At 42.4% G+C, this 72,089-nt stretch overlaps 1 long non-coding RNA gene across 1 annotated transcript; it reads left to right on the plus strand.

Annotated features, from left to right (window-relative positions):
- Positions 1-9,001: 9,001 nt before the first annotated feature.
- On the plus strand, positions 9,002-31,699 carry LOC122741220. Its single transcript, XR_006354834.1, has 3 exons — positions 9,002-9,200; positions 31,017-31,241; positions 31,449-31,699. It is a non-coding gene; the product is annotated as an uncharacterized LOC122741220 (long non-coding RNA).
- The last annotated feature ends 40,390 nt before the right edge of the window (positions 31,700-72,089 follow it).

Consider the following 72,089-nt stretch of genomic DNA (forward strand, 5'->3'; position numbering starts at 1 on the left):
TCAGTTCTCTCAACACATTTTTTTATAACATGGCTTCTAATGCCCTCCCTGCTATCCTAGCTTTCCCTCTTTGGGGCACACTGCAGCTTGTTAATAAATACCTATTAGAACATGGCATGTTCTCACTCAGCCCCTTCACTTGTAGCCTCCCAAGTCCTTACAGAAAGTGATAGGAAAGTCCAGGTCCATAGAGTCTTATAAGGCCAGGTCTGTGTCTGACTCTGATTTTCTTTGTGTTCTTTGTCCAGTAGGGACTGAATACATTGAGTCTTTAGGTTTTAGGAACAGGTGGTAGGGAGCAGGTTCTAGAGTTATTAGGGTTTTAATAGGATAACCTCTAAAGAAAAAACATACAGATACGATGGTTTAAGTTGAAATCTTATGCACTCAAGAAGGAATGGGACAGTGGAAGATCTCTGGCACCGGAATCAGAAAACCTGGGATCAAATCCCACCTCTAATATTTAGCACCTTCGTGACTTTTTGTCAATGACTTAAATTTCCTAGGTTTCACTTTCCTCAGCTATAAAATGAAAGGAGAAGGACTAGACGGTATCTAAGGTCTTTTCTAGCTCTAGCTCTGTTATACTAATAGGGCTCCCATGAGGGAGGGTCTACTTCCTCTTATAATGCAGGAGTTGTTTGTGTAGTATTTATACCCGTACCCAAATCATGAAATTGAACTTAAAGGAGTGGAAGAGTCTAATAGTCTAGGAACTCCAAGTAGATTCATTCATTAAATGAATATTTATGGGACATTAGCTGTAGGCTTTGTGCTAGACTATATGGAAGGTGATGAATGAGATGCAGTCCTTGGTCTCGAGAAAGGGATCATCTAGCAAGGGGATGACATGAAATGCTTCAATATGCAGATGTTTTTTCCCTAACTTTTCTCTTTTTTTGGTCACAAGGGAGGGTTCATTTTGGGGTGGTGTGGTGGTGGGAAATGACTGCAATGTTAAGACAAAAAACATGTATAAAACATAAGTATCCTTAAATTTAAAAAAATTTTTATTTGGGGGCAATTGAGGTTAAGTGACATGCCCAGGGTCACACAGCTAGTAAGTGTGAAGTGCCTGAGGTCGGATTTGAACTCAGATCCTCCTGAATCCAGAGTTGGTGCTTTATCCAATGTGCCACCTAGCTGCCCCCCATAAGTATTTTTAAAAAATATTTTAATAGAGGGGCAGCTAGGTGGCACATTGGATAAAGCACCAACTCTGGAGTCAGGAGTACCTGAGTTCAAATCCAGCCTCAGACACTTAACACTTACTAGCTGTGTGACCCCGGGCAAGTCCCTTAACCCCAATTGGCTCATACACAAAAAATATTTTAATAGATCTGTTATCTAATCATTGTGGATTCGGGATGGATATTATACACAGGTTCTTATCTTATATGGTTCTTGTCCATGTCTTTCCATGAATCCTTCACATCAATATCTTCCCAGCATCCTAAAGGTCTTCCTCAAGGTCTTTTCATGTTTGATAGGGTATCAATGGAACTTGTTTCCATTTGTTATCCTTTGCGTCTATTACATCATTGGCCCAAGAAGTTGTAGTTAAATGTGATGACTCAGAACTTCTCCTTAGAGAAACAAATAAAGAATTTATTGAAATTGGTTTTATCTTGCTTCTAAAGAAATATAACCTGACTCTACCATGTACTACCTTGATGACTTGGGCCAAGTTCTATAGCTTTTCTGGTCCTTAGTTTCCTCACTTGTTGGATTAAATGATCTCTATGTTTCTTTTTTCACTCTGGATCTATGATCTCATGATCCCAGGAGGTTTGGTCACCTCATATGATAATGCTCATTATAAATATTTGCTAAAAATTGCCATGAAGAAAATTCCAGCTTATGAATAAATATCTGTTGTAGAAAATGAGGAAGGAGAAAAACTCTAGGATTAATAATAGGGATAAGGGCTGGAACTGTGATTTCACTGGTGCAAGAGTTCCTAGTAAGGGAACCCTTTACCAATGCAGATTAACAACATTCCTGAAATTTACAAACTCAGTTGTCTAGAATATTGAGAATTTGAATATCTAACACAGGGTCATACAGCCATTATGTATTGGAGTCAGGGCTTGAACCCAGGTCTTCCTTACTCTATGGCCTGCTCTCTACCCACTATACCATACTGACTCTCTAACAATATCATCACTGACATTTTCATAGCCCTTTGCAGAATATTTTTCACACACTATGATAATAGCTATGAAGCATCTGTAGAGCACTTATAGGTGAGTAAAACATTTCATAAACATTCTCCCAACAACCTTGTGGAGGAGGTGCTGCAGGTATCATTATCCTGCTATTACAAACAAAGAAACTAAAGTTAATAAGTTAAGAACTCAGTGAGGGGGCAGCTAGGTAGTGTAGTAGATAGAGCACCGGCTCTGGATTCAGGAAGACCTGAGTTGAAATCTTGCCTCAGACACTTGACACTTACTAGCTGTGTGACCCTGGGCAAGTCACTTAGCCCTCATTGCCCTGCAAAATAATAAAAAAAATTTTTAATTTTAAAAAAGAACTCAGTGAGGTTTTTCAAATTTATCTCAACATATAATTTAAAACTTCGGGATTTCAATGCAAAAGTAAGCATAGGGCATAAAGGCCAAAGCAGTGTAGGATTTAATGACCTACCAGTCTCCAGATTTCCCCAGCAGCAGCGACTATAGGCATATGCTTCCATGCCCAAAGCAGTTCAGGATTTAGAAATGAAATCAGGATTTAGAAATTTAGGAAGGTTTGCAGACTACACAGAAGACTCACATTCCCATCTTATGAATCCTTAACTTTCCTTTCCTTTTCCCTTTCTTTTTGCCTCATCTTGCCTTTCTCCCTTCCTCCCTTCCTTCTGAGATTGAATTTTCCCATCTCACCCAGACTGGAAGTGCAACAGCCATTCATAGGTCCAATCCCAATACCAATTAGCACAGAAGCTGTACCTTGCTCTATTTATGTCCAGTTTACCTCTTCTTTGACAGCCTGGTGGTTATTGGCTTGGGGGAAAGTGCAGAAAGAGCACCATATTGGTGTTAAACTTAGTACAGACATAAAATTGGTTAGTTTTACTGAAGCATAGAATTCTAAAACTCAAGTGATCCAATAGCCTCAGTCTCCCCAGAAGCATATATATGCTTCCATTCTTTGGTTAAGAATAATTTCTTTAAGAAGATAATCAGAAGGGGGCAGCTAGGTGGCACAGTGGATAAAGCACCGGCCCTGGATTCATGAAGGACCCGAGTTCAAATTCAGCCTCAGACACTTGACATGTACTAGCTGTGTGACCCTGGGCAAGTCACTTAACCCGCATTGCCCCATGAAGAAGAAGAAGAAGAAGAAGAAGAAGAAGAAGAAGAAGAAGAAGATAGTCAAGAAATGCTATACATAGTATCAAATCTCATCACAAAAAATGAAATTTTTTTTTTAAAAAGGGAGTGACTGGTTATCAATGTGGCAGCCATTTTTGAACCAACTGTGTATTTACAATCAGACCATTGAAATGTTAAAGCAAAGATCAAAATTGCCAACAAATTAGAAGAGTAGAAATAAGAAGATATAACTCCAACCTGAACTATTTGAATAAGTTATTGATGCCATAAAAAAGAAATAGATAAAAGAATGGACACATAAATGGACTATTTCTGTTTCCTAAGGAAGTTTAAATAATGTAAAGTAATCATCATGAGTCCAAAAGACTACAGACATCACTTCAGAAAGCAAACACTTTATGTCTTTGTCATGAAGAAAGGTATGACTGACAAGGACAACATTGACCACAGTGCTAAGAGGAATAGCTAACATATATATTTTTTAATGTGAGGCAATTGGGGTTAAGTGACTTGCCCAGGGTCACACAACTAGTAAGTGTTAAGTGTCTGAGGCCAGATTTGAACTCAGGTACTCCTGACTCCAGGGCCAGTGCTCTATCCACTGCGCCACCTAGCTGCCCCAATAGCTAACATATTATATGACAAAATCAGGATCACAAAAGAACTGAAAAGGTTAGAACAGTGACTGGTTCTAAACAGATGAAATCAGACATAAATGTAAAGTTGTACAAATAGACTAAAAAATTTAACTTTATAAGTACCAGATGAGTCATGATTTTAAAAAATGGTTTGTCTGAAAAAAAAGATGAGTTTTTAGCTGAATGGAAATTCAATGGTACATAGAATAGTTAATAGAATATTGAGGTTATAGAAGTCAAACAACAACAACAACACTTAATTAGAGTGAGCTATATTAAGACACATAGATTCCAGGAATAAAGAGAAATAGTCCCCTTGAACTCTGCTTTGGTCAGACCACATCTGAAATATTGGGTTCACTCATAGGCATCCCACTTATGAAGGATATTGATAAATTAGAAAAGTTCCAGGAGAATATAATCAGTATAACTATGGGTCTTCTGTTCATACACTATGAGCATCCATTTAATAAAGTGGGGATATTTATCACAGGGAGACTATGACACATATCTTTCATCATCACCATCATCGTTGTTGCTGTTGCCTTCACTTCACAATCTTTCCATTTTCTTGTGCTAGTGGAAATGTGACTCTCTCTGGAAGACACTATGCCATGGGCATATTCTTCATATTGGGTGATCCTTCTCTCTAGACCCTGGGTGTGGAGGAGGAATAGGCATACTTTGCTCTCTGCTGCTATTTCCAGACCACCCCCTTGTCAACATAATAATGGATACTTGCTATAATAATTCACATTTATATAGCCTTTTGTATCAGGTGCTCTGTGCATTTAATGTCTTTCCTCTGCCATCTTGGCCTACATAGCCTTTTAAGATTTTTAAACATTGCCATTGAATCTTCACAACTCTGTGAGGTTTATTATTATTATTATTTTTTATTGTCTTCATCTTATGGATGAGGGAATTGAGATAGGTTAAGTATCTTGCCTAGTATCACACAATTAGTATTTGAAAGACTCATTTGCAGGGGGTAAAAAAATGTTATATTTACTCTTAGAAGACAAAATTCAGAGAAATGAGTAGAAATTTTAGAGGAAAATTAGGACTTGATTAAAAAAAAATTCCTACCCATTAGAGTTAAAGAAAAGCAGACTGGGTTTTCTCAGGAGGTCATGGAATCTCTCCCATTGCAAGGTCATTAAGCAAAGTCAGGATGGCCGTTTGTTCAGTATATTGTCGTGAGGATTCTGTTGGAGAAGGTAGCCATGGAGGTCCATTTCAACTCTACTGTTCTGTGACTCAGTCTTAATATATGCATTCATTTCCCAAATATTATAAAGGAGAAAGGGGGAAGATTATGAGTTGCATCACCTCATAAAATCAGAAGGCAGTGGTAAGAAAACTTGTTTACAGAAAGTTTGAGAAACTCAATCTAGAGCCTTCTAAGAACATTTAAAGAAACTGGAAAGAAGACAACAAACGGATGAAAAATGTAAAAAGATGTCTGAAGTGAATAGATTCATTCATTAAATAGACATTTATGGAGCATTAGCAATGTACAATCAGCGTCTGTCAAGATTTCTACAGCAAATTATTTTCTCCATCAATGATAGTGGAGCTATTTAATTTGAGCTTTAGCATCAAAGTACCCAATGTGCTCTCTGAGGAAGTAGAAATAGCCTGAAAGAAAGAGACAGGAAGAACAGCTAGCTCTGTAAGACCAAGTAAACCCAGCAGAGCTTTGTGCTGGAAGTAACAATTTTGAGGATGTTGAGGGATTGATTCTCAAGATATCTGAAAGAAAAGTGTTATTGAAATATGAACAAATTACCCAAAACAGAGCAGAAGGAAAATCAGAAGAGGAAAGGGACAATTAGGGTAATGTTTATACTACCATACTAAGTATCATACATTCTTTTAGAAAACAATCTATGCAAAATGGAAAGTCCCATTATTTGAAGTGCATTAAAATTAAATAGGATTGTAGATTTAGGGCTAGAAGGGGCTGTAGCAGTCATCCAGTCCAATGAGGAAATCGAAGAGCAGAACAACTGAAGTGACTTGTGTGCTCAAGGTCACAAGGCAGTAAATATATAGCAGAGCTGGGGATTTGAATCCAAGGAATCTGACTCCAAGGCCAGAATTCTCCCTCCTGTACCACATAGTCTGTGTTTATATGGTATTGTGTATTCTTCAATGCTTTGTCCCCTGCAATATCTTCCTTTATTCCTACTAGCTGTTCCCCTCTTATTTATAGCTTCTATGCCTTTGCATAGGTTGTCCCCTAAGACTTGAATGCTCTCCCTCTCTACCAACATCTCTTGGAAACTGGAGCATACTTCAAGGTTCATAGTAAGTCCTTTCTTCCTTTAAGAAGCCTTTCTGGGGCAGCTAGATGGTGCAGTGGATAGAGCACCAGCCCTGCAGTGAGGAGGACCTGAGTTCAAATCCGGCCTCAGACACTTAACACTTACTAGCTGTGTGACCCTGGGCAGGTCACTTAACCCCAATTGCCTCCCTAAAAAAAAAAAAAAAAGAAGAAGCCTTTCCTGATTCCCACAGCTATGTGTCCCACTCCACCTCCAACCCAGTCACTATTTTGTATACGTTTTCTATTCATCATTGTCTGCATCTGCTAGTAGAATGTAAGCCCTCTGAAGACTCATTTTTGTGTTTGAATGGGCGATGTCTAGCATATTACCTGGCAAATAGTAGGGGTTTAACAAATGATTGTCAATTGGCTGATCAATTCATCCTCACATAAACTCTATGAAAATGGGAGTAACAGGTCCACCTACACACATTTGTACCCAGTTTCTTCCCATCCCCCACCAGCCCTTAAACATCTAGACCCTCAGTTTTCTCACATATAAAGTGAGAGATTTAGGGTTGGGACTTTCCAAAATGCCTGCTTTTTTTTTTTTTGGTGAGGCAATTGGGGTTAAGTGACTTGCCCAGGGTCACACAGCTAGTAAGTGTTAAGTGTCTAAGGCCGCATGACTCAATGAACAAAGTCTTTCCCAGGGAAACACAAATACAGACTCACAGGGAGAGCTACCCAAGCAAGATTCCTTAGGGTCTCACTATTCTTCCATGAAAAGGCCTCACCTATCTTTTGCTTTGTCTTCCAAAACACACAAATCAGTTGCTACAGTCTAACATGCCAACCCAAACATCAGCCTAGAGTCTTGGGGTCCCTATGATTTTGCCTGCTGACTACAAGGACTGTCAGACTGGGAGAGTGTCTGGTGCCTTCATTCAGGCAGTAGCTGCACACCTTATCCACAGATCAACTTACCTGCTTTCCTAACTTTGGTAATAGACTCTATTCACATCCAGACACCATTCTGCTGGTGAACCACGGGCTCGTGGGATCCCTGTCCTTAGTGGGCTTCAGGCAAAGGTTAAGAAACCTATTGCTGAGGATACTAGAGTGGACTTATGCTTCAGGTAAGTGTTGGCTTGAATGACCTCTGAGACCCTTTTCAATCTAGGGTCATCGAGGCTGGTTATAAGGAATAATGGAAAGAAAATCAGGTATAAACCCTGACTCTCCCACGAAGTATGGGATAAGTTATTTTTTATCACTTAGTCATTCCTCCCTAACAGATAAATGATAACTTGATAAAACATTTATTAAGTGCTTACCATGTGCCAGGAACTATGCCCAACTGAAGGCAAGCAAGATAACTCCTACCCTCAAGGAGATTACATTTGGGGGGGGGGGCAGAGCAATGAAGGTTAAGTGACTTGACCAGGGTCACACAGCTAGTACGTGTCAAGTGTCTGGTCAGATTTGAACTCCCAGTGCTTTATCCACTGTGCCACCTAGCTGCCCCCCTAGGAGATTACATTTTAAGGGGAAGTTGGAAAAAGGAGTTGGAGGATAGGGGCAGAGGTGGGCACCAGAGCTGGGGCATGGGGAGGAGAAGACCACGAAGTGTTGTGGAGGCATGGACCTTGGTAAGGTCACCAATCAAAGTGGAAGGACCCAGAGCACCAGTGGGGAGGGAGTTGAGGCGCCAATTCATTCAAGTAGAAAAGGCATGGCCAGGCACATCTTCTTTAATGCATATCTTCAGTATTTGCCTGTGTGCATGTTGTTTCTCCATAGAAGAGCATAAGCTCCTTGAGGGCAGGGTTTACTTAGTTTTTGTCTTTCAATCTATAACACCTATTACAGGGCGGGGCATACAGTAGGGATGGAATGAATGACTATTGGTTGAATGAACAAATGATCATTTCTGGGTCTTAACTTCCTCATCTGTAAAATGAGGGTATTGGGGGGCGGCTAGGTGGCGCAGTGGATAAAGCACCGGCCCTGGATTCAGGAGTACCTGAGTTCAAATCCGGCCTCAGACACTTGACACTTACCAGCTGTGTGACCCTGGGCAAGTCACTTAACCCCCATTGCCCCGCAAAACAAACAAACAAACAAACAAACAAAAAATGAGGGTATTGGAACTCAAAGTTCCTTTTCAGCTCTAAGCTCTAATGAAACCTCTTTAAGTTTTGAAATAGGAGCAGAACGACACATCAGGGTTTGCTGAGAGAGAGGGAGACAGAGACAGAGACAGAGACAGAGACAGAGACAGAGACAGAGAGAGAGGAAGAGACAGAGACAGAGACAGGGAGAGAGGGAGAGACAGAGAGAGAGACAGAGCCCTTTACTGTGGTGATTGGCAGTCACTCAGTGTATCTCTCCCCCCCACCCCTCCAATTCGGTGATGTCACTGGTCAGGAATAGCTTTGAGCTCATCTCCTGGATTGATTTCACCACGTGGTGTGGAAGTAGGTTAAGTGAGTTGAGACACTCCATTCAAATAGCAGCAATGAGGCATTCAGAGCTCCCAGAACATCCAGTCCTTTGTCAACAAAAGCTCTAACAGAGGGGAAAGCCAGGAACTCCCCCAAAGAGGAAATGACACCCTAGTCCCTGCCTCAGAAAAGTCTGACTACCACAGGGCATGCTAAACTTAGTGGGGATCGGAGAGCCAAGGGACTGGTAGGGCTCCCTCACTGGAGCTGTCTGGCTTCTATAGTGTAGCAGCGTGGGAAGGTTTTGAGAAGTGTCTATATGGGACAGAGAGGTCTGTTTCAAAGAGGTGGCTGAACTTCCCGTTCTGACCTATAAGAACTAGAGCTCTGTCTCTCTAAGGTCAGGCAGGGAGTTTGGCTCCTTAACCAGCCTGCCTCTGTCCCTGACTGATTGCAGGGCACACTTTACCTCCTCTGAGAGCACTGTCTGGGTGGTCACCAGGTATGATTTTTTGGAGCTTTGCTGTGTAGTCCTGGAAACAATTGTAAGAAAAAGAGATGGTAATTATCGAGACTTGTCAATGGCAGGAAAAGGCTGGTGGGCGACCGATTTGACCAAAAGATCATAGGGAGCCTTGGAGTGGGATGGGTGATTGGGAGAGGTCCTAGTTGCAGAAAGTAGATGCACAGTTGGTATGAGGGACGTCCAGGAACAAGCAGTGATGAATTAAAGTTAAAGGATAGGATTCTAATCCTGGACAATCCTTAGTGAACCAGGGTTGGAGAGTCTAGAGCGGAGTAGGACAGCTGAACAGGGAACCCATTTAGGGACTCAGACATGGAGACATAAAACAATTAATGAAAGGTATGTAAAGTGGAGGCAAGTCATTAGTCATGGGAACATGAAATTAAGGTTAGAGTTAGACCCACAGCAAGCTTATGGGACATTGAATAGATAAATTACTGGTCTGGGTCTCCTTTTCTTCCTACATGGGAGGTATTGTGTTCCTGCTTCTGAGAGTCAGGATAAAATTAGGAGCAATGGGTAGAATCTGCAGAAGGGGGAATTTAAGCTGGGTGTAAAGAAAAACTTCCTAACAAGTAGGGTTATCCAAGAGTGAGATGGCTTGCCTTGGGAGGGAGAAGGGAACAAACATTTATTAAGCACCTACTATGCACCAGGCACTATACTAAGCTTTTGGGAGGGAGATCTTCTCTTTTTTATGACATTTCCATAAGACTCTGGGATCAAAGGAAGCCTGGTTCTAAGGGAGCAAACAAGGATGTGGTGGAGAGGGATAAACCTGAAGTAATCATTTTAAAAGGGAAGATTTATGGGGGCAGCTAGGTGGTGCAGTGGATAGAGCACTGGCCCTGGATTCAGGAGGACCTCAGTTCAAATCCGATCTCAGACACTTGACACTTACTAGCTGTGTGACCCTGGGCAAGTCACTTAATCCTCATTGCCCCCCCCCCAAAAAAAAGGGAAGATTTATATGAAGTGGTATAGGGTGAAGTAAGAAGAACCAAGAAAATGATATACACAACAACTAATAACTTTGCTCACAGGATGACTGGTCATTTAAATTAAAAATAAAAAGTGAAGCTCAATGTTTTGTAATTATGATTGATCTGGGCCCTGGAGCAGAAATGAAGCAATGTACTACCCTTCTTTTGTCAAAGAGATTGAGGACTAAGGGGTGGAATACTAAGATATTGTCAAATGTGTGTCATTGGGTATTGCATAATTTTTTGCTTAATCACAAGGGACGGTTCACTAGAAGAGAGAAGTACATATATATGTATATATATATATATATATACATACATATATATATATGACTGATGCAAAAACAAAAGGCATCAACAAAACAACAAGAAACCCAAAATGGCTTTAAAAATACAGTCAATAACTATTTATTAAGCACCTACTAAGTGCCAAGCCCTGTGCTAAGAGCTGTTGTTACTATTTTTCATTCCTGATGAGGACCATGGCATCAGGGGGATGCCATGACTTGGATTTAAGTGAGGGAGGGCTGTGCAAGGTCACCAAACTCACTCTCTCCTCCAGAGCCATCTGGGTCCAATGGCAAGATAAAGATCAGGATGACTATAGATGGCCCCAGATGTTTTAAGGCAATTGGGGTTAAGTGACTTGCTCAGGGTCATACAGTTAGTAAGTGTCTGAGGTGAGATTTGAACTCAGGTCCTCCCAACTTCAGGGTCAGTGCTCCATCCACTGCTCTACCTAGCTGCTCTGCTAAGAGCTGAGAATACAGAGAAATGCCACCAAATGGTCCCTGTTCTCAAGGAGCTCACAGTGTAATGGGGGAAATGACATGCAAACAAATAAATACAAACAAGATAGGTGTATTGTACAGGATAAAGCTGGAGTCAGGAGCACAGATGATGTCCCCCTGCCTCCCCCCCCCCATAGGAGGAGAGTTAGGGGAAGGAAGAAAAGTGGAATGGCATTCCCTGTCTTGCTGAGGGATTTATGGGCATTGAGATTTCATCTCCCGCCCTTGCCAAGATTGAATTTTGGGGACTGATGCAGCTCTTGGGGGTTTCCTCATACTTGTGGCCGTCTGGCTTGAGACTATATGGAAATACTTTTTCAGTCTTCAGAGACTGTTGCTCATCCACATGGGGAAGAGAAGTCACAGATGTCTCATCTCTCAGCATTCCTGTGGTGAGAAGCCATGATGACCCAAAGGCCAAGAAGCGGCACCTTTTGTGATCATCCATGTCTCTGGCTCACTTGGAGTGATGCTGTGGGGGTGGGACCAGGCTGATGTTGCAGGGGTTTTGTGGGGGGGGGGGTTGGTCCCTGCATGTGAGTAGGTAGTTTGGTCTGGATTTTGGGTAGTGAAAAGCATGCTATGAATGTGTTTTCCTGAATATATATATAACATTTATATTTTTAGCGAATTGGTGTGTTTACTATTACACATATTAACATTAGTTAAAATTAAAATTGCTTGCTATGTCTTTGCAGGGGGGATTCCATTCAAAATGGGAATAAGAATGTTCAGAGGTTATGAGAAGCAGGTAATGGGTATAAAAGGTAGATGAGGTTTTCTGGGGGGTGGGACAGGAGAAGCAATCAGGGTTAAGTGACTTGCCCAGGGTCACAAAGCTAGTAAGTGTCTGAAGTCACATTTGAATTCAGGTTGTCCTGACTCAAAGTGCTCTATCCATTATGCCCTGGCTTCTTAAACTGTGGGTTGTGAAAAATTTTGTCAACAGTAAAAGGTTATGTATACCTATTTTATATACCTCTATAGCTAGGGTCACATAAAAATTCCTGGGGGGGGAGGAGGGAACCTGAGTGGACAAAAGTTTAAGAAGCCCCGAACTATACCACCTAGCTGCCCCCAGGTAGATGATCCTGAAAGTCCCTTCCAGCTTTGACTTTCAACATTCTAGGTTTCCTGTCAGCTCTGACAGGAGATGTTCTAAGTGATTTCCAGTTCTGCCGTTCTGTTCTAAGACCTCTTCTAGACCTAATACTCTGTGTAAAGTCTCTTCTAGCTCTAGCATTTTATGTTGTAAATGTATGAACCCACCCAGGAGTCAGGAGGGGGGCATGATGGATGATCAACTCTTAGGTTCTTCTCAGGGAAGGTGATGATTGGTGATTGCCAGGTGTTGGCAAACTATAGCTCAATGACCACATCCACCTGTTTTAATATGGGCCATGAGCTAGAAATGGTTGATATTAAATAACAAAAAAAACCCAAATATAAACACACATATATGAATGTATAATGTATACATACATATGTGTGCGCATATATATGTGTATGTATGTATATGGACACATACACTGGGCCATTCATGAAGCTGTGGATTTGGCTGTCTGACATAGCTTGCCACCCCATGGATATTGCATGAAGATGTACCTAGTAGGTCTCTACCAACTTGCTTTTCCTCAAGTGATACTCTGACACTCTCCTTACTCCTTCTCCTTACCTCTGACCTTCTTCAAGACAGCTCAAATCTCACCTTCTGCAGACTTTCCCTGGTCATCTCAGATGCTAATTCCTTTTCAAATTACCCTCAATCTACCTAGATAAACCTTGTTACCTAGATGTTTAGATGAAATCTTTTAGAATATGAGTAACTTGGCGGTAGAGACCAGATTTTTGCCTTTCCTTGTATCCCCTAGATGCTTAGCATATTGTCTACTACATAGTAAGCACTTACTAAATGCTTTTTGGCCGGCTGACTGAATAGGGATTTACAACAGGGAAGGATATAGGTGACATTCAGGTGTGGATAGGGAAGGTCAACATTCAAAGAGGTGGATTGAGGAGACAGGTTGAACCAAAGGAATGGTCACCTTAAATCCTAATTTAATACGGACAACCCAAATCTTGATGGAGTGATGTATTCTTCCACTCCTCTTAGCCCCTTGTATCTCAGCCCTACCCAAACCCTCTGGTACCCCTCCCTTTCCCATCTCCCCCGCCCCTGCCCCCCAGTCCAGGCTTTTACATTTCTTATTGTTCATGTTAAGATCTGACCTACTCCTTAACACTCCTCCCAAGTCACCCTTCCCTGCCTAGGGATTAGTCTAATCTTTTACCTCCATTATTTTCACACCTCTGCTGAGGAAAAGCTTTGGCTATATCCTGTTGTCATTCAATCCTATTTTGGCAAAGTCCCTTGCCACAGGATGAGGAAAGGGGGAGGTTAGGAATAGTGGAGGAATGAGAATGGCAAACCCCCACACCCCAGACCTATTCTCACTCAGATTGGGGGGGATCAGGCACTTTGAGCTCAGGAGGGCTCGTTCTCATCTTATTAGCTCCCATCACAGCTGGAGTGTAGGCAGGGCTCTCTGCTCCCTTCAGTGAGCAAGATCCCAAAGAGCTTTCAGCCTTTTGAAAGGGGATTATAGGGCAGCAAAGCCCTTCAGTCCTGCTGTCATTTTTATCCTATTTCAGGCCTCCTTAGCTCTTTGCAACTCCACCTCCTGCCCAGCTCTGCCTCCTCACCCAAGTCATCAGACCACTGGGTTCCATTCTTCTCTATTGTAGTTCAGAGATATCTCCTCTTGACAAGATCCACTTTCAGGGATGCACCATGAACATCTGTGTGCTAAATATAAGCACCCTTTTCCCTGAAAAGTCCTCATTGTCTTCCATTGGTGCTAAGTCTCACAGTACCCAGGAAAGGCAGGAAAGGATTTTCTCCTGGAAGGTTGGGTTTGTCTCTAATTATGCAGATGTGCTTTCCAAGTCTTCCCATCCTGGTGCTAAGTAGTCTGAGAATTACATGGTTCCCAGGCTGCATCCCTTTAAGTGTTTGAAACGTTTAAGAATCTCCACACTTTAGCACAGAAACAGATAGAGTAGTCAAGTGGAATGGTTACACCAGGTCACAGGACCATGGGGACTCTTCAAGTGGGGGCTGGATAAGAACTTACAGGGATGCTATAGAAGGCAATTCTGGGCAGGGACAGTTTCAGCAAGAAGAGGAAACATTGCTGATTCAGAATCAGAAGGGTCAAGTTTGAATTCTGGCTCTTCCAAATGGGTGGCCTTGGGCAAGTCCACACTTTGGTGTCTTAGATTGTAAAGTTAGGGGGTTAGATGACTTCTAAGTTCTGTTTTAGCACTATCTCCTGTGATCTCATCATCCTATGAACCACTGAGGTCCTTTCCAACACTGACATTCTGTGACTTTGGGAATTCCTAGATGTTGGTTTGAGGCTCTACTTAGCCAACAGTCACTTTGGAAGGCAGGTGATGGTGGTGGAAGGAGCAGAGAGGTAAGAAATTGCATGTCACACCTGCAGATCCAATCAACTCAATTTCCTGCACCATATTAAGACAATCTTGTGTAATCACATACTTCTGTGGATACACCATCATTCTGACTGATAGTGATTTTATATATATGTGTGTGTGTGTGTGTGTGTGTGTGTGTGTGTGTGTGTGTGTGTATTTTGTGCGTGGCGGAGGGGGGGGCAATGAGGGTTAAGTGAATTGTCCAGGGTCACACAGCTAGTAAGTATCAAGTGTCCAAGGCTGGATTTGAACTTGGGTCCTCCTGAATCCAGGGCTGGTGCTTTATCCACTGTGCCACCTAGCTGTCCCAATAATAATTATCTTAATAGTACTTTAAAGTTTGCAAAATGTCTTATGTATAGTATCTCATTTGATCATCACAAGAACCCTGTAAGGTAGTTGCTGTTATTGCTACCATTTTACTAAGGAGGAAACTGAAGTCAGCAGAAGTTAAATAAATGATTTTTTCAGGGTCCCATGGCTAGTATCTGAGGCAGGATTGGGACTAATCTTTCTGACTCTAAGTCCAGTACTCTTTCTTTTACACTACCAGGCCTCTGATGCTCTTTGTGGTAACTCTTTTCTCAGAGATCCACCAGAGCATCCAGGAGCTTGGGGAAGAGTAAAGATTCAATTTAATTCAACTCAACAAGAACTTAGTGGGCATCTATTATGTGTCAGGCACAGGGTATACAAAGAAAAAAAATTATGAAACAGTCTCTGCTCTCACAGAGTTTAAATCTATCAAAGACAAATGTTATATAGGAAAATATGGAGCATCAAATAATCATTCTCCATCAATAGGGAGAGTCTTATGCAAAAGGACTTGAGCCCTGGGCGACCTAAATACAAAACATAAATAAAATAATTAGGGAGCAAGGGAACATTAACAACTGTGGAGAATCAGGAAAACCTTATTGTGGGAGATGACACTTGAGCTGAGCCTAGAAGGGTTTCAAGGGGTGGAACTATGGTATAAGAGTATACCAGGGGGGCAGCTAGATGGCGCAGTGGTTAAAGCACTGGCCCTGGATTCAGGAGTACCTGAGTTCAAATCCGGCCTCAGACACTTGACACTTACTAGCTGTGTGACCCTGGGCAAGTCACTTAACCACCATTGCCTAAAAAAAAAAAAAAGAGTATACCAGGCCAAAAAAAAAAAAAAAAAAGAGCATTCCAGGCATGGGACATAGCTTGTACAAAGGCAGAAGGGTGAAAGGTAGAATTTTGTGTGTGGAGAAAAGGCAGGTAGACCAGTTTGACTGGAGTGTAGAGTGAATGTGTGTGGGGGGGGCAGGGAGAGATGGACATAAAATTAGCTGAGTGACTGTGGGTGAATGAGTGTAATCCTTCAGAGCTTTAGTTTCCTACTTGGGACAGTCTGGAGTCAGATTGTGAGGGGCTTTAAATGCCAAAAAGAGAAGTTAGATTCTTAGACGCTTCGAGGAAAACAATGGAAGCTTCATGAGCAGGGGACTAATGTGATCAGAGATGTGCTTTAGGGAGATCAAGCTTGTAGCTACGTGGAGGATAGATTGAAGAAGGGAGACATTGGATGGAGCCTCTCCTAATTAATTGGAGACCAATTAGGAGGATTTTGCAATAGTTCAGGCAAGAGGTGATGAAGATTTGAATTAAGAAGACAGGATAGCTTTGTGAGTGGAGAGAAGGCAACAGATTTAAGAAATACTCTGTGGTTAGAATTGATAAGACTTGGCAAGTGATTAGTTAGGAGGGGAGGGGAGGAGAATGAGAGGGAAGAGTAGAGAATGCTCTTCAGTTCTGAACCTGATGAGCTAGAAGAGTAGTGAGACACTGGTCAGAAATAGGAAAGTTAGAAAGGAGTGGTTTAGCATAAGATATTTCTGCTTTGGATATGGATGAAGACTTAAGGATAGGAAGAAAATAAGTTATTACCAATTCTTATGAAGTTCATTGACGCAAGTTCCCCCAGCTCTCTTCCATTCCACTTCAGAATTTGTTTTCCCTTCCCCACATTTATTCCTTTCCCTCTTCTTCACCTCTTTGCAGCACTAACCCCTTTACCTATATCCTTGACCTCATCCTCAGATTGGAAGAAGGGGTAGCTCTGGGCTACAATTCATGGGTTCATAAGTGACATGATTTAGAGCTTGAAGTAATTTCAGAGATAATCTAATCCTAACCCTTCATTTTACAGAAAACCAATAGAGGTTAGGTGACTTCCCCAAGGTCACATAGCTAGAATCATCCCTCCTTGACCATCAGGTTATTCTACTAGGGGATAAAGAGAAAGATTTAACTCTATCCTCTTTCCCCTGGGTTACCCCATGGGCCAACCTTCCCCTGCTTTCCTCTCTTCTTTCCTCTCCTCTCAACACCCAGGGTTCTCTCATAAGAGAGAATGAACACACCCTTGTGTTTCTAGGAATGAAACTCCCCAAGGCACATCGGATCACATGGTTCATAGTGTATTAGCTTAGTGTCTTAGGGATCCCCAAATTCCTCTAAACCTGAGACCAACCAGTGCCCTAAGGGTGTATATATGACAGAAGGTGGAGGCAGGGAATGCAGCAAATTCTCATTAATTTTAATTACTGTCATTCTCTAGGAGAGCTACCATCTCGAGTCCCCATCCTCCAGTCTGAACTGGGAGTCGTGCCAATTGTCTTCTCCATCATTGGGTCCCTCCAGCACTGTTTAATTATGGAAAGTTTTAAGGCATTTTAGATTTTAAGAAAGAGTGGGAGAAGGTAGCTGTGGGTTTAAAACATACAGATGGAAACAGACACACCTACAACATGAACACACATATGCTCACAGAGACACCCACCCGAAGCAACATAAACACACACTTACACATGATACTCCTGTGGAAAGAGCAGAAGACTTGAATTTCAGGCCCAAATTTGACCTTAACTGGGTGGGTGAGTAAATCATTAAACACTTGGAGTTTTCAAGTGTCTTACCTTCCTTACAGGGGTGTTTTTAGGAAATGGGATAACCCAGATATATGCATGCATATGCAGACTCTAACCTACTCACAATACACAGGGCCACATGTACATACAAATACAGATGAACTCTCACACACATATACTCATACATACAAATACACACATCCATCGATATACATTAGAAAGTTCGAGTGACTTAGTTCAGAGACAAATTAACCAAGCCAATTAAAAAAAATCAAAGTGGTCAATTCAGCTCAACTACATTTTGAAGGTACATAGTAGGTATTTGACAAATGTTTGTTAAATGAATGAATGGATAGATGGACAGATGGATGGATGTAACAGATTGAGGAAAGTCAGCCTAAAATTCATAATAATAAAACCAGATCAGGTGGAAGAGTCTCTCTCTCTCTCTCTCTCTCTCTCTCTCTCTCTCTCTCTCTCTCTCTCTCACTTTCCCTCTCTCTCTTTCCCTCCCTCCTTCCTCCATGCTGCCAGAACACTTCATCTATGCTTCTCTTGTACAACTTACCACTTTCCATTTTATACTTTTTTGTTCATATTTCTTTTGTACTTGAACTTGTTCCATTCCCCACTACTCTGTGAGCTCCTGGAAGTTGGGAATTATATCTCATTAAAACTCATCTCTATAGACTGTAAAGCAGCTAATACAGGGTGTCATATACAACAAAAAGGAAGCAAACAAAGAAGGAAGAAAGGGAAGGAGGAGGAAGGAAGGAAGGAAGGAAGGAAGGAAGGAAGGAAGGAAGGAAGGAAGGAAGGAGGGAGGGAGGGAGGGAAGGGAGGAAGGGAGGAAGGAAGGATTTATATAGTGCCTATTATGTGCCAGGCACTGTGCTAGTATTTTACAAATATTACCTCATTTGATCCTCAAAACAATTCTTAGAGGTAGGTGCTATTATAATTCTCATTTTACAGTTAAGAAAACTAAGGCAAATGGAGGTTATTTTGCCCAGAGTCAAAGAGAAAGTATGTGTCTGAGGCCAGATTTTAATGCAGATCTTCCTGACTCTAGTCTCAGAGCACTACCACTGTAGCCCATATGGAGATCAAATCTGTGATCTTGATGTTATTAATACCATGATCCAACCAGCTGAACTAACTGTCTCCTCCATAGGTACTCACTGAATAATTATTCAATGAGTGTGTGGATTAACGAATGATAGGCATGATAGATTCAAGGTCAATGTAATGATAGCCATTGTAACTTTAATTTGCCATTTATAGATATTCACAATGGGCTTTTAAGGAAGCTATTGAAAGCTTATAATATGTAACATTTCTGACTGTTCCAGATGTGTAAGCTATGGCTAAAGTGTAGGTTTTGGCTAATACCAACCTAAGCTAGAAAAGAGATCCGGCGAATGTTCTGCTTTCTGGAGCCAAGCAGAAACAGTTATCAGATTTCCCCTGTTTCCTCCTTTCTAGGCTAGCTATCCTCAGTTCCTTCACCTGGTCAAACTTATAATGCACAAATGAATTTAAAATCCTGTTATCCTAACTTATCACCTTTAACGTATGCATACGTGTGTGCCCAAAGGAAGGAAACCTACTATGTAGCAGCAATAAGCAGTAATAAGACAGAAATAAGGACCTACTATGTGTTAAATGCTTTACAATGATCTCATTTAATCTTCACAACAACTCTGGGAGTTGATGCTATTATTCCCCCAACCCCCATTTTACATATGAAGAAACTGAGGCAAATAAAGGTCAAGTGACCTACCTAAGTCTATACAATTAGGAATTGTCTGAGTCCAAATCTGAACTCAGGTCTTCCTGATTCCAGGGCCAACCTTTTATCCATTGTGTCACCTTCTGTCCACTGCATCACCTAGCTGCCTCTGCAGAAAGATAATTGTGTTCAAGCTCAAAGTTCAACTAATGAGGTAGTGTGTTATAATAGAAAAGGTACCAGACTTGGTATCAGAAGACCTGGGTTCAAATCTTACTTCATACACATAAGAGCTGTGTGGCCATGGGAAAATCATTTTCCCCACTCTGAATCTCAGTTTTGTGTAATTTGGGGGGAAACTGGCTAAAATCACTGATAAATGAGTTTAGGCTTTTTTAGGGTTTATTAAAAGATATAAGATAGTAAAGAGAGAGAAAGATTGAGAATAGATTTCTTACAGCATGGAAATCCTAGCCTTCCTAAACCTCCCACTTGTAGTCCTGCCACCAAACCAAAGTCTCAAACCAAAAGAGGAAGAAATCCTCCTTTAGCATCAACTTCCTCCTTCATGTTCTCCTCCCAGAAATGGGAGGTTCTTCAAGCTTATTGGCTAGCATCATTCAAATTAATTGGTTCATTGGACCCAAAGGTGGTCTTGATGTAAAGTTCAAGTTTTTAGCTTCTGAGAACGATACCCTCTTAAGGGCCAGTCCAATGTGCTTACAATCTATTTAACTGGAAGTAGGCTCATCAGCAATCAATCACTCTCACTTAATTCAATCAGTTTAGATTAATCTCCAGGTGGGCCTTTGAGTATCTGCTAAATCCCCTTCTCTACCACATTCCATTATCTTGACACAGTTCCCCCATATGCAACATGGAGATAATAACAATTGTACTACCTACCTCATAGGTAGGGATTTCAAAGAAAGAATTGTGCCAATCATAAAAGTTTTTATAAATGTGAATTATTATTCATGGAAGTTCAGAGTTCATAGGACCATGGATTTAGAACTAAAAGGAACTTTATGGGCCAAATTATCCAAGCCTCTCATTCTACATATGAGGAAACTGAGGCTCAGGGGACCCAAGCGACTTGCCCATAGTCACAGGGGTGGTGGCTTATGAAATTAACCCTAGATCCTAACTCCAAATCCATTGCTCTTTCAATTCCCTTGACTGGGCCCTTATATGACATTTGCTCCAGCTTACCCTGCCTCCAAATGCCTTCTATCCACACTAGTTTCTCCTAAATTACACTCCTCTGTTTGGATTTTACCAGAATATTATCATCATCACAATAATTCCTCATATTTTTCTAGCATGTTACAATTAATAAAGCCCTTTCATAAGCATCATCTCATGTGGCCTCAGTAGCTCTGAAATGTGGGCAGCAGAGTAGGGATTATTATCTTTATTTTTCAGATGGAAAAACTGAGGATAAAGACATTCAATATTTTCCTTGAAGTCACAGTCCTAGTAAGCAGAGGATTTATAAAAAGCAACCAGACCATTTGCCCAATGCTACTTCTGTCCTCCTGAATTGTCACTAAACTATGTAACCCTAAGTACTTCCATGGCTCAAAAGATGAGCTTGAGTTACAAAGCAAAGAAGTGCCAAGTTAGAAGTCCATATAGTCCAACCCATACCTGAGAAGGAATCCCCTCTATCATATCTCCAACAAGTGGCCACCTGGCTTTTGCTTGGATCAATCAACAATCATTTATGAGGCACCTATCATATGCCATGAAACCCACTGCTTCCAAAGGCAGTTCATTCCATTGGGAGATCACTTTCATTATGAGCACATTTTTTTCTGCCTCAAGTTTGATTTTGCCTCTTTGCCAATTTCTACTCATTGCTCCTAGTTCTGCTTTCTGGAGCCAAGCAGAAACAGTTATCAGATTTCCCCTGTTTCCTCCTTTCTAGGCTAGCTATCCTCAGTTCCTTCACCTGGTCATCAAATAGCCCTTCAATATCCTAGTTACCCTTCTCTGGCTAGTCCTCAGGGTATCAATGTACTTCCTAAAATGTGGCATCCAGAACTGAAGATAATATTCCATATATGATCTGACCATACATGGGTACTATCACATCTTTACCTCTTTCAATGCAGCTAAGGATTTCATTTCAGGGGCAGCTAGGTGATACAGTGCTGGGCCTGGAGTTAGGAAAATTCATCTTCCTGAGTTCAAATCTGACCTCAGATACTTACTAGTTGTATGACCCTGGGCAAATCACTTAAACCTGTTTGCCTCAGTTTCCTCTTCTGTAAAATGAACTGGAGAAGGAAATGGCAAACCACTCCAGGATCTCTGCCAAGAAAACCCCAAATGGGGTCCCGAAGAGTTGAATACAACTGAAATGACTAAATAACAACAAAGATTTCATTAGTTTCCATAATACACTGTTAATTCATATTGGACTTGAAGTCCACTGAAACCACCAAATCTTTTTTCAGATGAATTGCTGTCTCTGACCAGTTCTTCCACATTTTATACTTGTGGAGTTGGTTTTTTGAAATGTTAAGACTACATTTATCATTATTAAATTTAATTCCATTTTATTCGATTTGGCTCGTACTATTGTTCTATTGTGTTAAGAATTTGTTGGGGGCAACTAGGTGGCACAGTGGATAAAGCACCGGCCCTGGATTCAGGAGGATCTGAGTTCAAATTTGGCCTCAGACATTTGACACACTTACTAGCTGTGTAACCCTGGGCAAGTCACTTAACCCTTATCGCCCTAAAAAAACCTAAATAAACAAATAAATAAATAAATAAGAATTTGTTACTCTTTTGCATTTAACTCTCCCTACTACCTTTGATATTCCTAGAAACTGCTCTTGAATCATTTGTATGGCCTGGGTTTTTTTTTTTTTTTTTAAGTGAGGCAATTGGGGCTAAGTGACTTGCCCAGGGTCACACAGCTAGTAAGTGTTAAGTGTCTGAGACTGGATTTGAACTCAGGTCCTCCTGACTCCAGGGCAGGTGCTCTATCCACTGCGCCACCTAGCTGCCCCTGTATGGCTATGATAGGAAGAAAAGTCAGTGGTTGTGTTCTCCTACGCTGAGGGCAACCAACTTTATTTGATGCGAACTCTTTAGGGAAAGAGCTCATGCCAACAATATGGCAGATTGGGGAACGTTGAAGCCATGGGAACCACTGCTTTTTGACTCCGAATAATAAAAATACCAGCTCATTCAATGCTGCAGAGAGGTCAGAGAGGTTGATGATTGACAAGAGGCCATTAGCTTCAGGGACAATGACATCATTAGTGGCCCTGTAAGGGGCTGTTTCAGTGAAGGGAGGGAAGCAGGTCCCAGTTAGGCAGCCAGCGCTTGAGGAATGAGGCAATGTATGGTCAGAAAGAGCACTGGATTTGGGTCCTACTTCCAGAGGTTGGTTCCTGCCTTGGGATTGTGAGCCATGACTAACCCTCTCTAAGCTTCACTTTTCTGCTTCTTAAAATGAGAGGAGACTAGAAGATCCCTATAGTCATTTCAAACGTGAAATCTGTGATCTGAGAAGGGCATTCCCCATTCTTCCCTCTAAATGAGCAGTGAGGACACTAGGGGCTCTGGGGGAGGGCCATTTATTTAGCACTACCATAAAAAGTAGGAATAGACCCAATTGAGAAATGGTCAAAGGATATGAACAGGCAGTTTTCTGATGAAGAAACCAAAGCTATCTATTCCCATGTGAAAAAATGCTCTAAATCTCTAATGATTAGAGAGATGCAAATTAAAACAACTCTGAGGTACCACCTGACACCTATCAGATTGGCTAAAATGACAAAAAAGGAAGATAATAAATGTTGGAGAGGCTGTGGGAAAATTGGAACACTAATGCATTGTTGGTGGAGCTGTGAGCTGATCCAACCATTCTGGAGAGCAATTTGGAATTATGCCCAAAGGGCGATAAAGCTGTGCATACCCTTTGACCCAGCAATCCCACTTTTAGGTCTTTTGCCCAAAGAAATCATGGAAGGGGGAAATGGACCCACATGTACAAAAATATTTATAGCTGCTCTTTACGTGGTAGCAAGGAATTGGAAGTTGAGGGGGTGCCCATCAATTGGGGAATGGCTGGACAAGTTGTGGTATATGAATACAATGGAATACTATTGTGCTGTAAGAAATGATGAGCAGGAAGAGTTCAGAGAAACCTGGAGGGTCTTACGTGAGCTGATGATGAGTGAGATGAGCAGAACCAGAAGAACATTGTACACAGTATCATCAACATTGAGTGTTGACCTACTGTGATGGACTATATTCTTCTCACCAATGCAATGGTACAGAAGAGTTCCAGGGAACTCATGATAGAAGAGGATCTCCAAATCCAAGAAAAAAAAAAGAAAGAAAGAACTGTGGAGTATAGATGCTGATTGAACCATATTATCTCTTTTGTTTTGGGTGCTGTTGTTTTTTTTTTTTTCTATTTTGAGGTTTTGCATCACTGCTCTGATTCTTTCTCTTGTAACAGGATTAATGCAGAAATAGGATTAATGTTATTATGTGTATATATATATGTGTGTGTGTATATATACATATCTATATGTATATGTATAGAGATATATAGATATAACCTATATCAGATTACCTGCTGTCTAGGAGAGGGGGGAGGGAGGGGAGGGAGGGAGAAAAATCTGAAATTGTAAAGCATGTATAAACAAAAGTTGAGAACTATCTTTACATGTAATGGAAAAAATAAAATATCTCATTAAAAAAAAAAAGTAGGAATAGAGATAGATCAGGAGACAGTGGGTCCCTCAAGGTCAAGGGATGGTACTTTTAGGATGGGGAGATCTGAGCAGGTTTGTGGGCAGAGAGTAGAAGCATCCAGCTGAGACACTGAGACTGATAATCAGAGATCAGAGTCTTACAGGTGGAATTAGAGACCATCGAGGCCAACCTGATCATTTTATAGATGAGGAAATTAAGGTTAGAGTGTCATGCCCAAGGTCACACAGGGAGTAAAAGACAGAATGATGAATCCACTGACCCCAAATTCATTGCTGTTTTCATTATACAAGTACTTTGCCTTCACTAATAGTTCATCATTCATATTTTCATTTCTATGGTGCTATAAGATCTATCTTTATGATACAAGTTTTGTTTTTTGTTTTTGCGTGGGGAAATGGGGATTAAGTGACTTGCCCAGGGTCACACAGCTAGTAAGTGTCAAGTGTCTGAGGCCATATTCGAACTCAGGTCCTCCTGAATCCAGGGCCAGTGCTCTATCCACTGCACCACCTAGCTGCCCTGATAAAAGGTTTTTTAATCATCTTCAGATGGTTTCATGATTCTTAGATTATTTCTCTTTGACTTATTTTCCAGAACTTGCATTTTTAAAAAATAGTATAATCTTTTGAATTTGTCCTAGTATTTCTTATCATCTTATAGTCATTGACTTTGGTCAATTCTAATTCTCAGTGAGTTTATTATTTGAGCAAGGTTTTGTACCTCCGAACTAAGCAGCTTATTCTCCTTCCAATCTTTTCTTTTAGAGCTTTCATTGTCTTTCCAGTTCTTACCCCTAGAGCTTCTATTTTCATTTGTAATATTGTTTTAAAAGTCTTCATTTTTTTTTTGGTGGGGCGATGAGGGTTAAATGACTTGCCCAGGGTCACACAGCTAGTAAGTGTCAAGCATCTGAGGCCAGATTTGAACTCAGATACTCCTGAATCCAGGGCCGGTGCTTTATCTACTGTGCCATCTACCTGCCCCCAAAAGTCTTCATTTCTTCTAGGAATTTTAGTTGACCTTGTGACCAAGTATTTTTTGGGGGGGCTTTGCTTATAGATCTTATGGAGTTATTTTCTTTTTGGGGGGTTTCAAGTGTCCCTGTTATCCATGATATTTTTTTCATTAGTGTCTTCTTGAGTTTATTCATTTTTTTTGTAGTCTTACTGAATTGAAATGATCTGTCAGGGTCAGGCTCTGTTTTCTTCTGGAAAGAATGATGGGGTCCTCTTATCTATTATCTGAAAGTCCTTCCATGACTTCCTCTCACAACTGAACAACAGAACTGAGTTCTGTGTTCTTCAAGGATCTCATTGAGCTACAAACTTCAGAGTCCTAAAGTTTAGACTGATTGCTGGCTTCCCAATCTGAGCTTTGCATTTTCTTGACCCTACTCATGGTCAATGCAACACAGCTATGTGTTCCAGGTATACCTGATTTACCTGTAGTCTATGTTCCCATCTTCCAGATGTTCAGCACAGCTTTCCTTAAATCATCACTGTTGGGTTCCTTGCATTGTAGTTTCTGACTGGTTTGCTTTTTTTTTTTTTAACTGGATAAAGATTTAGCCTGTCCCTTTGTGTAGTGCTGAGCTAGAAAAATGCACCTAATTAATACATCTGGAGAACTAGCTTTTTTGGGGGGAGGGGTCAATGAGGGTTAAATGACTTGACCAGGGTCACACAGCTAGTAAGTATCAAGTGTCTGAGTCCAGATTTGATCTCAGGTCCTCTTGAATCCAGAGCCAGTGCTTTATCCACTGTGCCACCTAGCTGTCTCACATGTACTATTATCTAGACATTTTTATATAATCCTGGGCATACAGGTATATGAAATAGATATACATAACCTTTTACTCTTGCAAAACTTCTTTACAACCCCCACATTCAGTTCCACAACCCCCTATGGGGTTGTGAGCCACAGTTTAAGAAGCTGGGATCTATACCACATCTCTCCATCTTCTCTACAATGGCATCATGAGAGTCTTTGTCAAATGTCCTTATGAAATTCAGTCACTATGTCTATGATGTTCCCTTCAGCTGCCACCATCCAAATCCCTCTTTCCTAAACTCCTGCTTCTAACACATTTAGACTGAAACATATCACTTAGCACTTAATTCCAACTCTGACATTCTATGGTCCAAGATCCCTTTTACCTCTAATGTTCTATGTCCTAAAGTTGCTTCTAGGTTTTATAAGTCCCCCAGCTTTAACATTCTATGTCCTAGGATCTTTCGTAGATCTAACATTCTATGTTCTAAGACTCTTCCCAGAGTTTACATTATATATTTCAGGGTCCCTTCAAGCTCTGACATTCTCATATGAAGGACTCTTCATATTCTGATATTCATTTTGTTTTGTTTTTTGTTTTTTTTTGCAAGGCAATGAGGGTTAAGTGACTTGCCCAGGGTCACACAGCTTGTAAGTGTCAAGTGTCTGAGGCTGGATTTGAACTCAGGTCCTCCTGAATCCAGAGCTGGTGCTTTATCCATTGGTCCACCTAGCTGCCCCATTCTGATATTCTTGTGCTCTAAAATTCTACGTTTTCAAATCCTTTCCAACCCAACAGTTCCATGATTCTGAGGTCTTTTCCCAACCCCTTATAAAATTTGAATGCACCCTCAAGGGCACAGATTGGTCTTGGCTCTTCAAGATGCCTTAAGCTAAGAGACCCTGAGAATTGCTGGGGCAGGAAGTCAGCCATGTCAAGAGCTGGTGGAAGGGAGGCACTGGAATGTGTGAGCTGGAATTCTCCGCCGTAGGCTAATTCATTGCCTCAGGCCCAACCTGGCTGGTTGGCTGTCTGTGGCTGTCTGTCGGGGCAGCAAAATAAATTACAGTCTCAGAAGCCCAGGTCTACTCCATGCTAGGAAATTATTCACCCACCACAATCACCTTCTGGAAATCATTCACCATGGGAAGAATTACAAACAATGCATCAGCTATTTGTTTCGCATGGATACGTTCCAATTAGACCAGAGTCCATGGTGGGAGAGGCAGAAATTAGATGGAATCCTATATCATTCCAATGAAATACATGAATAAAGTTATTCTGGGTCTTTGAACATTAGGGCTTGAAGCAACTTTGGAGGCCATCTAGTATAACCCCATTGTTTTTAAAGATGAATAAAAATGTGACCCCCAAGAGAAGAAGTGACTTCTCTAAGGTCACACAGCAAGTTAGTGACAGAGCCAAAATTAGAGAATGTGACTTGAGTCTCCTAAGAAACTTTAGAGATCATCTAATTCTGCATATCCACCCTCCCCTCTTGCAATTGTATAGATGACAAAATTGAGTCCCACAGAGGGAAAGTGATTTGTCAAGATCAAACAGCTAGTTAGTGGACAACCTGGAATTTCTATATTTTCTTTATATTATAATAAAAGACCCCACCCATACTCTTTTCCCCAGGATGCAGCACTCAGTATGCCCACTCTGTCTCCTCCGCCCCTACTAAATCATGCTCCCAACCACAGAGACAAATGACTTTCTCTTCAAAGTTTATCCCTTTCTGCTAATAAAATCTTTCCTAATATGCTCTGTCCCATTGTGTGAGATGTGTATGTTGTGTTGTATTTCACAGAGAGAATTTCTTGGGTCATAGCTCTAGGTGGGCTCAAAGGATCTTAAGAGATTAGGGAGGTGGCAAGGACCTGGGTGTCAAGTCACCCTAGTTAGTGTGTTAAGGGCTAAAATTCTAGCTAGTCTGTCTAAAATATCTAATGAGTGGTCGCCAATAAATTATAAGATTTAGCAAGAGTTAGGTTTTTAAGCATCTATTAAGGAGAATAAGAATTTGGTAAAGAGAGAGAGAAAGGCCTACATTCATCTATCTATTAAAGGGAGAGCACATTTCTAGCTCTGCTCTCCACCAGAGTCCAAAGGAAAGAGAGAGAGACAGAGCGCCTGGCTCCCCCTTCTTCCTCCCACCAGCAAACGTCACTTTCTGACGCCAAAGAAAAGACGCATGGTCTTGCCCTCAAAGACCTTCCTTTCATGGCGGAGCTTTTCTACAGTAAGTCTCCAGCAGGTGGCGTCATTCCAATCGTTACAAGTGGGTCTTAAGACTGAATAGCATTGGTGTTACAGGGGAAGACAGAAATATCACAAACGGAGGGAGGAGTTGGGCATGGGCTCACTGACCTGCATGGTTGATGCCTATCTACCGCCCATTCCATGGGATGTAGAACCTTAGAGAACATCTAGTCCGACCATCTTCATTTTACAGATAAGGAAATTGAGACTCAGGCTAAGTGCCTTTTCCAGGGTCACATGTAGAAGGTGTCAGCGGTAGGATTAAACCCATGTCTTCTTGGTAATAAGTTCAGCCACTTTCTTCTCTACTGAGATTTTTGTCCCTTCTAGAAGCCTGAGATCAAATATCAGAGAAAATAAAACCATATAGGGAAAAGAATTCCACATTAAAACACTCACTACTGAACAGAATGACCTTTCCCTTATGGCTGAAGTTATGCCCATGCCTTTGTTAGAAAATTCTAGAAATCAGAACACAGGACATTAGAAATGGAAGGGGCCATATTGATTATCTAGTCTAAACTCCTTTTCTTCCCAAGGAAGACCCTGAGAGGCTCATAGAGGGAGCAACTTGGCCAAGGTTATTGAGAGAATAGGACAGCTGTGTGGTGCAGTGGATAGAGCACCAGGCCTGGAGTCAAGAAGATTTGAGTTCAATTCCAGCCTCAGACACTTACTAGCTGTGTGACCCTGGGCAAGTCACTTAACTCCTATTTGCCTCAGTTCCTCACCTCTAAAATGGTGATGCACTGGAGAAGGAAATGGCAAACCACACCTGTATCTTTGTCAAGAAATTTCCATGGAAAAGCCCATGGGGTCACATAGAGTCAGACATGGCCGAATAACTGAACAATAGCAACAATAACAGAGCTAGATTCAAATCTTATAGGATCATGGGAACTGGAAGGGACCTCAGGTCATGTGGTCCAACCCATCTTCCTATTCCATATGAGACAACTGAGACCTTGGGAGACGAAGAGCAGTAAGAATATGGGATGATGGAAGGAGTGTTGGACTCAACTCAGGAGAGAATGTATTTGAATGAATTTGAATCTTGTCTCCACCATTTGCTATATGTGTGGCCATGGGTGAGTCACCTAACTTCTCCAAGATTATCCCCTCCTGTCTGAAATGGGGATGACAACACCTCTATTACTGAACTCCCAAGGTTGCTATGGAGATTAAGTGAGAAAATGGATGAAAAGTGCTTTGTAGACCTTAAAGTGCTACATAAACATCTGCTCTTCTTAAGAGGATTGCCAAAGATCACACAAGGGGTACAATAGGTTGCAGAGCCTGGGTGTGGAGTCAGAGCCTGGGTCCAAGCCCTAGGCTCTTTCCATTGCTCCTGCTGCCTTCTATCTGTGGAAATATTAAACAGTATTCCTAACTCTTCTAGGGAGATATTTCATCATCCTATGTGAAAGGGGGGCATTTAATCAATTAACACTTAAAGTAAGGAACAAGATGTGATTCCCTGATACCTTTGTCAGGTGAGAACAATCAACTATAAGTAGGAACTCAGTACAACAAGAACAAGACATCTCATTGAATCAATAAATCAATCATAGGCATAGGCTTTAAACTAAGTTGGAAAAGTTCTTGATTTATTTAGATGTCTTTGAAAGCCTTCCTCATATACTTACTAGCTGTGTGACCCTGGGCAAGTCACTTAACCTCAATTGCCTTAAACATCCAGGGCCATCTCCATCCATCCTGATATATATATATATATATATATATATATATATATATATATATATATATATATATATATATATATATATATATATATATATATATTGCCACTGGACCCAGATGGCTCTGGAGGAGAATGAGATTGGTGACCTTGCACAGCCCTCCCTCACTTAAATCCAATTCAGTGCAAGTCATGACATCACCCTGATATTATGGTCCTCTTTGAGAACAAGGATAACAACCTTCAGATGGACTAGAGTGATATTGCATAGGAAGTATGTTCAAATTGGTTGAGAAAAATTGGTCATACCCTGTGCATTGTTTTTAAAATAGTAGACTGCTTCAGAACCAGAGACTTGAACTCAGTGATGAAAACTTCCAACCGAGCTTCTGAGAATTCATTTGTTGACAAGGGAGGAGAATTTCTTTGCTTCAGCCTTGGCCTCAGACTCCTCCCCAAAACCTCTTTGACCAGATGAGGACCTTGTAGATTTCAGAAGACCAGAGAAATAGGATTTTTAAAAATGGATGTCCTAGCAGGATCCCCAAGATAGCAGCAGCAGTTGGTGTTGATGTTTGCATCTGGAACATAGGATAGGCTGGACTCACTGAGGAAAGATATGAGGATTTACAAGGAGCCCAACAGAAAAGTTCTGCTATTCCTAAGTAGCACATCTTGAGGACCCCAGCAAAAGGATTTCTAGGAGTTGTGTTATCTCTTTGCCATAAGTGCTCTGTAAACTTGATCACACTTTCCCCTGGATTCTATATGTACTGGTATAATAGTGTGTCATGGACTTTTGAAGTGTGGATATTTTTTATCAACTCTTCTTATTACATCACCTCAGTCAATATCCCTTTCTAAAAGCTAATTAAATCTGGTTGATCATTTGATATCAACCCACATTGAGGGAAGCATACCAGTTGAGGCTCATGAGTTACAATGTTATAAAACCCCTTAAGCCCCTCAGGGCTACCCCTAGGACCCTGAGGAATGATACAGCAGCCTAGCTCTGGGGACCCAACTTGTCAGTGTGAGTGTGGATTGAGAGAATAAATATAGAGCATGCCCTTCTTTTGCAAGAGGGCAGGCTCAGGGCAAGCATTCTATGTTAACTTCTGGGAACAGTATCTCCTGGGAACCTTTGCACAAGTCAGTAGCTTTCAGCACAAGAATTTAAAAGAAATGGCATAAGACCTCTGTCCCTCACCTGCCACTGTAAGATTATCATAATTTTAAAAAACAACAACAAAAAACTAGCATGCTATTGAGTGCTTTTGACTTGGGCAAAGTCTCCTGGAAGATGTAATTACTGAAAGTGAGCATGACATTTATATTCATCATGATTATTCAAGGCACAGATGACTTTTATCTTTTGCTGGTATAGCTTGGTTCTCCTTTTTCCAGATTGGTGATGGGGATATTGTCATCCTCTCCATGAAAGTCCTCCTGGATTCTGCAAAGGAGAAAGAAATGATTTTCCTTCCATCAACAGGATGAGCCATCTGAAAGTCTTCTCCTTGTGGTCTCTGGCATTGGCATTGGCCTAGATGGGTCAGAAGAATCAGATGGGACAATTCCAAGACTTGGAATTCCTGCCTAGTGTTGATCCTCTGCAAACTGGTGTAATAGGTGAATTCTGCTTTCTTTAGGTCCCATTTTTCCTTTCCCCTCTTTTGTCACTTGCCCTCAATGGCTTCATGCTTCTGCTCATGGTTTTCCACTGTCTTCCTACACCCATCCAGGCCCATTGTCCAGTGGCTCTACCCCTCTTGTTTCAGAGTTTTCCTTCTCCTTGTTCTCTGTGAAAAATTTCCACCCTGTTTTTTATTTCCTCAGGGCCCTGCTGTCTCTATTCACTATAATAATGGCTAAGGCACTAAGGTGGCAATGATTGAGCCATTGGAAGGAAGGGGTTCTGGGTGTGGAACCAGAAGACCTGAATCCATGCTTACCACTTGTGTGACCCTGAACAAATCATTTGTCCTCTCTGAACTTCAGTTTACTCATCTGTAAAATGAAAAGAGAATAATACTTGGCAGTACTTACCTTGCTTGGTTGCCATGAAGAAAACATTTTATAAACCTTGAAATGCCATAAAAATGTGAGTTGGTATTCTTATAAATGGGCAGCTGTGTGGCATAGTGAAAATAGTGCTGACATTTAATAGCTGTGTGACTATGGGAAAATTACTTAACATCTCTGAGCCTCAGTTTCCTCATTTGTGAAAATAAAGGGGTTGGAATGGATAGTCTCTAAGGTCCTTTACAGATTTATATCTATGACCTTTCGACTTCACAGTCATTCTGCTAGTCCCGGAGACCCAGGACTCTGCAGGCTGGATGACTGGTTGTTTCTCTTCCTCAGTCTATTCCAAGGATAAGAAGAAGAGCAGACAATGAATGTAGGCGGCTGTCTAAAGTCCTGAATGGCAGGAACTAGAATGAGAGAGTTGTCAACATTACTTGTTACAAATAGGGCATCTAGGTGGTTCAGTGGATACAGCATTGGCTTTGAAGTTAGGAGGACCTGAGTTCAAATCCAACCTCAGACATTTACTAGTTGTATGACCCTGGGCAAGTAAAGTCACTTAACCTCGATTGCCTTGCAAAAAAAAAAATCCAATATTTTGATGCCAAAGGACTTTGGTTTGTGATTTTTGAAAAAATGATAAAGTCTCAAAATCTTAGGTAAATAGCAGCACATTGTGTATATATGTATTTGTGTATGTCTCTGTGTGTCCATGTCTGTGTGTGTATCTCTATGTGTACAATTTTAAAATCTTATTGGAGGAAACACACAACTGCAAATCTACTAGACTACATAGTAGATGGAATGAAATCCTGGAGAGTCTGCCAATCGTAAGTCTTTCCAATGACCTAAATGATTGGTTTCTCCAAACTTTTTATTGTCTAGATAAGTGAAAAAATCTAGCAGATTCTCCCCATCTCTGTATGTATTTACAGGTCATTTTCCTTATTAGAATGTAAGTGCCTTGAGGGCAGGGATTGTTTAGATTTTGTAGTTGTATCCCCAGTGCTTCATATAGTGCCTGGCACATAGTAATCACTTAATAATGCCTGACTGCTTGATCCTTAATCACAACAGCATCTTCACACAAAGAAAAATAGTACACATTAATGTCTAAGGATTTCAATGTCTGGAAAAGCTACATTAGCTAAATAATGCTAAAAACTGGCCAAGATGTTCCCAGTGCTGGAATAGACCCATTTTAGTGGACATTATGAATAAAAAATAATGTTCTATGCGGTGTAGACCACTGGCCTTGAAGTCAAAATACCTGGATTCCCATCCCAGGCTGAAAACCCAGCTCTGACCCTTGCTGGGTGACCCTGGGCAAGCCACTTAGCCCCTCTCTGTTGAGCTATCTCCTCTTTAAAGTAGAGATGATCATAATTGCCTTGTCTACATCATGGGGTCATCCTGAGGAAAGTATTTTGTAAATATTCAAGTGTTATGTAGATGAAAGCTGTTGTTCTTTATTACTTGTAGGATTTTAGAAAGAAGAGCATACTCTTCAGCCTCTGTCAACATACGTGGGAAATATGACACCAGCACAAATAATCATTTCTGCCAAAATACCAGTTAATTCAAGGAAACAATAAGTTTGCCTAGTTACTTCAAAAGTTAGTTCTCTCAAAATTATCCATTAGTTTCTTCAGATGAAAGAAGCAAAAAGAGCATTGAACAATCAGAGGACCTTAGTTCTTTCTTTCTTTCTTTCTTTCCAGGGCAATGAAGGGAACTTAGAAGCTATGAAAGACAACTCTCTCATTTTACAGATGAGGAAACTGAGGCAAACAGGGATAAGTGACTTGACTAGGTCACACAGTAAGTGTCTGAGACAGGATTCGAATTCAGGTCTTCCTGACTCAAAGTTGAGTGCTCTATCCACTAGGCCTCTTACACTGGGCACGATGTATCCTGGCACCCTTGTGCCTCAAGAAATTCAGAACCAGGGCCAAGCCTGGAGGAACTAAGCTTGACTTTGATGGATGTTCTGGGAGTTGGGTAGTACATTCCTCAGAGACAAAAATTCAGGGATCCTGGCTGGGGGGCAGGAGAGAGGGGAGGGGTGGGCCAGAAAATTGGAGCCTTGTTTGAACTATGGAACTAAAGTGGGTTGGGGGTAGGGGAGAGGTGGGAAATTGATTCAACCAAAGGAACATAAATTAAGGGTAAAAACATGTAAACAATAAGGTTTAGAAAAATTATTTTCCATGAAAAGCCAGTTTCCCCAGGTCAAATACATTTCCAACAATATTGCTTCCCAGTAGACCATGAAGACCTACACATGGCCAAAATATGTAGAACTTTTAATATGTGCCACAGAAACTGAATGTTGGACCTATGTCAAGCAGTCTCCGGAATCACAATACAAGTCAGACCACATAGAGTAATCAAAGTCTCCGTTTATTAAAATGCATTATTTATGACTTACAGAAAGTATTCCATGGCCCTGACAGCAGAGAAATGAGCTAAAAAATTAACTCTTTGATATTATCAGGTTAAATCCATCCCTTTGCTTTTTTTTTTTTTTTTAGTCATGCACAATAATGGAATTTCATTCACAATGCAGAGGTATGATGAACTCCAGCACAGAATTCCATTAGTTCCTTCCCTAATAAATCTTCTGATTCATAAGATCCTTCTATAGACTCATAAATGACTTCCCCAAATGGTTAAAGTTGCGGCAGAGTCTCTTTGCTCCAGGCCAAGACGGGTTATCCTATGAGGTTTTTTTAAAAAAAATCCAACTAGCAGTCTTTGGGCAGCTAGGTGGCATAGTGGATAGGGGGCTAAACCTGGAATCAGGAGGGACTCATCTTCCTGAGTTCAAATCCAGCGTCAGACAATTACTAGCTATGTGACCCTGGGCAAGTCACTTCATCCTGTTTGCCTCAGTTTCCTCATCTGTAAAACAAGCTGGAGAAGAAAATGGCAAACCAATCCAGTATATTTTCCAATAAAACCCTAAACGGGGTCATGGAGAGTCAAACACAACTGAAAAATGACCAGCAGTCTTTGGCTCTGTCAAGCCAAGGGATCATCGGACTTGGAGCTGGGATGGGCCTTAGACATCAAATAACCCTCATTTAAGGATGTGGAAACTGAGATCCATTGAGGGAAAGAAGCTGGCCTATGATTTTGTTTTGTTTTGTTTTGTTTTTTTGTTTTTTTGCAGGGCAATGGGGGTTAAGTGACTTGCCCAGGGTCACACAGCTAGTAAGTGTCAAGCGTCTGAGGCCGGATTTGAACTCAGGTACTCCTGAATCCAGGGCTGGTGCTTTATCCACTGTGCCACTTAGCCGCCCCCAAAGCTGGCCTATGATTACACAGCTGGTAAGTGGCAGGAATATATCCGAACATACTGTATTCTCTGTAGAACAGAAGCTACGTGAGGGCAGTCTTTATCATCCCCCAGCCCCTAGAAGAATGCTGGACAAATAGTAGCTGCTTAATAAGTGCTTTTTGATTGAGTAATTGATTGACAGACTGATTTATAGGTCCTCAGACTCCAAGCTCAGGGTTTTTTTTCCCACCACACCACACTTCAACTCCTCATGGTGGTTTTTTCTTCTTTGACCTTGGAATCTGGCTTGCATGATTGCCAGCAAGCATGGTTGCTATCTTCATTGTTCATCCCTTGACTTGCAACCTTTACATTTCAAGTCCTCTCTTTGTTCTCCCACTCCTAGGCTCTCATCTGTGACAGGAGACGGCTCTGTCTGAAATTTCCAGTTTAGGTAGTCATGTAAATTAAAGTTTGAGGGAAAGTATGGAGTGGATGAATCACAGTTGAGATCAAAGCTTTGGAAAAATGGCTGAAAAGACTGAGTGCTGAGGATTGCCACTCATGGACCCAGAAGGGTGGGCCAGAGCAAAATAACTTCCACCCTAATATGGATGAGGTGGAATGATGCAAAATATCAAACAAGCAAGCAGAGGGTAAGATAGCTAGTAAAAGCACACAGTCCTGGGACCCTCAACCTCGCCAAGAAACATGTGGTTGAAAAGACAAGCTACCTTGGGGCAAGGAGCAAAGGCTTAGAAGTCTTAGAAGTCATGTCCATGCTTCCATCAAAGCTACAGGAGAGGAAATTATCCTTTCCCCCCTCTTTGATGGAAATCCTATGAAGAGGATCAAATGGTACTGAAATGCTCAACAAAGAAGAATGATAACAAAAGCATCTTTCCAGCTAAAGTCTATTGAGCACCTCTTCCAGCTCAACCATGCCAGCAGTTGCTATGATGCAGCTGCTCTGATGCAGCACCCTATCTCACCCTCCTCCATCCCTCTACCCCGACTCCCCTGCCACCAACATGAGGATCAAGGGGCCAGGAAGGGGACTACTTTGTCACACCAAAGCAAAAGTCTTTCAGTGCTGGATCAGAGCCATGTCACCGTAGATGGGGGCAAAGGGGTGTGTACTGTTTATCCCCATTACATACGGAGCAGTTTACAGAATGCTTTATCTCTTTCAATCCCTATAGTTTTCCTGGAAGTCTTCTGGTACAAGAGCTAGGTTATTTTTTCACTCAGGGCTGATCCTAGAAAAATGGGAATCTGGTCTTTGGAACCTTCCCTTACCCTGTTTATTGTTACCCATTGCCCCTCAAAGCACCACTTAGGGTCCTGATGTCCTCATACTATATATTAGCCACCATGCATCTGCCACTGCCCCATTACAGTACCTGTCTGGGCTTGGACCAACCCTCATCTTCAACACCTTCCTCCCTCAGTATCCTCCTATACAGGCCTCATACTCATACTTTCTATCTCTGCTCCCTACCATCCCCACCCCCAACAAACCTTAGTTCCCTGATGGGGAACAAAACTTGAGTGAATGAATCATATAAATTAATCTTTGTGAATGCATTTGTTAATTCCTTATCTCTCCCAGGTAACATAATGATTCATAATACATAGATTATGAAAAATAGAATGTCAAAAATGTCAAAACTGGAAGAGACCCTAGAAAAAGGGTTCTTCTTATTGTTTTTGTGTGTGTCATGAACCTCTTGGGCAGTCTGGTAAAGCCTATAGACCCCTTCTCAAAATGTTTTTAAATGCATTAAACAAAATGCATAGGATACCAAGGAAACCAATTATATTAAACCAAAGTCAAAATATTAAAACAACAAATTCATAGACCTCAGAGTTAAGAAACCTTGCTTAGAAGATAGAATATCATATCTTCGGGAGCCCTTAGAGGATAGAATGACAAAGCCAGAAGGGACTTTTGAACACAGAATTTTAAGAGCTGGAAGGATGTTTGAGATATAGAATATTAGCAATGGATCCGACCTTAGGATAGAATGTTAGAGCTAGACAGGACCTTAGGACAGAATGTTAGATCTAGACGGGACCTTAGTACAGAGAACGTTAGAGCTAGATGGGACCTTAGGACAGAGAACGTTAGAGCTAGAAGTGGGTCTTAGCACGCAGTGTCAGAGTGGAGAAAAAGCTCAGCGATCTCTTAGTTGAATGTCCTCATTTTACAAGTGGGAAAACTGTGACCCAGAGAAGGGAAATCAGTTGCATGAAGCCATAAAGCTAGGAAGTGACAGAGCCAGAACTGTGGGCTCCTAGTTCTGGGCTCATCCCCTGATCTCATACTTCCACTGTTGGGTTTTTTTGATGGGGCAATGGAGGTTAAGTGACTTGCCCAGGGTCATACAGCTAGTGTCTGAGGCCAGATTTGAACTCAGATCCTCTTAAATCCAGGGCTGGTGCTTTATCCTCTGCACCATCTAGCTGCCCCCATACTTTCACTTTTAAAAGCAAATTAGCACATGAGATGCCTTGAAAGGCTCTTGAGGAACGGTATTACTACTGAGAATTTAAAGTCCCATAGCAGTCCCCTAAGGGAGATATTGTCCATTGGAAAGATCACAGAAGCTCATATCACACTTTAGAGGTTGCCTCCAACTCTGCCATGGTTGCCATCCCAGCGGAGGATTTGGGCTGGACTCCCAAGGGGTTCTGCACTTGCTAGCTCTGTGACCCTGGGCATTCGGCTCAACCCCCCCCCCCGGCCCTCTATCTCACCTGTAAAATGGAGATAGTAATACTATTTAATCCCCAAAGCACTTAGAAAACCTCAGAGAGCTATATGAATGTGAGTTCTAATTAGGTTATTATTTATTTTTAAAATTAACATTAGCCTTTCTTTGGAGCTCTTAGCGCATGAAAACACAGGTGAATAGGGTGCCAAAGTAGGTTTGATACAGCGTGGCATGAGCATATTGACAATCCCTCCTTCCCCACTTAAAAATCTTCTGTTGCCTCTGGGATAAAATGAATAAGTGCCTTCAGTCTGGTTTGTAGGCAAACTGGTCTATTGGCTGTTTCTCATTCAGAACATTCCATCGCCCACTTTGAACCCTTTGGACAATCTGAATACTCTCCCTCCTCATTCCTCACTTCTGTCCTTCAAAGCACCATTCAGATGCCACTCAAGGCACTCCTGATCTTCCATTTACCAGTTATTAGGATGCCTCTCCATTGTCATTTTACTGACCATAGCCATAGATTGTCATGGGGAGAGAGCTGCAGTTCAGGGAAAGCAGGGGAGACCCTGGTGAACCCAGTTCTTCCCTTTTCACATAATAATTGTATAAGATCTGGGTTGGGGAGAATATTCTGGTCCTTCCTCCCTCCTTCTACTCTACCTCCCCACCCCTGCCCCCATCCCAGGATATACCAATATAGAAAAGCAATGATTAGATGAAAGATCAAATTTTGTCTACTGCAAGTTATCTGAACCATGAACATAGCAAAGGTCTCCTTTGGGTTTGTTTTTTTTTTTTTTAAGGAAGAAAATGCCCATGCCTGGCCCAAATCTTTTCCCCATAGCCCAAGGGCATTGGAGCATGTGTAATATATTACTCCATACAGTTACCTATCTCCATCCACTAGGACAGCACTCAGAAAGGAAATGGGCATGTCCAACCCTTCAAGGACAGAGACAGGAAGGAGAGAGAAAGGGAAAAAATGTCTTGTCTTCATAGAGCTGGGTGAGTGATTCCTCACGTCCCCTCATCACGTCATCTTTCCTTGGGGTGGTGTTCTCTCTGGAGTCACCCTGTCCTCCTTCTGCCTGGGACAGACTGGATGACCTCATCTCTTGGCACAGGCCCTAATGAACCCTCCTAGTTCCTTGAATCAATATCTCTTGGCTTAGAATGCAAGCCCCTTCCCTCCCTGTCTATCCTCTTTGGAGTCAGTTTCTTTCAAACATGAATTTACCCACCTGAGTTTTCTACTTGTAGATTAAGGGCAACTGAAGAATACATGAAATTCTATTCTTCTTCTCTCTTCGTTTGAAATTATGATTTAAATCTGTATCAAAACATGATACTGCTTTAGATTGATGTATATGAATGAATATGTGATCACATGTGTAATTGAATGTTAATAGTAATGACTAATGTTTATAAAGCCCACTATAGGTACAAAGTATTTTCACATCTCTTATTCAATTTGATCCTTACAATGACCCAGTGAATTAAATAGTGCATTAATCTTTGCATTTTGTAGAGAACACTCAGGCTAAGGGATTTGCTGAAAGTCACATAGCTAAATATATCCCAGTATATATTATAACTAAGTGCCCAGCTGAATAGGAAAGGATTGTGATTTCACCAACTCGAGAGACTCCTGGTATAGGAATTCCCTTCAAGGACAAATAGATCACAATGTAGCAATGACTCAATAAATAAATCTTAGGGAATCACCTAAAGCAAATAAAGTCAACTTGAATGAATGAAAAAGCATTTATTAAACACCTAATATGTGCCAAACACTGTGATTCAGAAGTATAAGCAAGAACAATAGTCCCTGCCCTCAAGGAGCTTACTTTCTATTGAAGGAAGACAACACACAAAGGGGAGCTAGAAAGGAGAGGAGGATACAAATATGGTTGGTATGGCTTGGAAATGGCAGTAAATGGTGAGGTGGCTTGGTTTCTAGCAACAAGAGGTGAAAGGTCACATATTAGAGCCCTAAGTCCAAGGTGCAGAGCCCAAGTTCCTGTGGGAGAAGGATACAGAAGATGATCAAAGTCCAGCTGGCACGGCTTGGAAATGTGCCCATGGTCATACAGTTGCCAAGTGCCAAAGGCAAGAAATGAACTCAGTCCTTCTTGTCTTTAAGTCCAGCACTCTCCATATACACCTATAAATGCCCAACAATAAACAGCAAAGCAATGCACATAGATACAACAAACCAAATTAGTTTGGGGAACAAACGGTATAAACTTGGGATCATTTTTTATTGTTGAACATCATTTTAGTGGACTGACAGCACTCATCAGTTAAATAGACAAACTTTGTTATCAGGAATAGGAAGACCAACAAAGGTCTGCTCTATGAAACACCAAATGGTCTTAACATTGGTTGAATATCTGTTTATATACATCTCAAACCTGGACTAGTGTTAGGCCTAGCTGTGAAGAAGGGGAGGACTGATTTGAAGATCCATGAATCCCTCAGGCTAACCTTGGGTTGTTCACTGGCAGAACTGAGCTGTTGTTGTTCAATCATTTTCAGTCAGTATCCAATTCTCTGTTGCCTCATTTGGGGGTTTTCTTGGCAGAGACACTGGAGTGGTTTGCTATTTCCTTCTCCAGATCATTTTATAGATGAGGAAACTGAGACAAACAGGGTTAAATGACTTGCCTACGGTCAGATAGATAGTAAGTGTCTGAGGCTAGATTTGAACTCAGGAAGATGTCTTCTTGACTTCAGGCTGTCACTCTATCCACTTTACAACCTTTCAGAATCAAAGTCATACTTGGCTCTCCTTCCTTCCTAACTTAAAGGGAAATTGAAGTTTTTCATTAGTGTCTCTGATCTCCCTTCCTCCACTTTGGTACCTGCTCCCCTAAAGTTCAGGAACCAGCTATATTCTCAACAATGCTGTGCTCTCTGGACAACACCCTAAGTTTTGGAAGTTTCTCTGCCTCCTGCCCACATCAAAAATAATGGATCATCTAGGTGTCCCAAAAAGTCTTAGTGCAGCTTTCAATTATTTAATCTTAAAACTACACTGACTTTTGGGGACACACTGTATTTCATCTTTTCACTCCTCTGATAAGCACAATCATGCTAAGGTGCCAACAGGTGACCTTTCTGGGATAATGTATTTGCATTTTAGCCAGCACATTCAGTGCCTTAACGCAAAGGTATGGATTGAAATGAAATGTAGGGGGCGGCTAGGTGGCGCAGTGGATAAAGCCCAGAGAATACAGTATGTTCGGATATATTCCTGCCACTTACCAGCTGTGTAATCATAGGCCAGCTTTGGGGGCGGCTAAGTGGCACAGTGGATAAAGCACCAGCCCTGGATTCAGGAGTACCTGAGTTCAAATCCGGCCTCAGACACTTGACACTTACTAGCTGTGTGACCCTGGGCAAGTCACTTAACCCCCATTGCCCCGCAAAAAAAAAAAAAAAGAAATGAAATGTAAATCTTAAAATGCTATAGAAATGTAAATAGTTCTCCTCCTCCTCCTTGTTCTTTTCCTTCTTGTTCTGTCCTCCTCCTTTTCTTTCCCCTCCTCCTTCTTTTTCTCTTCCTCCTCCTCTTTCTCCTCCTTCGTCTTTGTCTTCGTGATCTCCCTATCAGATGAGATTCAGTTTTATACTGATAACAACAACCCACAGAGCTTCTATGATACCCTGAAGACTATTTTTGGACTAAAGACCTCTGGTGAATCTCAGCTACTCAGTGCTGATGGAGCCACATGGGTCAGTAATAAGGACATGATCCTGTAGAGATTGGCTGTATACTTTCAGAGTGTTCTCAATAGACCATCAGCGACCAATTCTGAAGTCATTAACAACATACCTCAGGTTGAAGTAAATTTCTCTCTAGCTGAACTTACAAATGAAGGAAGGTATTAAATACCCTTAGGCTCTTTTCATGTGTCAAAGCACTGGGTGCTAATTCCATTCCAGGAGAGATCTACAAGTCAGAGGGTCCACTGGTTATATAGAAACTGACTGAAATATTCTGGTTTATATGGCAAGAAGAGGTTTTCCCCCAGGAGATCAAGGATGCTTCCACTGTCCATCTCTATAAAGGTAAAAGAAATAGATTGTCTTGTTACAATAACAGGAAGTGTTTTTCTCTTAGTCATCGCTCTCAAGATTCTTGCCAGAATCCTCCTGAATTGGCTGATCCTTCACCTGGAAGATAGTTATCTACCTGAAAGCCAGTATGGCTTCTGAAGGGGCCAAGGAATAGTCAATATGGTGTTTGCTGCCCAACAATTCTAGGAGAAATGCCAGGAGCAGAACAGGGGTCTGTAGACATTTGTTGAGCTGACCAGGGCATTTGATACTGCTAGTCATAAGGGTTTCTGAAAAAATCATGGTGAAATTTGGTTGCTTGGAGAAGTTCATCAGTATGGTACACTAATTTCACGATGGCATGCTTGCTTGGGCTCTGAATAATAGATGATGCTCTCATGCTTTTCCAGTCACCAATGGAGTGAAGCAGGGCTATGTGCTTGCTCCCATAATTCATAGCCTGATGTTTTCCTTGATGTTGTTAGACACCTTCAGTGAGGACAAAAAATAGCATCAAGGTCAGCTACCATATTGTTGGTATACTACTTAACTTGAAAGGGCTACAAGCCAAGACAAAGTAGAAGGAGAGCTGGTGCACAACTTTTTGTTTGCAGATCATTGTGCACTCAATGCAGCCTTTGAGGCTAAGATGCAGCAGAGTATGGGTTGATTCTCTGCTGCTTGGGCTAATCTGGGCCTGACAAGTAACACTGAGAAAATAGAGGTTCTCCACTAGCCAGTACCACACTACCCATGCATGGAACCATTAGTTAGAACAATTGGAAAAAATTAAAATGCTGTGGATAAGTTCACTTCCCTTGACAGTATACTTTTCAGGGATGTCCACATAGATGATGAAGTTGATGCACTCATTGCTAGAGCTAGCTCAGTGTTTCTGAGGGTCCTAAAGAAGTTGTGGGAGAGAAGAGGTATCAGGCTGTTTACCAAATTGAAAATTTACCGAGCTGTTGTGCTGAGCTCATTGTTGTATACCTGTGAAACCAGGACAGACCACCAGCTCCATGCTAGAAAATCGAACCACTTCCACTTGAATTATCTTAGGAAGATTCTGAAGATCACCTGGCAAAATGAAGTACCAGATACTGAGATCCTCTCTCAAGCTGAACTGTCAAGCGTTCAAACTCTACCACAGAGAGTGCCACTCCAATGGGCTGGCTATGTTGTTTGAATGTCAAATATGCATTTACCTAAAAGATTATTTTACAAAGAACTTGCAAAAACCAAGTTCTCACACCACAGGGTCAGAAGAAGCAATATAAAAGACACTCTCAATGTCTCTCTAAAGAACTTTAGTATTGATTGTGAGACATGGAAGATGCTGGTCCGGCACCACCCAGAATGGCATGCCTACATCAAAGAAGGTGCTGTGCTCTATGAGCAAAGCAGAATCACAGTAGTGAAAAGGAAACGTGTGTTGTGCAAATCTGGAGACATCTCCATCCCAAATATTCATATGGACTATTTGTGCCCAACCTATGATAGAGCCTCCTGAGCTTATATTGGACTCATCAGCCACAGTTGACCCCAAAACTTGTGATATCATTGGTCATCATCAAATATGAAGGATGACCAACCACATCTCTACCAGGCTGGAACCATAGTGACCACGCAAGTTTCTAACCCCACTGCTGATAAACACGGAGACCTTGACCGGCTCTGTTTTTCCTGGACTGGTTTGCCTGTTGTTCAGCAGTTTGGCAACCATGTCTCCCAATTCCAAGGTTCTCTACCATATTAGTGCCCAACTTAATGTGCCCCTACCTTTTCAGTCTTTTGATATTTTACATATTCTTTGAGCCAATGTCATTGACCTCCTTGTTATCCCTTGAACAAGCCATTCAATCTTCCCATTCCAAGCATTTTCACCAGTTTTCCATCATAAATGAAATGTTCTTCATCATTTCTGCCTTCTGACTTCCTTCACATCCCAGCTAAAATCCCACCTTTTACAGGAAGCTTTTCCAGATCCTCTTAATTCTATTACCTTCCCTCTGTTTATTTTTTTCAAATTCATCCTCTACATTGCTTGTTTGTATAGAGTTGTTTGCATATTGTCTCCCCCATTAGATTGTGAGCTTCCTGAAGGCAGGGACTATCTTTTGCCTTAAATTGTATCCTTAACATTTAGCACAGTGCCTGGCATATAGTAAGCCCTTAATAAGTGTTTATTGACTGACAGAATGACTGACTACAGACACCCAACTGACTTTAGCCCTACTGCAGTTCAGAACTCCTGATCTTGTGTTCCACCAACCTTAGTCTCTCCCAGTAGTAGGACCATGGACATGTAACCTAGTAGGCCCCTTACTTCTGGCCAAAATAGGAAGAGATTCCAGAATATTGCTAGTCCTGAGCCCACACTCTGAAATGTGAAAGAACGGGGAAGTGACTATACCTGCTTAAGAAGGAAGAGAAAGGCTATAGATTGGTTTACCTAAATTAAATTAAAAAAAATTTTTTTAAACCACCCACTCTGTATTCCTACAAATCCAAGTTTGTTTTTGAGGGGATTTAGAAGAATGAAGATTCTTTGATTTCTACAAGGCTTGTGTCCCCACCCAGATTCTTTCTCTGAGAAAGTACTAATCTGCTTCATTTTAACTTTCTTCTAGGGGTATTAGACTCTACTCCTGCCAAAGATCAGAGGCTTTCAATCAACATTTAAACAAAATATTTCTTTAAGACAGTGATGGACATATAAAGGTTATTATCCCAGTCTCATTAATGAAGCAACAGGAAACAGATAGATCTCACTTTCAGGTGAATTCTGTTTCTTATTCTCTACCTCCATTGTATATTGAATCACCGATTTAGAAGAGAAAGCCTATTTAGCCCTATCCCTTCATTTTGCAGATGAGTAAAGTGAGGCCCAGACAGATGAAATCTGCCCAAGGTCATACAGGTAAAGTGGGTCAACCTAGGATTGGAACCCAGGCCCTGGGGATTCCAAATCCAGTGCATTTCCCATAGAGCCCCAGGCTACTTTGATGCTCATGCAAATTCAGTTTTAAAAATAACCCCCAACCCTGTCTGAATCCAGTAAAACAATTTGGGGGGCAGGGTGGGGTGGTTTTTAACTTTCATGATTCCAAATCACTAGTTGGATTTTTCTCTCCTTTCCCCACTTTCCCACTACCATCCTGTCCACCACAGTCATAGATTGTTTTATGGGGAGACAGTTGCAATCCCAGAGGTCAGGAAGAAGCAGGGGAGCCCCTGGTGAACTGACTTCTTCACTTCTCACAATACAGTGGTACAAGCTCTAAGCTGGGGACAACATTCTTGTCTCTTTCCTCTCTCCCCTCCTCCTTTCTGCTTCAACCTTGACTGGACCATTTGGCTGCAGTGAATTATTTGGCATTATTGGTAAAAGGGACCGGCTTGAAGGGAAATCTTCAAAGGATATTGCTCAGCCCTTCCCTTCCCTTCCCTTCCTCAGTCAACAAATAGCGGCTGGTGGAGGCTTTGCCCCTCAAAGACTATTAGCGTATTCCGTGTCTGTTTTCTCAAACCTTTAGTTGAAAGCAGTTTTCAAATGGATCCTTTTAAAAGGCTTTCAGCCCTCAGTCCTGGATCCTTTGGGTCTCAAGGGACTTTCCCCTCAGAGACCGCCGGTAGCTAATGCCCTCTGAAGTGGTGGCCACTCTTCTCCCTGGGCAAAATCACTCCTCCTAGGCATGGCTGGAGATCAATAGCTCAGCTTGATTCTCTGGAAGGCTGTGCTGTGCAAAAGCAGGTGTGACCCCAGAATGAGGGAGAGCCCCAAATTGGCTTTCACAGCCACCACTGGCCTCTTTCCTTAAGGAGCTGACATTTCACCCCCATGTCATTTTGGGGGCCCTAAGACTTTCCCTACAAGATGAGTGAGCGGGTCACAGGATTTAGGGCTGGAAGGGACCCCAAAGATAATCTATCCCCATCCCCTCAATCACAAAGAAAGAGAGGGTAAGTGAGTTGTCCGAAGTAATAAGTAGTGATTAGAGAGTTTGGATGGGGACCCAAGCCTGATGCCAAATCCAGTGATTTTTCCACCATATATATATGGCTATATGGCCTCCTGAGTTATAAAGACTATTTTGAGCAGCTGCTTTAGTTTTTTTTTTTGCAGGGCAATGAGGGTTAAGTGACTTGCCCAGGGTCACACAGCTAGTAAATGTCAAGGGTCTGAGGCTGGATTTGAACTCAGGTCCTCCTGAATCCAGGGTGGTGCTTTTATCTACTGGGCCACCAGCTGACCCTAGTTTTGTTTTTTTAAAAAAAGAATTTCCTTTCTCTGGAAGGCCAGGGCCATGTCAGAGATAGCAACCTGTGACTTTTGTCTGGGGAGAGTCAGAAGGCCCTGGGAAATGTGATGTGGTGGGTGACTGGGAGAGCTCAATGAGGGAGGACAACAGAGGGAGGACTCCTGGGCCTTATCCTTAAGACTTCCTGGCCTTTCCATCTGCTTAGCAGCTGGCCTTTTTTTATGTGTTACCTCTCCCAATTAGAGTGTGAGCTCCTTGAGATCCGGGATCGTCTCAGTTCTATGTTTATCCCCAACATTTAGCATGATGCTTATAGTGATTTCAAAAAAATATCATTTATTCATTGTTCATTCATTCTGGTAAATGTATGATGGCTCAAAGGTGTGTCCTGTTTGCCTCAGTTTCCTCATCTGTAAAATGAGCTGAAGAAGGAATTGGCAAACCACTCCAGTATCTTTGCCAAGAAAACCTCAAATGGGGTCATGAAGAGTCAGACACGACTAAAATGACTGAACCACCACCACAACATAGAGAGCTTTAAGGTTTGCATAGCATTTTACAAATATGATTTCATTTGATTCTACCTTCATATAAGGCATATAATATTAGCTCCATTTTACAGATAAGGAAGTTGAGGCTGAAAGGAGCTAGTTCACTGTGCCCAAGATCACAAGCCTAACACATCTCTGAGTCAGGATGGCAGTCATCTACAGCCCCAGCCCCAGAGCATGTCTGATCATTCCTGGATGGGGCTCACCCTTCCTCCAGTTCCACTCATCCCTTGGCATTTCTAATTCTGGCTTCTGGCTTCCAGGCAGATTTCTCTCCTGGCCCCTCCAAGTTTGGCTGCTGCCTGAGGCTTGCCTAGCCCCAGACCCGGAATCTGCAGTTAGATTCCCTGGAGTCTATAGGGATTGTTTTACCTTAAAAAGAACAAGCATTCTTGTTCACCCCCTTCCCTTCCATTTCCCCCTCACTCTAGGCCCCCTGGCCCTTCCAATGCACATGTGCAGACAGGTCATGGTATTCCAGGCACGGCGGCAAAGCAACATCTGTGGCCTCTGGAAAGAATTGACCTAGAGGTGGATCCTCAGAGCCCGTCTGGCTGGCTGGGCTGGGCTGGGCTGGGCACAGGTATCAGTGTGTGTTGTATTGCCCCTAAAAGAGAAATCTGCCCTCTTTCTCTGCAACCCTACTCAGGATAACAGAGGCAGGAGGGGCTGCACTTTCCCAAGTTCCATAGCCATGGTTCCCTTTTTTATGTGCAAGGAATCAGAGATGAAGGCAATGAGGTCTTTTTTTTTTTTTTTTTTTTTGCAGGGCGATGAGGGTTAAGTGACTTGCCCAGAGTCACTCAGCTAGTAAGTGTCAAGTGTCTGAGGCCAGACTTGAACTCAGGTCCTCCTGAATCCCAGGCCAGTGCTTTACATTGTGCCATCTAGCTGCCTGGCAATGAGGTCTTAAAAAGCAACCCTGACTCAGACCCTGGGCACCTGGGCTCTACTCCCAACTCTACCACTTACCTGGGTGGCCTTGAACAAGTCATCCATCCATCCTGATCTCCATTTCCACATCTGTCCAATGAGGGAGTTGATGCATAATCTCAGAGGTCCTTTCTGATTCTTGTGATAATTAATGACAAGGTAAAAAGTTGTGAAAAGTTGAGAGGGGCAACCAGTGGAACCTGGACAAGCTTCACTGGGGATCTTGGCACCCTTTTCTCCTCCACACCTACACACACACACACACACACACACACACACTCAAGAGTTTAGAAGTCTGTACACAAATAAATTTCATTAAAGTTAGGCAAAGCAAGGCTGCAGCCATGACTAGAGAGGAATCATTCTCCCAAGAAGAAACACATACCTGAAACCATCAGAGGAATACCAAAGCAGAGAGTTCAGGGTACTTTGTATACAAAGGTGTTCAATAGTTGTTTCTTGAATAAATGAATTAGTTAACAAGCAGATGGATTGAAGAATGAATCGCTGGGTGGATGAATGAATTATATTTCCCTGGATATTTAAAGGCCAACATGACTTGAAATGATGATTATGATGATGACAAATGAGACAAATGAGTACTTAAAGGTTTATAAACAGGGGCAGCTGGGTGGCACAGTGGATAAAACACCGGCCCTGGATTCAGGAGGACCTGAGTTCAAATATGGCCTCAGACACTTGACACTTACTAGCTGTGTGACCCTGGGCAAGTCACTTAACCCTAATTGTCTCACCAAAAAAAAAAAAAAAAAAGAAAGAAAGAAAGAAAAAAGGGAAGAAAGTAAACTCCCTGAGGGCAGGCATGGGTTTACCTCTGTCTTGCATCCCTTTTGTTTGGTACAATGCCTGGAATGCCAAAAGCACTTAACAAATACTTGTTGATTGATTGATAATACATCCTATGGAAAGGTTGACACACGTTTGGACTAATTGGATCCTCAGAACAACTCCTACCATATCAGTTGGGCAGAGATTATTAATTTTATTAAAATGGAGAGGGAGTGGAATTCAGTGGAAAGAGATGGGAGGCAAAACCCAAGTTCAAGTTTTTCTAGTTAGACTAAAAGGGAAAGGGACAAAAGTGCAGAGGAGGGATGTGGGCAAGGGGCTTTGCTTGAAGTACCAGTATGGCATTAAGGACCGTGGAGGACCCAGATTATGACCTTGTAATCCTTGAAAGGTCAGAGGAGCTACTAGAGGTCTTGTAACTCAAGTCTATAGCATCCAGGCCTGGTGAGGAGCCATACCTGAAGAGAAACCTACTTGACTCATCCAGCAATAAATGGACCCCACAATGAAGACATCAGGTTTTGTAAGCAAAGTAGCAATTCAGCCATCAGCGCACCTAAAAGTGAACTTGGGATCGGGGGAATAGTTGGTAGTCACCATTTTAAGTTTGAGTCCACTTCACCCCCCAAACTGAGTGAGTGAGGAGGAACTGGGTGTGTTTAAGATCTCATCTTTCTTTCTTTCTTTCTTTCTTTCTTTCTTTCTTTCTTTCTTTCTTTCTTTCTTTCTTTCTTTCTTTCTTTCTTTCTTTCTTTCTTTCTTTCTTTCTTTCTTTCCTTCTTTCTTCTTTCTTTCTTCTTTCTTTCTTTCTTTCTTTCTTTCTTTCTTTCTTTCTTTCTTTCTTTCTTTCTTTCTTTCTTTCTTTCTTTCTTCCTTTCATTTTTTCAAGGCAGTGGGGGTTAAGTGACTTGCCCAGGGTCACACAGCTAGTGAGTATCAAGTGTCTGAGGCCGGATTTGAATTTAGGTCCTCCTGAATCCAGGTCTGGTGCTTTATCCACTGCGCCACCTAGCTGCCCCCTCGCCATACTTTCTTGGCAAATGTCCTTTTGTAAAAGCTAATTGATGTTGGGTGACTAAACAATATTGGGGAGATATTAACTGGCAATTGATAATATGAGGATAATATGAGGAACACATGGGATGGGGACTCATGAGCAATAATACTAGAAGATTCTCATCTCCTAGAACCCTGATATTTTGAATGTGGGTTGGGAGAATGAGTCTAGAGTCTGTGCTATATTCGGAAGGATGATGGCAGGAGCCAGGAATCTTCTTCCATAGGTGAGAGGGGAAGACAGCAATGTTTTTGAGAAGGATGTAAGAGACTTCTGGAGATCCTTGCCAATTCTTGGGTTCCATAAGTAATATGGACTCAGGATAGTGGGACAAGCCTGGTGCTCCAGCTCTAATAGGTCCTATATGGCATAGTGAAAAGGATATTGTACTTGGGGGAGGAAGCTTTGGGTTCTAGCCTTTCCTTTGCCTACTAAGTTGCTTTTTGACTGAACAAGTCAAAGTTACTTCCACTTTCCTCTACTATAAAATGGGGGAACTGGTCCAAATGATCTCCAAGCCTTTGTCCACCCCTAACATCCAAGTGGTGCTGTGACTCTAGGGTATCACTGGCTTGTTTTGTGCACTCTACACTGTAGTCAGACTGTCCAGTTACAGTTTCCCTGGAGGTCAGCATCCTGCAACTCCCACCATGCCTTTGCACAGGCCATGCCTCCCACCTGGAATGCCCTCCCCATTCACTTCTGGTTTTTATTTTTTTGTTGTTTTTTTTTTTAGTGAGGCAATTGGGGTTAAGTGACTTGCCCAGGGTCACACAGCTAGTAAGTGTTAAGTGTCTGAGGCCGGATTTGAACTCAGGTACTCCTGACTCTAGGGCCGGTGCTCTATCCACTGCACCACCTAGCTGCCCCTCCCTATTCACTTCTAACTCTTAGAATCCTTAATTCCCTTCAAGGCTGAATTCAGGTATTACCTCCTTCTGGAAGCATTTCCTAATCCCCCCAGTTGTTTGTACTCTCCCCCTCTTCAAATTACCTTGTCCATATTTGTGCAAATGTTGTGTTGCTCCCCAGAATGTAACATCCTTGAAGGTAGGGACTTTTTTTTTCTAACTGTGTCTTTGTGTTCCTAGCACCTAACACAGTGTCTTGAACATAGTAGGCTCTTAACAAGTAGTTGAGTCGGGTTGAAATGTTCATCTGAGAAGAGTGCAAGAAAACCTTGTGCCTCTTCTCACCTCAGACAAGGAACAGAGTTATGGGCAACATCACAGAACCCCTTCTGGTTCTGCTTGCCCCGTGGGGAGCATCAGGTAAGGACACAGCTCAAGCTTGCTGGATAAATTACAAATAGAGTAGAAGAAAATTGTTCAGGCCCCCTGTGTGTACCTTAAGTATTTAAATTCTTTTTCATAATTATCTTAAATAGTAATTATTTTAGTTGCAGATAGGCTTATCTCTGACATGAAAATACCTGCCTCCCATTTTAAAAAAATGGAAACACTGAAATTATTTCTGTGCTTTGTTTCAATGGCTGTTTTCTGTGTAAATACCACCTTAACCACAAGAAAAATATCCTGAGACAGGCTGTGGTATTCAGAGGTTTGAGAGGAATTATCCTAAGAGGGTGCTGAGTTCTCTTCAAGCTCACATTGGAGCAGGAGGGAAGAAAATTCTTCCTTTGGGGAAAAAAAAACAAGCAAGGGAACATTGCTGAATGGCACTGGAGAGGCAGTGAGCTAGCTGCCTAGGCAAGGACAGACTGGCCACCTCTTTACAAAATCTGGCTGGGCAGAAGCTTATAGGACTTTAAAAACCACTCAGTTCAACCCCTTTGTTTTAATAGAAGAACTAAGTTTTAATAGAAGCAACTAAGTTCTCAAGAGATCAATTTACTTGCCCATGTTCATTCAGCTAACAATCTCTGTGGGTCTCAGTTTCCCTAACTGTAAAATGAGAGATGTGAATTAGCTAGTGTCTGAGATCGCTCAGATATAGAGTCCTCAGTAGTAGAGATGAAATTGGGACCTGCGCCCTTTGCTGCCATAGAGAGTTTTGTCCCTACTATTCTATGATACTGATATATTCCAGAAACCAAGCTGGATTTAGGACCAAAGAAGCTGGCTTAGAAGACTGCCTCTGTTACTTATGCCTTCACTAAATCCAATTTTTAGCTTGGATTTGGGGATTTTTAAGGTAGCACAGGGCAGCCAGGTGGTACCTTGGTGACTCGTCTTCCTGAGTTCAAATCCAGTCTCAGACACTTCCTAGCTGTGTGATCCTGGACACCTCACTCAACCTCTATTTGCCTCAGTTTCCTTCTCTGTAAAATGAGCCAGATAAGGAAATGGCAAACCACTCCAGTGTCTTTGCCAAGAAAACTCCACATGGGGTCCTGAAGAGTTGGACACAACTGAAAATGACTCAACAACAACAAAAGGGTTTTTAGATTTTAAAGATTTTTCAGGTTTTTTTGTTCCATCTGGGCTTCAGCTGGGTTGACTAACCTCTTGTTCTTGGCCATCCTACGGCAGATACAATAGATTCCTACATGCTTTGTGATTGTCTAGCCTGTACATACGTAGCCTCTTTGTGGATCTTAGGACAAGAAATTGAAGCACAAGAAAAAGCTTCCTAACAATGAAAACGGTTCTACAATGAAATGAGTTGCCTTAGAAGGTAGTGAGTTCCCCATCACTGGAAGTGTTCCAACTCAATCAAGCTGGATCACCACCAGTAATTACTGCACTGGATAAAAGATCAGACTTGATGGAGGTTAAGGCTCCTCTCTAGTCTGGGATTGGACTGTAAAGGAAGAAATGTTGTTTAGGGCTAAGATGACAGTCCTCTTGTGGAGACCTTGCTGAACCTCCCAAGGAAGTTTTGACAAGCTCCTTAGGGAATCTAGGCACAGGATTGGGAGCTTTCTTTAGGGAAAAGCTCTGAGGCTCAGCCTTTTTACTCCACCTCACCTCTTCCCCCTCTGCTATCATCGGCTTTACAGCTTTAGAGTTGACAGGGACCTTACATCTAGTCCAACCCCCTCGTTTCCTGAGCTCTAACAGTAGGAGCCACCTGTAAGAGTAAGGAGAGGAGGAGGGGGAGGGGGAAGACTTGGGAGGGTCAGTAAATCAGCAGAGCAGAGGGAGAGATTTGCTTGGATCCTGGATGGAGGCAAAGATACCAACCAGCTTCCTCCCCACCCTTGCCCCCAAATTTGGTCCATTTACTTAACAGACAAAAGCTTCATAAGTCCCCATGGACGAGGGATTTTAACGGCAATGGAAAGGATTTGTGGATACCACTGGGAGAAGAGGGAGCCCGGGGCTTTGTTCAGTCCACTGGACATGGACCCCTGCTGCCACTTCCCTCTCTACCCAGCACAGCCATCATTGACTCTGGCCAACTCCATTGTACGCTTCGACATCACCATTGATAATGAGCCTCTGGGGTGAGTTATGCTTGAGCTATTTGTAGATAAGTTTCCAAAGACAGCAAAAAAAGATCTGGGCTCTGAACAGCTGAGCAATGTGATTTGGATAAAAGGGATCCTGCTTTCGTGAAATCATTCTTGGGCTGATGACTTCACATGACATAATGGCTCTGGTGGCAAGTCAATCTACAGGGGAGAAATTGGTGATGATAATTTCATCCTGAAATATATGAATGCCACCATCTTGTCTCTGGCAAACACTGGGTCCAACAAAATGGCTTTTGGGTTTCCATCTCTTTTAGCTTCATTTCCCTTTTCCTTCCACAAATCTGTTAGATTTAATCTGTCTGAGTTGTTTATGGTTATGAAATAAAAACTAAAATATCAAAATAAAAATAAAGATGTTTGAAGGATTTCTGACTTGGGAGGCTCTAGACTCACTGACTTGTGTGACTGTGAGTAAGGCTCTAAAGTTCTGTTTAGCCTCAGTTTCCCCATCTGTAAAATGTAGATGATAATACTTGTCCTACCTGATTTCTAGGGATGTTGTGAGAGATACAGTGTTTGAAAGCCCCTTGTAAACTGGAAAGTAATATAAAATATGAGGCCTTATCTAACTGCAAACTCTTTGTAGAGGGGAGGCTAAAGAAATGATATTTGATAGTTTTATGTATAAATAAATTCTCTCCAGAGAGGCCTTATTAACAAGCCTGTGGAGTGGGATTTTTTGGGGGGGTGTCCCCTGTAGATCTCCAGCTGATAACAATAAGCACAGAATGGCAGAATTTTTGAGTTGGAATATGATCTCAGGGGCTATTTGGGTCAACCCTTATCTAAGAATGGGGAGGAGGGGGTAACAGTGCAGTGCTGAATCTAGATTTATGGGATCTGAGTTCAAATTCTCGCTTTGTCATTGTGTGAACTTGGACAAGGTGCGACTTCTTTAGGACTCATTAGTAAATGAGAAACCTGTGGCTCCAAGAAGCGGTAGCACGCACAACATCCCACACCCCTGGCAAAACCATCTCAGCAGAGGGGATGAACTACAGCTGAGGGCAACTGACCGGCCTCAGACCTGTTGGTGAGTTAGGCAGGTGTCCTCCCCAAGCATGGGGTAGAATGGACAGATGAGAACAATTTGTCCTGATGGTTGTGAAGATGGCAGCAGCTGGTGCAGTGGAACGCTTAGAGCTTGGTCAGACATCGCAGATGCCAGGGTCATCCGCTGCATGCAGGGGCCAGTGCTCCTGACTTCTGTCTTGCTGCTGGACTTCAACGACTCAGGAAGAGCAAGTGAGGCCGATGACTTTGTGCCACTCTGCCTCACTTAAATCCAATTTATATGTGACTCAAGACATCACCCCATGATGTCATCAGTCCTCTTTGAAGATGAAGGAGGAAGGCCATACAACAGTTATGAGCAGAACGATGAGGTAGGATTAGACAGCTCTAAATGTAGAAAACCCATGAACTAGCCTCACAAGTGGTAACCTAGCCTGTGTTTGAGGTAGGAATGAGGTAATACAAGAACAGCTAGAATTTACATAGTACCATGTGCCAGGCACTGCACTAAGTGATTTACAAACCTTATCCCATTTGATCCTCGCAATAACTCTGAGAAGTGGGTGCCAGTTTTATCCCCACCTCATAGTGAAGGAAACTAAGATTAAGTTACCTGCCCATGTGGTCACACAGCTAACTGGTGTCGGAGGGCAGATTTGAATTTAGGTCTTCCTGATTTCAGGCCCAGTGCTGTTACACTGCACCACCCTGCTACATATGGGTAGAAAAGCCACCATTTTCCTGAGGGAGCTCATTTCACCTGGGGGAAAGCTCTAATTGTTAGTGTAGGATGGGACTCATTCAGATTGCATTTGAACCTTGTAAACTGTAGGCCCTTTTCAGATGTGAATGGTTTGTTTGGTAACTGGTAAAGGATGGGAAACTTTGAGTAGATTGCTTTGTACCTGGTAGGCAGTACATAAAGCACTGAGATCTGGATTCAAATCCAGCCTCAGACACTCACTAACTGTGTGACTCTGGGCAAGTCACTTAACCCAGTTTGCCTCAGTTTACTCATTTGTAAAATGAACCAGAGAAGGAAACCACTTGATATCTTTGCCAAGAAAACCCCAAATGGGGTCATGAAGAGGTGGACATGACTGAAAATGACTGAACAACAACAGCTTCCTGATTCTAGGCCACTGAGGTCACCTAGTTTCCTCTTAGGGCAAACAGAGATTAAGTGACTTGCCCAGGATCACATAGCTGCTAAGTATCTGAGGCCAGATACTTTTTTAGGTCTTCCTGATTTCAGGCTCAGTGTTCTATCTACTGTGCCACCCAGCTGCCTTCAGTTTGGATGTATTTATTAGAAACGCAGTTAAGTGGGGAGCATCCCCAGCAAAGAAAGACAGATTTTACCCTGAGGTGCTTTGCTAGAGTGTTGTCCCTCAGTGGTGGTTCAAGATTCAAAAAGATAGAATATAGAGAGAATTATATATCCTGTAATATAATTTCCAAGAGCAAAGGAGTGTTTATACTGGGAAATCCATCTAGCCAAGGAGTCAGTAATAGGGATGGGGGAAAACAAGGATGAGTTGAACGTTCTTCTTGCCCCACCACAGAACCATTGCAATATTAAGAGGTGATTTTCCCCCCTTACGTCAAGTTTAGATTTACATCTTTGGCATTAGTTCTGACCTCAGAAGCCAATAGAACATCTGATCCCTCTTCCTTATAACAGTTCTTCAAATACTTGAAGATAGCAATCACGTCCCCTCGTTTTCTTTGGGCTAAATGTACCCAGCTACTTCAACAGATGCTCATATGTCAATGACTCCAGGTCCCTTCACCATGCTGGTTGTTTCCCCCTAGACATTCTCAAGCTTATCAACATCATTCCTCCCCTTTGGTGCCCAGAACTGAACACGATCCTCCAGTTCTGGCCCACCCCAGACAAGGGGCCTCAGCTTCTGGTTTCCATGTGCCTCTCTTAATCAGCCAAACGTTGAATTAGCTTTCTGTGCCCCATATTGCACTGTGGAGTCGTAGTGGGTCTGTGCTCCTTCAGATCTTCAGGTGAATTGCTGAAGTAGACACATCTTCCTCATTTTGTATTTGTGTAGTTGATTTTGTAACCCCAACTGTAATCCTTTACATTAAACTTCAACTTACTCATTCTGGCCTGATGTTTTTGGTTTTGTTTTTAATTCTGAATCTGTCGTCCAGTGTGTTAGGTGCTCCTTCCAGCTTTTTATATCAATGGACAATTTCATAAGCATGCTATCTAGGACTTTACCCAAGTTGATAAAAATGTTAACTAGCCCAAGGTAAATATATATCCTTGGTGTACAACATTAGAGACCTCCTGTCTAGATTGATGTTGTTATTGTTCAGTCATTTCAGTCGTGTCTGACTTTCAATGACCCCATCTGGGGTTTTCTTGGCAGAGATACTGGAGTGCTTTGCCATTTCCCTCTCTGACTCATTTTTACAGATGAAGAAATTGAGGCAAACAGGATTAAGTAACTGGCTCAGGGTCACACAGCCACTAATCCAAGGCTAGATTTGAACTCAAGAAGATGAGTCTTCTCACTGCCCTATTCAAATAATTATGATTCTACTAAATTGTCCTATCTTCTAGCCAATACTTCACTGCCACATATTGGCCAGCTAGTCTGGCTGAAACCGTCGCTCTTAAATTATAGCGAAAGCTCTGGGTGAAATATAAATGTTGGCAACACATTAAAGAGCTATTAGCTATTAACATTTTAGTATGAATTGGATAATCTCTAGCCCCAGCAAAGAACAGAACTCTGAAGGTGTAAGATTCAAGATAGGTCAATTATTTGTGGGAGGAGGAAAAAGAAAGGAGAGGAGAATAAGGAAGAGGAAGGGGAAAATGAAGAGAAAGGAAGAGAAGATGAAGGAAAAGGAAGAGAATGAAAAGATGAATAAGGGAAATGAGGAAGGGAGGAGAAGAGGGAGAAGGACAATGAAGGAGAAAAGAATGATGAGGAAAAGAATGGACCGGAGAGAAAGAGAAGGTGGAGGAGAATCAGAAGGAAGGTAATAAAAAAAGGTAGAGTGATAAGCAGAGGGGATGAGAGGGAAGAAGAGAAAAAAAGAATAGAGAAAGGTAAGTAGGGGAAAGGAAGCAGAGCCTGGTGAGGGACCTCACTGTAGGATGCCGGAGGCTAGTGGAGGCAGAAGAAGGGGATGAACCCTATGATTATGTTGGGTTTAGGGGACCTGCTATAAAATGGGGCTGCTGGATCCCCTAATTCGGGCTTGAGTACATTCCTTGCTTCCGACCTGGTGGAGTTCATTTCCTGACCTTCCCAAAGAAGAGAAAGGATTTCCCGCTCTATCGGCAGGCTCTCCCGGCAGCCAGTGGGTCCCCAAGCATCTCTGGAGGGGAGGCTGCAGGCAAAACCCGCTGACTCAGGAAACCCTCCAGCTGAGGCCCTAGCCTGACCTCTAGTGGTTTCTTTAGGAAACACATCTGGGAAGGCTCCCATTAGACAGATATTCGGACAGAGGCAAACTCTGCTTCACCCAGAGCCTGCTTCTAGGAGCAGGGGGGTCAGGGGCATAGACTGTACCGGAAACAACCCTGAACTCCCCAGGTTTCTTGGGATCTGTGGTCTTTTACACACCAACTGGGACCTGGAGCCATGAGGAGGTAGTCATATATGGGTTATAAATGTATGATTATGGAAAACATTCTTTTAAAAATATTTTGATCACTATATTTCCATATAAATAGTTTCCTTCACGCTTCTGTGTGTTTTATTTTGTGAATTTAAATACATCATTCTGAGAAGGGGTCCAAAGGCATCACCAGACTGCCAGATGGCTTCAGAACACACACACACACACACACACACACACACACACACACACACACACACACAAAGATGAAAATCTCCTGGGATAGATGATGTTCTAGGTCCCTTCTAGCTCTATATTCTATGATCTTATTATATCACCCATCCCTACCTGGGAGTATTGGGAGAAATTGTCCCAGTTTCCCTCTGGCAAACGATTCCTGTCTTTGATGTACCTTAGACACAAGTTTGGGGGTTGGTTGGGGGAGATATGGCTGCCTTTCTACATGGCTTTTAAGAAGAATTATAATTCGGGGGCAGGCTAGGTGGTGCAGTGGATAGAGCACCAGCCCTGGAGTCAGGAGTACCTGATTCAAATCTGACCTCAGACACTTAACACTTACTAGCTGTGTGACCCTGGGCAAGTCACTTAACCCCAATTGCCTCACCAAAAAAAAAAAAAAAAAAGAATTATAATTCACTTTCAGATATTATCTGGGAGGAGATATTATTATGAATTCCATTTTACAGATGAAGAAACCAAGGCAGACAGAGATTAAGTGACTTGTCCAAGGTCACACAGCTAGTGAGTGTCTGAGGCCAGATTAGAAATTAGGCATTCGGGCAGCTAGATGGCGCAGTGGTTAAAGCACCGGCCCAGGATTCAGGAGTACCTGAGTTCAAATCTGGCCTCAGACACTTGACACTTACTAGCTGTGTGACCATGGGCAAGTCACTTAACCCCCATTGCCTAAAAAAAAAAAAAAAGAAAGAAATTAGGCATTCATGACTCCAGGCCCAGTCCTCTATCCTCTGGGCCACCTAATGGCCTCTTTGTCACCCCTTAGTGTCATCCTCACAGGTGAGTGACACAATTGTACCTCTTCCATATTGTGCTATGATATCTTCATATTTAATCAAACCAGTTTATCTAACTCTTCATTTATTTAACTATTAACACATTTTACCCCAAAGACAGTCTATGTAGCAGAATTTGACAGAGTAGAAAAATTGGAATCAGGAAAACCTGGTTTCAAATCTCCCCTCTGACACTTGGCAGCTGATGTTTGGAGACAGGCCCTGGGTGATCTGGCCAAAGTCACTTAATTTCTCTACTGGGACAACACTCTTGGACTGATCCACCCAGATATAGACACATTGCATCTATTGGTGAAGGGAATTTCCACACCTATCACAGATCTTTGACAAACCAACCTTTCCCTGTTTGCAGCAAGTACTGCTTCTTCTGTCCCATAATATGAGCTAGGATGGTCTTTAAATTACCCTAACCTTGATCCTATTGAGTTTCAAGCCCTCTCCCTACCTGGTCCTAAGGACTGGAATCTGGAAAGTGTCTTTGGTCTTTCTGTTTCCTTTCTACTTCACAACTTCATAGACTTGAATCTTCCCTGAAACCCTCCACCCCACCCCCAACCCTCTCAGAAAAGCAAAGTCTCCTGGAGTCTGGTACTTGGGATGATGAAAACTGCCAGAGCTTTGTGGGCCTTGCTCCAATGGAGGAACTGATTGCTGTTTACCTACAATACCAGATGTGCCAGGGGGAGACTACAAGCCAAAGTTTCTTTCTAGGACCTGGGCACTGTTTCTCGGAGGTCTGGACTCTGGCCAAGACACATGGCTCTGGAGGAGCATTGTGGGCTAGTTCTGGCTCAGGCTGGTCCCCTGGTAGTTAAGATCTGCTATTGGTACAATAAAATACCCATAGGTCATCCAGGCTATTAACAGAAGGAGTTGACTTAGCCCTAGCAGGGGAAGGTCATTCAACAAGGGATATTCACATTGATTCAGTCTGAGCAGAGCTCCTCCTGGTGTCAGCCATGCTCAGAGGTCTCAGTGCTGTGAATTCAATGCTCAGAGCATTGAAGCTCACCATGACCTCTTGTGCTCAGGTGAGCAAGAAGCCACTTGAGCAGCTTGAGCCAGTCCCCTGAGACAATAAAATCTCAAGAAGAGCATCAATACCTCTTTAGGAAGAGAACTCAACTAGCCTGGATGGGGGTAGGGCCGTAGAAGAGAAAGAGAGTCTACCATAGCTCCTCCCATAAAGAAGTACCATAGGATGCTAAGCTGAGAGAAACCCTTAGGGACCACACCTAATTTTTTTTTTTCATTTCATAGATGTGGAACCTGGAACCCAGACAGATTAAGACACACAGGTAATAAGTAAGAGAGCAAGATTTTTTTTTGAGGGGGGGGTTGGGCAATGAGGGTCAAGTGACTTGCCCGAGGTCACACAGCTAGTAAGTGTCAAGTGTCTGAGGCCAGATTTGAACTCAGGTCCTCCTGACTCGAGGGCCAATGCTCTATCCACTGCGCCACCTAGCTGTCCCCAAGAGAGCAAGATTTTAATCCAAGGCACTTGATTTTAAATCCATCACTCTCTTTTTCCCCACTTAATAGTATTTTATTTTTCTAATTACATGTAAAGATGGTTTTCAACATCACTCTTTTTGTAGTAAAGATCAGTCTCATTGGGATCAGATTTAGAGCCAAAAAAGCACATGAGAGGTCATCTAGTCCAATACCCTCATTTTATAGTTGAGGGAACTAAGTCTCAGAGAAAAGGAAATGACTTGCCCAAGGTCACCCAGCTAATAAGCACCAGAACTAGGATGCCAACCCACATCAAGGTAACCCAATCCTTTTTCCAGAACATAGCATAACACCATCCACCATTTTGATCTCACCATTCCAGTGGCAGTTACTAAATAACTCCATCTGTGGCCTCTACTTTCTTGTATCTGTTCCTTGTACGCGTTCAGGAAGACAATAAGCAGGAGTTTCTCAGATTTATCCCAGAACACCTCCCACCCCCCCCCAAACCCACAGGAGAAAGAGCATTTTCTGTGAAGGCCTCAAGGTAACTATGTATCAGCCCAAGGCCAAGTGGTAGTGCCCTGAGGCACGTCTGTCTTTAAAAAAATGGCCTCTGGGCTGTGTTTGCAATCCACACAACCACCTGGGGGCCACTGCAAAGGTCCGAGCTCGTAAGCTGATAAATTTGTCACAAATGAAGTCCTGTGTCTTTCATGAAGATGCAGCAGAATACAAGCCTGGTGGTCAGCCCCAAGGACTGAAGCAAAGGAAGAAAGAAGCTTCCAAAAGGCTTTTTTCCGAATTGGTTGAATGGGCTTGCGGTCAGAGATGCCCAGGTATCAAGCTCAGTTCTGCTCTTTACTGAATGGGTAACCTTGAACAAGTTACTTTATCTCCCAGTGCCTCAGTTCACCCAGATGTAAAAAGAGGGCTGGACTAACTGACCTCCGAGGTCCCTTCCAGCTTTGAGGTCTAAAGCCTGGCATTTTCCCAGGGTCACTGGCTGATAGACTCCCTAGAGGGACTTGGATTGAGAGTCCTACTTGTCTTTCAGGAGGTTGAGGATTGAGGAAGGGAGGAGAAAATCATCTTCTCTGTAAAGAAAACTGTTCCACAGAGTAGTCTTCTAGGATTGAACTTCGAGGGCAGCCGGATGGCACCATCAGAAAGATTTGTCTTCCTGAGTTCAAATCTGGCCTCAGACACTTACTAGCTGTGTGACCCTGGGCAAGTCACTTAACCCTATTTGCCTCGGGTTCTTAATCTGCAAAAGGGAGAAAAAGAATAGTCCCTACCTCCCAGGATTGTTGTGAGGATCAAATGAGATAATAATTGTAAAGTGCTTAGCACAATACCTGGAACATGGTAAGCACTATATAAACATTAGCTAAAAAAACCCAACCAAACAAACAAAACATAACAAAAAAAAAAAACCCAAAACCAAAAAACTAGGATTGAATCTCTGTAAGCAGTGGAAATCAATTCACTAAACATTTCACTAATGTGTGCAGAACACTGTGCCTAGGGTCTAGGGGACAAACAAAGATAAAATAAGGTCCAGGCTCTCATGGAGTTGATTGCTGTGTAGGGGGATAAGACACACAATAACAGATATGCAATAGTGTCCTTGACCACAAAGGATTACAGAATGCTGGGCTTGTAGTCAGGAAGACCCCACTTTAAATCTGAAATGCTAGCTATCCTTATTATGAGGACTGAGGGGCTTACCAGGGAAAATACTAGGCTTCTAGGAGGAGGTAGCCTTTCAGTCAGGCTTTAAAGGATCTGTAGGAATTTAGCAGAGACAGGGAATTCCAGGCATAGAGAAAATAACGTGAGCCAAGGCCAGCCCAGAGATGGGAAAGCAAAACTTAGTGATCAGGAGGACAGAGATGGTCTTGTACTGAATGCGAAGATAATATACAAGAAGTGAACCACACTCCTCGAAAACCTACTGTGTACTTAGAAAGCATATACATTACATTTCTTGGGGAGAAAGCCCACAAAGGACCCTACCAATTTCCATAGCCTCCCCAGGAGCCTCTAGATCACTGTAGCTAATTTAGCCCTCATCCCATAGCATCTTTGTTCAGGCAGCTAAGTGGCTCAGTAGAGTCAGAAGACCTGACTTCAAATCTAGCCTCAGACACTTATTGGCTGTGTGACCCTGGGCAAGACATTTAACCTCTGCCGGCCTCAGTTTCCTCAACTGTAAAATGAGAATAGTAACAGCACCCACTTCACAAAGCTGTTATGAAGATTAAGTGAGATAATATTTGGAAAACACCTAGCATAGAGCAAGTGTTATATAAATTCTTGTTCCCTTTCCTCTTCAAACCACATGTCCAGTTGAGCTCAAACTTCCAGCACTTCTCTCCAATCTTTCTGAAGGCCTCAGTCTTTGAGGCCACCGTGATGATGCGAAAAAGTCCTCACCTAGATGGGAACTCTTCTTCCTGCGTCTACCCATACTCTACCTTCCTTGGCTCTAACCCTAAGGTTTGTGAGTTGAGAGTTTTATTTACAAGGAAACATTAAAATTTGATATGTCCTACTAAAGGTATAAAAACTCCACAGTGCTGAAAAGTTATCCAACCAGTAAAACAACTGGCCAGTCCTTCAAGACCCAGTTCTAGGGGGTGGCTAGGTGGTGCAGTGGATAAAGCACCGGCCCTAAATTCAGGAGTACCTGAGTTCAAATCTGGCCTCAGACACTTTACACTTACTAGCCGTGTGACCTTGGGCAAGTCACTTAACCCCCATTGCCCAGCCCCCCCCCAAAAGATCCAATTCTATTGGGTGCTCTCCTATCCCTCCCCAAAGAAAATACTCAGATCTTTTTTTCTTAGGAACTAGTATTTAGTCATGATGTCCATGTCCTGTATTGATGACAGGGATTTTTGACCCCCATCCTCAAGTGTAGAACTTTACATTTGGAGAGATCATGACACCATGGATGAGGGCATCGGATTTGGAATCAAAGGTCGAAATCCTGGTTCTTCTACTCACTACTCACAGCAATTCACCAAACCTATTTGGGTCCCTCGTTCTATATCCATAAAACAAAGGGCTGGATCAGGTGACCTCTAAAGATACCCCCAGCTCTAAATTACTGATACTGTGAATTTAGAGATTCGTCTTGCTTTTGAAAAGTGTCTGACATTGTTCAATTACTAGTCAGAATTCTCCCAACTTTGTTCTGATTGCTTGTATTTTGAACCTGGATCATCTCCCTTTTAATATGTTATTAAAAAATATTGGGGCAGCTAGATGGCGCAGTGGATAGAGCACTGGCCCTGGATTCAGGAGTACCTGAGTTCAAATCCAGCCTCAGACACTTAACACTTACTAGCTGTGTGACCCTGGGCACTTAACCCCAATTGCCTTACTAAAAAAAATATTGGGGGGCAGGTAGGTGGCTCAGTGAATAAAGCACTGGCCCTGGATTCAAGAGGACCTGAATTCAAATCTGGCCTCAGACACTTGACACTTACCAGCTGTGTGACTCTGGGCAAGTCACTTAACTGCCATTGCCCTGCAAAAAACAAAACAAAACAACAAAAACAAACAAAAAAAACCAAAAAAAATTGTATTTTTATTTATGAAATAAAACAAGCATTTTCATAACAGTATAATTTTAAAAAGATTATTGTAGTTGAAACTGTAAATGTATTAAGTACAATTTGCTATTTCTTTAAAATATATAATAAAGTTATCATGCCAATTTCCTCTTTTCCTTCTTTTCTCTCTCCCCTCCCTACAACCTCAGAGATGGCTACCATTGGATACAAATATGTATATACATATGCAAAATAATTCTATAAAAACATCTATCAGTTCCTTCTCTGGATGCAGAGAGCATCTTCCTTTCTATGTCCTTTGTAGCTGATTAGGGTATTTATAATAGTCAAAATGATATAGTCATTCAAAGTTGTTCTTAAAACAACATTGCGGGCAGCTAGTTGGCGCAATGGATAAAGCACCGGCCCTGGATTCAGGAGTACCTGAGTTCAAATCTGGCCTCAGGCACTTGACACTTACTAGCTGTGTGACCCTGGGCAAGTCACTTAACCCCCATTGCCCCGCAAAAAACCCCCAAAAAAACAAAACAAACCCCCAACATTGCTGTTATTATATACAATGTTCTCTTGGTTCTGCTCATTTCCATACTTTGGCTTGTCTGACTCAGCCCATTGGATAGGTTCCAGCCAATCAGTAATAATCAGTAACATCCAGCTGGTCCTGAAACTATATATCTCCCTCCCACCTCCATATGACCAACATCACCATGTTATGCAGTATAGTAGAAAGAGCACTGGATTTTAAACCACCTGTCTGGGTTGGAATTCTAACTCTCATATTCATGACCTGGGTGATACTGGACAAAGAACATTGTATTTGGAATCAGAGGACCTGGGTTCCAATCTCAATTTTTTTCTCATTTCCCATGGGACACTTAACTGGGTCCCTCTGTACAATGAAGGGACTGGACCAGGTGACAACCAAGGAAGGACCTAGCCAGCTCTGATTCTATGCTTAGACTCTTATAGAAAACTCTTCACTCAGGCTATCTTAAACATCATTCAATACAACTCTATTCTTATACATGTTTTATATCAGCATTACTCAATAGCTTTTTTCTTTTCTCTTCCTTCTAAAACTTCTTATAGTTTCTCTGAATATCCAACTTCCCCCAATGCATTTAAATGAGTTTAATTAAATTTGTTATATACAACACTTTTCAGGGCCACAGCTATTGTGTAAAATGAATGCCCCTAATGCTTTGAGGTAGTGCTGCTCCATTAATCCAGTGTTCACTGCCCCCCCCAGGTGGCATGGCCTCCCCTGTGCCAGGCTACGCCTTGGAGGAGGGAGGAACACTGGAGAGGAAGGTCTGGTTCTAAAGACTAGACTGATTCATGGGAAACAATTAGCAATTGAGACAGTTTGGTTGGAAGCACCAATCTGCGTGGGGTAGCCAGTGAGTGCAGGAGCAGTTCAGAGATGACTTTGCCAAGTCTCCTGATGCCCAGGGGCTTTGGAAAGGAAATCTCAGTTCTCCACTAGGCAAGTCTTCCTGGGAAAAGAACTGAAAGAGCAACAGTACCTTGGGGTAACCGCAGATGGAAACACATCTGTTGGTAGCCATCAACTTCCTGGGACAGGAGCATCTCTCTGATTTGGATGCTGGCATCAATTAAGGTAAAGAGCCAATGGGGTGCAATGGTCTTTGATGAAGATCTGAGTTGGAGCACCAACTTTAATACTTAATAATAATAATAATAATCACAGAAACAATAGCTAGTGTGTATATAATACTTTGACTTACAATAGACTTAAACAAATCGTCTCATTCAATCCTCACAATAATCCTACAAAGATAGGTCCTATTATTGATCCCATTTTATAGATGAGGAAACTGAGGCAGAAGTTAAGTGACTTTCCCAGGGTCACACAGCTAGTGTCTGAGGGCAGATGTGAACTAATTTCATTCTGACTCTGGGTCCGATTCTCTCTGACCTGCCAAACCTGTGTGACTTAACCTCTGTCCATCTCAGTTTCCTCATCTGTAAAACTAGAATACCCTATCTGAATCAAAGAATTGTGAGGCAGATGCCTTGTATACTGTAAAAGGCCATAGATAACATGAGTTACTCTTATTGAATGCCAGATCCCTAATGGTGTTGATGTAATAATGTTCCGATGCCAAAGTCACCGAGGTCTTCCTCTATGAGTCACTCCATTCAGGTAGACCTCTGTGGAGCGGCTGCCACATCCAAAGCCTTTTATTAGGCAGTGCCAAGGGGGACACAAAAAAGAATGAGGCATCCTTATTCTGTCTCTAATGAAGCTAATTGTCTAGCAAAGGAGGATAAGATATAAATAACTGTAATCTAATCAGGACTGGGCAAGTGATAAGGAAAGAGATGGAGCTTTGCAGTCTAAGAACTGGGGTTGAAATTCCCACTCTGCTTCTTAACATCCTGTGCAAACTCAAGCAAATCCCCCTTCTCTCTGGGCCTCAGTTTCCTCCCACTATAGAAATGAACCATAGAACCATGGATTTAGAGATGGGAGGGGTCCAGATCCTCATCTTACTGATTTTTAAGAAGCTGAGCCCCAAGGGACATGATGTGATTGGCCTCAGGGGACACACGCAGCCTTTATCATTTGGCATTTAAACCCAGGTCAAGGAAGCCCCCAACAGGTAACTAGTGAAAGCAGTGAGGTTGGCTTTTGTGTAATCTTCTTGCTTTTCAGCACTGTTCTCTCAGGCTCCTTGTGCTTTCGGGCAGAGCTGCAGAAAACTTGGCCCCTATCACCCTTGACTTTGGCTCAAATCAGATTAAAATGCAATTGGGAAATGTTTAACAAAATGAACAAAAATAAAAGAAAACACCAATAATGTTTAATATGTGGCTTTCCAAGTCAATATGTGGCCCATGGGGATCCCCATGTAAGATTTAGTGGTCCTGTTTCTAGCTGAGTTTGACACCCATTTCTCGAGGACAGCCCTTGCTTGTTGGATCACCCATGCATGGGTCAGGATATGATCCCAGTATGCTGGTATCTAACACAGACCTCCCTCTTATTCAACTGCCTGCCCTTTGGCTTTTGTGTCCTTCCCACATCTGAAAGTCTAATTCAGGCTTCCCTGCCACCCCCAGCCCCCACCGAAGCTGGGAGGTTTGGCAAACCCACTATCTTGGCCGTTTCCTTTCTAGCAACAAGTGTGATATGATGAGGCTGCCCTCACGATCTGTCAACCTGGGACCAGTGAAAGTAGGGGCTGCCCTTCCCTTTCAGCAGCTTGGCCCCCTGCTCCAAGTCCTTCCGGGGATTGATGTGAAGTGCTCTCTCTGCTCCAGGCTTGCCAAATGACCCTCTTCCCCAGTCTGTTATCAGGGAAGCTGTCCTGGCTTGATTGGATGCCAGACTGTTTTCTGTAAGGTCTCTCAATGGGAAGTGGAGCCCATCCCTAGCCAGGGATGGAGGAAAAGAATGCTCTGAGGGATTCCTTTGGTGCTGCTCCCTGGGGCCTCTCTACCCTATGAGGCACAATGAGTAGAGAAAGCAAGGCAAAGAGGAGATAGATCAACACAAAATGGAAGGGAGGCCAGGACTGCAGGGGAGACCTTATGGGAGGGGGCTCTGGAAAGCAAAGGACCACTAATCAACTAAAGAAAGAAGAAAGGAAGGAAGGAAGGAAGGGAGGGAGGAAATGATGGAGGAAGGAGACAGTAAGGGAGAAAGGAAGGATGAGGGAGGAGGACAAGAAGGAAGGGAGGGAAGGAGGGAGAGAGGGAGGGAGGGAGAAAGGAAGGAAAGAAGAAAGGAGATGGGGAGGGAAGAAAGAAGACAAGAAGGAAGAAAGGAAGGGAAGAGGAGGAAGGAAGGGGAAGAAAGAAGAGCAGGAAGAAGGGAGGGAGGAAGAAAAGGAAAGAGAAAGGAAGGAGGGAAGTAAAAATATGAATTAAGCCCCTACAATGTACTAACAACCATGCTAGGTTCTGGGAATATACCCTGCCCTCAGGTAGATTAAATGATAATAGATGGGGTGCGTGGACGTCCTGTGTTTGGGAGACAAAACAAGTCCAGTACAATGGAAAATGCCGAGAGCATATTGGTACCAAGGCATCCGTTTCTCCTGATAAATAACAGTAATCACAGCTATGCACGACTTTAGGTTTTTAAAGTGCTTTCCTCCCTTTGAGAGGCTCAGTGGATGTGCCAGAATTGGCTCCCAGAAGACTTCGGTTCTAATTCTGCACTCCACCCGTCTAGCAGTTTTACTCTGGGATAAGTAGGTGAGTCCTAGAGGCCCTGAGACTCTAGGACTCACCCACTAAGTCCAAGGAGAGTTTGATGGTGGGAGTTCCCACAGTGCAAATTCTTAGTCTCTCTGATTTTCAGTTTCTTTATTTTATTTATAGAGGAAGAAACTGAGACTTGGAGAGACATAATTTGCTCAGCTGTCACACAGTCCAGCAGCTGGTGGTGGAGTTTGGGGCAGAGAGCTGTAGGTGTAAAATCTTCCTGCTAATTGCTGCTTTCAAAAAGTGAAATGGGCTGCTTTAACAGGTAGTGAGCTCCCCATAAAAAGAGGCTTTCTTTTCAACTAACCATGGCGCTGTTACAAACAAAACCAATATCTTGTGATGAGTGGAGCTGATATACTGAAATAACTTGCTGAGCAGAAAGTTGTATATGATTCTAAATCCATCTTGTTTTGTTCCAGACGCTCAGGTCAATCATTTTTGTGACTCTTTCAGCAGCCCATCAGAGGAAATAAAACCCAAGTATTTCTTGCTCAGGGACTAGAAAAGTTTCCTGTTAGTGCTGAAAGCTTTTGATGAGATAAGTGTTAAAGAATACATCTTCTGCCTATACCAAATGTACATTAATGAGAAAATATTCTTCTGCAGCAAGAAGGATTGCTAAACCATTGGAAGGCCTTTCTCAAAGCCAATTTTTTATTTCTGAATTAAATAATTATTTTCTCCCATTATAGGCTTATAACACAGGTTTTCAAATAGATCACCGACTGGGGATGTTGTAGCGAGCAGGGATTGGATCCAAAGATTCTGTGGTTCTGATTCAGCTTCTGAAAATCCCATCCACTCTTCAAGGTCTAACTTGGGTGCCATCTCCTTCAGGAAACTGTCCTTGATTAAAGGAGCATAGTTCAGGGGCAGCTAGGTGGCGCAGTGGATAAAGCACTGGCTCTGGATTTCGGGAGGACCTGAGTTCAAATCTGACCCCAGACACTTGACACTTGCTAGCTGTGTGACCCTGGGCAAATCACTTAACCCTCATTGCCCTGCAAAAAAGAATAAAAAAAAATTTTTAAAAAGGAGCATAATTCATAGAATCAGAAAATTAGAGCAGGAATGTGCCTGACCCTCTCATTTTCTTGATAGGTCCCAAAGAAATCAAATGATTTTTGTGTGATCTTTGCTCAAAATCACACAGGTGACAGAGGTATGAGGTAAAGCCAGATCCTCTGACCCCAAGTCCATAACTATTTACTCCTACTTGGAACCAATTTCTCTCTCCTTAACTCTCTGACAGTACTCTATTTCTCCGTCTCCTGTGTTATTGTTATTCAGTCATGTCTACTTCTTCATTACCCCTCTTGCGGTTTTATTGACAAAGATACTAGAGTGGATTGCCATTTTCTTCTCCAGCTCACTTTACAGATGAGGAAACTGAGGCAAACAAGGTTAAGTGTCTTTCCCAGGGTCACACAGATAGTAAGTGTCTGAGGCAGGATTTGAACTCAGGATTTGAACTTGACTCCTGACTCCTAACTCCAGGCCTGGTGCTCTATCCATTGCAAGGTTCCTCTATCTTCTAACTAACTGCTGAAGTCTGACCAAACTCATGTTCATTGTTCCTATGACACCATCTATCCATTTTATTCTCTACTTTCCCCTTTTCCTCTTGTTTTCAATCATTGCCAACATCAGGGTCTTTTTCAACGAATCCTGCCTTCTCATTACGTGGCCAAAAAGTATTTAAGCTTCACCTTTGGTATTTGACCTTCCAATGAATCGTGTGAATTAAGTTCTCTTCAATGCAATTAGCCATATCCTGGTTTTTTGTACTGCAGAAAGCTCACAGAAGGCAAAGGTAATATCTTTTTCATCTTTGCATTCTCTAGCATCTAGCATAGACCTCTGGACATGGTAGGCTTTAATAACTGAAAGTCTAGGCAATTCAGACTTAGTCCCCTTCCCATCATACCACAGTGCTTGAAGACCCCTTTCCTCCCAATTTCTGCATAGATTCCTTCTTCCCCTAAAGATTCTACTTATACATGAGATGTAAGTTGGTTTCTTTGAGGGCTAGGGGATCCCAAAGGATTTTCTTTTGCGCCTTCCACTCTTCCCCTCAGCTACTTTATTGCTGCCTTCTGCTGGTTGGGTGAGGGGAGTGGGGTCCCCTGGTTAGTCCTCAGATGTGCAGGGTCCCAGCTGGCCCTGCTGAACAATCAACCTAAATACCCCAGAGGGATATTTACATACTTTGGCTCTTTGGGCATCAGGTGGCATCCAAGATCTGGACAGGGAATTGAACAGCCTTGGGAGCAAGCCTAGCTTTGGGTCTTGACTGTGGTCTTGGGAGATGGGAGTGTGGCATGAGTCTGATCCTTCCTCCCAACAAGAAGAAAGGATGCTCAGCTGGGTAGTGACCCACTCTTATGACTATTGTCTCCCCCTCCCCTGGTATACCGTTCATGCTGTCCCTCTGAGGGAGGATGCTGTGATGTGGGTTAGTGCCAATATTTCAGACAGACTCCATCCCTGCTCCTGACCATCTTCTCAACAGCCTCAATAGCATCCTTGTTGTAGGTACCCTCTTCCCCATAAGTTTTGAAACTGTAATACAATCTACTCTGCCATTGTTCCTAGGAGGCTATTCCACTATCAAATAAGATAATATTTGTTAAGTGCTTGGCCTGGTGCCTAACCCATAGTAGGTGCTTAATAAATGCTTATTCCCTTCCCTTCCCTTATGGTCCCACTCACCATCCCTAAAGACCTCCCTGGCCCTAGTGTATGGTCTCCTTCATTTGCATGTAAGCCACTTGAGGGCAGGGCCTTTCTTTCTTTCTTTCTTCTTCTTCTTCTTTTTTGTTGTTGTTGTTGAGGCAATTGGGGTTAAGTGACTTGCCCAGGGTCACACAGCTAGTAAGTGTTAAGTGTCTGAGGCCGGATTTGAACTCAGGTCCTCCTGACTCCAGGGCCGGTGCTCTATCCACTGTGCCACTTAGCTGCTCTGGCAAAGTCTTTCTTTACCTTTGCATGGGTATTTTCAGAGCTTAATAAAAGCTTTCCATTCATGGATTCAAGATGCTGGAACTAGACTAGTAACTATTGGCATGTACTTGGTACTTTAAAGTTTTCAGAATGTGTTACATACATTATTGCAACATCTCTATGAGGTAGGAATACAGCTATTGTCTCCACCCTACAGATAAAGAAATTGAGACTCAGTGTGCATATGGCTACTAAACCAGTAACTATCAAAGGCAGGATTTAAACCGAATTCTTCCTGATTCCAGGTCCAGCACTCTCTTCACTATATCTAGATGGCTACATAGCTCAGGGTCTCACAGCTCAGAAGACCTGAGTTCAAATCCAGCCTCAGATACTTATTAGCTGTGTTGACCTTGGGCGAATCACTCGGACCTCTGTTTGCCTCAGTTTCCTCAATTGTAAAGTAGGGATAATAACAGCATCAACCCACAGGTTTATTGTGAGGATCAAAGAAGATGATACTTGTAAAGTGCCTGGTACATAGTAGGTTCTCTATAAATGCTTATTCCCTTCTCTCTTCTCTTTCACGCCACTGCCTTCTGTGTGACTCTAGATGGAGCCCTTAGAGAACTTAGTTTTACAGATGAAGGGACTTGAGTCCCACTGAGGGGAAATAACTTAAGCAAAGTCAATCAGTGAGTCTATAACAGATTCAGAACTCAAACCCAGGGTTTTTTCGACCTTTCCTGACCACCTTTGCCCTCTTCACAATGTTGTTGTTGTAGCAAAAGTGATCATGGGAGGTAAAAAGTCCTTTGTAAACTGTAAAACTTTTGCATTGTTTGAAGTTATTATTATTATCCTTTGGTGTTAATGTGGTCTGTTTGGGTCTTTAGTGCCTTTACTCCCAAATGAATAATGGGGTAACTTTAGGCAGTTTGTGTGTGGGGCGCGCGAGCGTGTGTGTGTGTGTGTGTGTGTGTGTGTGTGTTCTGGGGGTGGGGGGGGCCTTTTAAGATCCTCTCAAATCACAAGGTAAGAACATATAAAAGACTGCCTGGTGTTCAGAAGAGAGAGCTGGCCTCCATTAGGAAGATCTGGGTTCAAATTTTACTCCTGACTCCCATACTGATCATGTGACTCTAGACACGTCTCTTCATCTCTAAGGGCGCTAGGCAACTGCCAATCACTCTAACCGGCAGAGCAGGTGTTGAGGGAGGGAGTTTCCTCGCTGGTGATTCTCTAGACTAGGAGTCCTTAAACTGGGATATGTGAACGTGTTTGATTAAAAAATATTTTGATAACTCTTTCAGTATAATTGGTTTCCTTTGTAGTCCTATACAGCTTTTTCTCTGCAATTAACCACATTCTGAGCAGAGGCCCAGAGGCTTCACCCAATTGCCAGAGGGGTCTGTGGCAAACAATACCTGACATATCCCAAT

The sequence above is a fragment of the Dromiciops gliroides genome, chromosome 1, assembly GCF_019393635.1.
Source record: "Dromiciops gliroides isolate mDroGli1 chromosome 1, mDroGli1.pri, whole genome shotgun sequence".
Taxonomy (NCBI): Eukaryota; Metazoa; Chordata; class Mammalia; order Microbiotheria; family Microbiotheriidae; genus Dromiciops; species Dromiciops gliroides.